The sequence below is a fragment of the Palaemon carinicauda genome, chromosome 20 (assembly GCF_036898095.1).
Source record: "Palaemon carinicauda isolate YSFRI2023 chromosome 20, ASM3689809v2, whole genome shotgun sequence".
Classification (NCBI taxonomy): domain Eukaryota; kingdom Metazoa; phylum Arthropoda; class Malacostraca; order Decapoda; family Palaemonidae; genus Palaemon; species Palaemon carinicauda.
The window spans coordinates 13,141,001-13,213,089 of NC_090744.1; the positions used below are offsets into that span (position 1 = coordinate 13,141,001).

Sequence of the window (72,089 nt, forward strand, 5' to 3'; positions counted from 1 at the left end):
CAGCTTTTCTTCTATCTTGTCCAGACTAGCTTTTACTTCTTACTTCAAGTGTAGATTTTCCGCAGTTGTATTGACTTGGCTTTTTATTCCTTTGCTGCGTCCTTATAGTTTCTGGCTAACCTAACTTTTTATCTTAAAACTGTTACTTCGTTTTGCTGAATCAGGGTTTTCGCCTTGTTGTGCATGGCTTCTCGGGCCCCAGTTCCGGGTTTTATGGGCCAAATTTGTTAGTTCAATACAATGAATCTTAATATTAATCACAGAGTTTCAGAAAGTTTTTCTTTCGGTGTATTTGATTTCTTTATTTTGATACAGTAAACTATTGAAAAGCAGTTATTCATGGTAGAGAATATTCTTTATTCTTTTAGTTGCACTTCATAGTTTTTATTGCTAAATAACTGTATTTTCTACATACAGTATTTTGTCTTGTGGATATTTTTTTTTCTTGTGCTTCAGTTTATGATTTTACAGTTACTATTCGTGAAGTTGTTCAGTTTCTGTGCTGTAGTTTTTTCACAGGTTTTTAGATTCCTTTTTGTGTATGTTCCCCTATCACCTGAAAAAGGTCATTAGGTTCATTTGTGTTTGCTTATTTTTTGTTTTCTTCCACAAATGCCTTCCTGGCAGGCACCTTTGCTGAAGGATCAGTTTTCAGGTTTTGCTTAGATATATACCTCTAAAATTTGATATTGAATTCTTTGATGACAGGTAGCATACAACATCTTATTTCTGGACATTTGATGACATGAGATTCTGTTTCTATTGTCATTCAGTTATTCTTGGTGAAACTAATAAAATTTGCAGTAAAATAAGAGCTATCAAGTTCCAGCATCTTTAAACTGATGTGAAAATCTTTTAGTGATAATTCTTTTATTGTTACACTGTCTTTTGATTTCTCACTGATGTAGTTTTCACAAACTTCAATCATTAAAAATGTCTAAATAGTTTTACACTACTTGCCTCCTTATGTTGTTGTTTAAGAGATTGGTATAGTTTGTGGTAGTGGCATTTAGAGGTTGACTTTCACAGCACTTTAGATAGCTGTCTCTTTTGGGTGTGTCTAGTTTCATGTATTTCAAATCATTCAGTTACACTTTACCCCCAAAGGATGCATAGGAACCCAGTGACACTTGGCAGTCATGCCTCATATATTTTTTATTTTGCATACTTTTACCTCAAGCAGGGATCCTGGTGAGCCAAAGCCTCTTGTATATCTAAATGTTAAAGTAACGATCAAGAAATTGGATCCATTTCCAAATTTTTCATCCTTTTTTATGTGCTTTGGCAAGCATTTTAGGTATTCCAATATTGCATCCTTTTGAAATCCTCTAAGCCATCCTCGAACCATTGGAACTACCATTAACTTGTAAGAAGTTACAACACTGTAGCTTATATATTCATACCTTTTAAGGCTAACACTTGAAATTTCTTAAATTTTTTAAATTTGTAAAAGAAAATAATCAAACTTTTAATCAATTTTTTTTTTAGAATGGGTTGGTAAAGGACAAACACACATTATCCTTCATTATTTTATGACTTAAGAAATTGCTCAATATATTGTAAGATATTTAGTGCTTAAGAATATTGTGTAAGAAAGACACACTGTTACAGTAGATCTGAATTGCCATCTCTTAATTGCTGAAAATGTTCGTTAGTATAGAGTATTTGATAATAGAATAATTGTTATACTCTACTGTATATGGAAGAGAGACAATTGTCTGTTCCTATGCGCTTGCAAACCTTTCGTACTTTAGAATGGGGACTTTTCTTCAGCAAAGCTGAATCTGCCGTTGCCATTGTTAACTCGGTAGTTAATGACAGGTTGTAAGTGCGGGTGAGTAACTCCTCTTGCTCTCCTGTCAGACATCTCTGTCTTTGACTCAGAGTACAGGCTTAATGTTGTATCCTATCCTTGGCTGTGTAATCTTTTTCTAATAGTTGTTAGTTTAAATGGTAAATATTGGCTTTATGTTAATAATGGAGCCAAGCAGGAATTGAGTGTAGGTTGGACTCAGCATCAGTTTATGGCCAAACCAGCAATACATTAACTCGCACACTGGTTAGGGGCAGGATTGTTTGCAATTATCCCCTTTGACCAAGTTGTGGCCCTGTTAAAGGCAGACCTATTCTTTGAATGGGAAAGTGACATCTAAGGGATTATTCTTGGCAATGCCCATGATGATGCAGAAGGGACTGTTTAGCACTTTGTGCTCATCAAATTCACTGAAGCTACTGGATTCACATTCCTTCCTACTGGGAAAGGTGCTTCAGGAGAAAGGAAAAAAAAGAATCTACCTCAGGTAGTCTTTTCACAGGTTGTAGAGTGTTAGGTGAACACTGCTTTTTCTTGCAGACCGCTGTTGAGTAAAGCTCTTGCAAGGAGGCCCTCAATGTCTTAAAAGGAGTGAGTAGCTAAGGGTACTTCACCCCGTTGTTCCAAACGGTGATCTCCGGAGTGCGCTCTAATCCAAGAGAACAGTTATGATGACTTCTGCCCTGTTAGAAGGCTCCTGGTCTGGTAAACCTGTGTTTCACAATGCTTGTCCCATGGAATTAGCTTATCTTATTCTCTTGTGCCTGTGATTCTTTGTCCCATTGCTTCTTCTCCTTCTTTGTCTGCATCTTTTCCCACTTTTATGTGGGGTCGATGTTCTCCATCTACCTGTGTCCCACACGTCATTACCGGTTAATCCCTTTGAACGAAGGTCATCCTTGATACAGTCCATCCACCTTTGCTTTGGTCTCCCTCACCTTCTCGTTCCCTGTACCTCCATTTCCATCACTCTCCTCCCAATATATTGTTCATCTCTTCTCATGACATGACCATACCACCTCTGTCTACTTTCTTGGATCTTATCTGATAGTTTTCTAACTCCTGTGGTACCCCTAATTACCTCATTCCGTATCTTATCTCTTCTTGTCACCCCACACATCTATCTCAACATTCTCATCTCTGCCACATCCAGCTTCTCTTCTGTCTTCTTTATTGCCCACGTCTCCGCTCCATACACCATTGCCGGTCTCACAACTGTCCTGTGTACTTTACCTTTCAACTTAACCCCTATTTTCCTATTGCATAGTACTCCACACATTTTTTTCCAATTCTTCCTTCCTGCTTGTATTCTGTGGTTTATTTCTGCCCCCAGATCACCATCCTCTGCAACTGTTATCCTAAATACTTGAAATTTTCAACTCTTCAATCTCTCTCCTTGTAAACTAACTTCCCCATACTCACCATTTTTCAGTCTCAAATACTCTTCTCTTTTTCCTGCTGATCTTCAATCCTCTATTTTCCATTTCTCTTCTCCACTCCTCCAGTTTCTCTTCTACTACCTCTCGCCTAGTGCTACGCAGTATATCATCATCATCAGCAAAAAGCATACACCAAGGAGACTGATCTCTAATACCTTGTGTTACTACATCCATGGCCAGATCAAATAGGTAAGGGCTCAATGCAGACCCCTGATGTAGTCCTCCATTTACCGGGAAACTTTCTGTTAGGCCTAAACTGCTCTTATCATTTGCTTCTGCCATGCCATACATATCTTGGGTGATTCGTACGTATTTCTCAGAGACTCTCTTCTCTCGTACATCTCCACAGCTCCTGACGTGGTACTCGATCGTATGTCTTCTCCATGTTAATAAAGACTATATGTAATCCTTTCTGTTTCTCCCAATGTTTTTACATCTGCCTTAAAGCAAATATTTTATCTACAGTCCCTCTTCCAGCCATTGCTTCGACACTCCTTATATCTAGTCATGCTCATACATAACAGCAGTGAGAGTCCTCTTGGATGATCGTATCACTAAGTTTGTAGAGGTTGCTCAATTCTTGTCCAGATGGTACTTCCAACTTGGTGTTGGTAAGTTTTCTCGGTCACCCTTTCTTGGAGAAGCTCATTTTATAGAGGTCAAAGGCATCTTCACCATCAGTAGTGTTGGAGAATCGCTGGTCAGCATCCAGCGCTCCCCCAGTCTCCCCTGTTCTGGTGATAGGGGTTGATTTTTCATGGTGGTTTAATAAAGGCAATCTTATGCTGGTCAATCTCCCTTTCTCTAGACCTACAATTGTTCTTATATGCGATTGAGGAGGAGTGGGTCTTTCACGTTTAAAGTTACTTAGATTTTAGTGTCATTGCTGTGGTTGCATACAATGCATATGTAATATGAAAACATATTTTTCTCAATTATTAATTCAGTAATATTCAGGGTATTAAGATTAGTGTATGTATCAAGGTAAACAAGGTTAGTGCATTTATTTTAGAGCAACAATTAGTGTGTGCAAGCTATGGAATCTTGCACAATGGCAGCCCGTAAGTTAGAGTAATCAAGGTAGGAATTTGGGCAAGAGTAATTTTTTAAGTGGGAAGCAGTGTGTACTAATTAAAGCATTTCATTTTAAATGAGCAATTTCTTATCAAAATCTTAAGGTAATGTAAGCCAATGATGAATAAGATGCCACAGGCTTAGCAGATAATTTTTATCAAGGTAGAACAGATGGTTTTTTAAAAGTTGAAACGGCATACTTTTCTCTGGAAAGGGTTGAGTAAGTCACCTTAATGTGAACATTCCGCTGAACCTTTGAATAAGTTTTGTTCAATCTTTAAATGTTATGATGCCTTAATAGAGTTTGTGAATTATGCTATATTCCCTAAATATTTGATTTTATCATTACTGTTCGATATATGTATCTTGCATCATATTTTGTAACGAAGATTTTTGGTAGCATCGTAAACATTTCATCTCAGGAATATTCATTACACAAGTATAGATAATTGTTCAGTTGGTTTCATTAGTTCCAGTATACTTCAAGGGAAGCTGAGGAGATGTCTGATAGCTGTACATTGTAGCAGGTAATGCTGTTTAGCAAATGAGAATCTGCTGACAACATAGCCTGTAAAACAAAGTAGTTGAGCTTGTTCATGATCAAAAGCATTTTCATCAACTTTATGAAGTGGTGTATAGAAATATGTAGTTATTTGCTAAACAGCACTAAAGAAAATTAATCAAAATGCTTTTGGTCACATGTTTACAAGCTGCTCAGATTTTACAGGCGTAGTTGCCCGCAGTTTCTCATTTGCGAAACAGCATTACCTGCTACAATGTACAGCTGTCAGCCTCCCTAGAAGTATACTGGAACTAATGAAGCCAACTGAACAATTATTTATACTTGTGTAATGAATGTTCCCAAGATGAAATGTTTGCAATGCTACCAAAAATCTTCATACTAAAATAATGATGTAAGATACATATATCAGACTGTAATGATAAAATCAAATACTCAGGGAATATAGATTGGCTTAGTTTCCCATTCAGTGTACCAGAATTTGAGTCAAATCAGCTATGTAAGGTAACATAAAATGTACAAATAATATGTAAGTAAGAGGAAAAGAATAAACAAAAATTTATAAAAAAATCTTTTATTTCTCATAAAATATATTTAAGAAAAAATTTTTTTTCCCAATACATAAGTGTCCCCCCCAAAATAGGGGCTGACCTCGTGGAACTTCATTTGCTGGCACTTGAGAGCTCTGCCTGTTGCCCTGTGTACCAGAAAACCTTATAGAAGTCTTAATCAACCCCAGAATCACTCCCACGATGAGTGTGGTGGTGGTGTCTTTCCTTTCTGAATGAAATAAATGGTGCACGGCAACTGTTTGCTCACTGGAAGTAGTCTGTCACAGGAAATCTCCCCAGCTGGTTGACATTTAGATATCTCAAAAACTGATCAAAAGTCAGGAAATATATCTTTAAGCTCTCCTACTGACATAAGCTTGCTTAAATGAGTTATATATACAGAGCTGAACTAAAAGGTCTTTATGATATCACAGTACTAAGTGTAAGAAAAAAAAATCCCACATCTCACTTGTAACTTGACCAGTTGTCGGTTTATTTGTAAAGTTCCATTCCATTTCACTAAGTGGAAATATTCTTTTTAAAATAACAACTATCTGAAGCAACACATGTAATTCAGATTTTAAATCCATGAATGATATATAGACAACCTTTTAACAACAGTTTCATTGACCATTTGTGGATTTTTGAGTCAGATGCACTAACATTATAACTGTTAAGAATAAGAGTGTCTGGAAAATCCATCCACAAAATTAGAGTACACTAATCGGGTAATGTTACCAAGGAATTGAAAGGCTGTGTCCTGTTCATATTTTATTTTAAAGTCAATTCACTTTTGTTACATATCCTATCTTCACAATACACTGCATAGCCTAGAATCTAAGTTCAGTTTTCATATGTAGAACTTCTGGAGAGTGGAGTGATTAGCCATAACTCTTCCACACTTCTTATAGATCAACACTTCAATAAGCAGAACATGTTCAATAGCATAAATGCAAAATTCATCAGAGTATGAATGTACGTTATATAAAACCTTTGGTATCCAGCATATGTTCACCTGAACTTATAATTTTTTATTAAAAGGAAAGTATTTCCATACTTTTCAAGCATCTGTACCTGCTTAATTTGCTTTGAATAGGAACAGTTTCAAGCGTTTGTTCAATCAAACTTTTGAAGTTGATGTAACATTGAATATTATGATTAATACAATAGATAGACTGAAGTATTTTCATATCATTGCATCAGTAAAACCATCGTAAAGCCACTAGCAAACATCAAAAATGTTCACAAGACTATATTCAATCAAAGAATCCTTTAATTATACTTTACTGTACATAATCTACACTTGTATTTTATCTACGTTATAACCGACATCAAAGTAGAAACTTATCAATGTCTGCAGTTACCCAATGCAAATGTCAGAAATGAAAAGTATTTAGATGATGAAAAATACCCTTAAAATTACCTGAATGTGAGCAAATTAACATTAATGTTCAAAAATTTATAGTTTACTTAAGCGTCTCGAGTCACCACTGCAAACCAGAGTCCTTATTTTAAGTACAGTTATTATACCAAGATGATACAATCTCTCTAGAAAGCAGTAAAACCAAATACATGACTAATATATGACTGATGTGATGCTTTACAAATGCGCAAAAGACTTCGGAAAAGGGGATGACATCAAATGTAGAGTACTACCCTGACACCCCGGCTTCACCCCAGCCAGTTATGTGTCAGATCGGACTATTGTCGCATTCCCCTACACTGACGAGTTGGCACAGGCAGCACACCCTTCAAGGTTAGACAGAAAGACACAGCATTGGTACTAAGGTAATCTTAAATACCAAAACAAAGCATTCTGTACCTCACTTAAAGGATAACTACCTGACCTTTACATTAAACTGAAATATCTATACATAGTAAAGTTATTTCCTGCATATTCTGTAAACCAAAAGGCAAAATTTCATCATGGTTTTTGAGCAAATGGCCATCTGCAATATACTTGTCTTCAAATTTCAATATAATTCTTGTGAGAAGATTGCTGTTTACACCTCGAAACACTTCAACTTGGATCAAATCTCAACTGATCTTGAATAGTCAACAGATTTCTAAAGAGAGTTGCTTCAACAAACTTAAACCTGCAGTGAATGAAACAATTTCTTTCATAAGGTTTGCACCAAAAACCTTCAAGACAAAACATTCCCAATGTACAAACAACAGGAGTAAATTAAGTCACAACAATTTAAGATTATTGTAATCAGTGTGAAATGGAGGACTATGCCAGGATAATATCCAGTTGTGAATTCCTATTCAACCTGTGCATCAAAATGAAGTATTTCAAGCTATTTCCTATTCAGCAAACTACTGTGATAGAAAACAGCTTTAGAATTACTAAGGCTTCAATAAAACACCAAATAGAAAGGAATAGAATCCCTCAAAAACGTAATCAAATGCATTTCCTCTCTCAATAAGAAAAAGTGTTTTGTGTACCCATAAAGGGTATAGGGTTCAAGGCAATTAGTTTTGACCCCAAAAAGGATATAAGGTTCTTGGCTACTAACAAAATAATTTAAAAACAAGAGTTCTTATGCAGACAATGTCATAACCAAGAGAGATTACACTAAACAGTACTCGAGTTGACCACATAAAGTTTCATGCACCTTCTAAGCCTTAAGGCCACATAAACAGTTCCCTATCAACTAAACTTTATCATCAGGATACAGGATGCATTTCTCCTTGGGAGATGTAAAGAGACACAAAAGGTGTTAGCTATATAAAATAGCAACCAACCCCTATAAGCATTGCTAAACCTATCTCTCTGTACTTTCCTGCTTACAGATTACTGCATCCTGACCAACAGTTCCAAATGAAAATAGAACCAACAACAACTGCCCGGATGATAGAGGAATCATTTGCCAGCATGTGTAATTACGAAGCAATACACTTGAAGCTAATGGAGCAATTCAAACTATCTTTAAAACCAAACTAACGCATACAAGGTTTAGAAAATGAGCACAAATACAGATAGAAAGTTCAAATAAACTGTTTCTCATCTATACTAGACTCTTGGGATGTGAGGGAGCTGAATTCATATGCACAGATTTAATAAAGAACTCTAATACAACCTCTATAACATTAGGACAACCTAATCAGAAAGAGAAATGTCAAAACATAAAGGACTTTTGACATTAATAGAATCTTGGGATGCAGGAAAGCTAGCTTCGAGTAAACAGCGATAACAAATTTAACCTTTCCTATAGCAGACTTGGTAAGAAAAATGTCTATCAATTACTACAAGAAGTGAGTAAACTTGTAAAGTAATATGAAGAGGACAAGTTCTTCAAGCAAATCCCATCACAAGTAAGCTAGCAGACAGGTCAGAGTTGGCAAACCATAGAAGATCCATTCACATATATTACCAGACGAGGTTTAGAAAATGAACACAAAAACAGACAGAAAAGTTCAAGTAAACTGTGTTTCTCAGCTATACAAGATTCTTGGGATAATAGGGAGCTGACTTCATATGCATAGATCCAATAAAGAACTCTAATCCAACCTGTATAACATAAAGAAAACATAGATTCAGAAACACTGCATCAGAAAGAGAAATGTCAAAATAAAAAGGACTTCTGACATTATCTCTTTATACTTTTCCTTCTTACAGACAACTGAATCCTGGCCAACAGTTCCAAATAAAAACAGAACCAACAACTGCCAAGATAAAAGAGGAATCATTTGCCAGCATGTGTAATGATGAAGCAATACACTTGATGCAAATGGAATAATTGAAACTGGCTTTAAAACCAAACTAAAGCATACAAGGTTTAGAAAATGAACACAAAAACAGACAGAAAAGTTTAAGTAAACCGTGTTTCTCATCTATACAAGACTCCTGGGATGTGAGGGAGCTGAATTCATATGCATAGATTTAATAAAGAACTCTAATCCAACCTTTATAACATAAGGATAACAAAAATTCAGAAACACCTAATAAAAGAGAGAAATGTCAAAGCATAAAGGACTTTAGACATTAATAGAATCTTGGGATGCAGGAAACGTAGCTGAAGTAAAAAGCGATTGATATCAAATTTAACCTTTCCTATTGCAGATCAAGTAACAAAAATGTCTAATAATTACTACAAGAAGTGAGTTAACTTGTAAAATAATATATAGACAAATTCTTTAAGCAAAACCCATCAAAAGTAAGCTAGCAGATAGGTCAGAGTTTGCAAATCACAGACGATCCATTCATTTGTGTTACCCTTCCAGTATCCTAAGACTTTCTTTCTTGACACAGCTATGACCCAACACAAGCCACACTGCACCATGGACAATCTCCTATACCATCCTAAACATATAAATCTTTCCATAAAAAATATGACAACCCATGACTTGGATTTGCTCAAATTCAGAAAACAAAAGTATTCTATGAACAGATCTTTCTGGGTTGTTTTAAAACTAAATTCATAATCTTAATATGAGTTCTTCACCCGGTCTTCTAACCATTTAACAATGATTATTGACTTGGTACCATAATACTGTAATGGTTTTCTACCATATACCAGGCTGATTGGTAAGAAAAAAAGACAGATGAACTCCTGTTTTCTTTCAAGATCTCTAAATGCCACCCAGAACCTGTCATTCTAACCTTTCTCCGAGACTAGCTGCGTTTTACAAAGTAGTTGGCGCCTTCACTCAATACCATTCTCTGTCATCTATTAAAAAGATTATCTCCGACTAAAAAACCACATTAATCTTTATATTAGGACTCAAGTAGCAAATGCCTTCCCTGATAGAATGCCAGCAATCCGAAACCAACTGACATCTATTTCAAATAATACCAAAATATGCCTATTCATGAGCATTATATAGAATTCAAAATCAAGTCATTTACAAACCAAGAAGGAAAGCAATGGCAAACATCATCACTACAAAAGGTACAGCAGGATTGACAAGGTGAATTCCTCAAACAAATGCTATAATGGTCAAAGACATCACCAAGCAGAAGGAAAGTTAACAGCCTTTATGCAATTCAATTAAAAAAAAGAGATGAATATGAGGAACACAATAAGTAATCATAAAGTAAAGCTGGATAAAACACTAAAGAACAAAATAAATAACCAACTTGTCCAAAGAAAAAAAAAAAAAGAGCTAAGACCATAGCTATTGGTGGACATACAATGCATCAATAATCATTCATCTACTGTTCCTCGTACTATAACTGTTGTACAGGGGACAAACAGCCAGAAAAGGAACATTTGTCATACGGAAATCAAACTATAAAATGCGAGATGGGTGGCCAGTCAAAAGCTATGGTTTCCTACTAAAAGCTGAAGGCCAAACACCACATGCCTTAGGTAGAGCTGATGTAGAATTCATTTATGAAATTACAAAACAAATAAAAAGGTAGAGTGATGGAAAGTCGGTTTGTACTTATTCTAAAAAATGAAAAAATATCAAACAAGAAAAAGAAAAAAGTACAGTAACCAAAGGCCTTTGAGCAATGGCTGCACCTCAAGTTGCATAGAAAATAATTTTCTTTTTAGGAGATAGAAAATTGAACAACACAGACAATTTCCTTTTTTCTTAAGATGACAAATCTGCCTTCCAAACACAAGCAGAATAAAACACTTAGAAATAGAGCAGATAATCAATACAACATGCAATAATGATACACTGATCACATCAATACTCATGAATTGATTTTCCATGAGCCTTTCAAACTGTAAGGCCTGATGGAATCCTTGCTACCAGGCAAATTACTAAGCATATAGGCAATTAATTAGTAATTGAGGCCTTAAAAAGTTTCTTGAGACAAGGACATCGACCCTGACACAAATGTAAGTCACATCTAGGTATATCTACAGAAGCAGCCGAGCTCAGAAAGAGCAAAAGATATCCAAACGGAACATACTTCTTACACATGAAGGTGCAGAAGACAGAATGATATCCATAGTTTAAAGGCCACTCATGAATGGCAGAGGCAAGGGACAGTGACACTGCTCTATCGGGCAGGAAAATGCCCCAAGAGACTTGACCACATATACTGTACATATGATAAGCGCCAAAGCCCCCTCTCCTCCCAAGCTAGGACCAAGGAGGGCCAGGCAATGGCTTGTAATGACTCAGCAGACAGACCTATAGGGTCCCCCAAAATCCCCAATCCTTAGCTCACAAAAATGGTGAAGTTACAGTAACCAAAGAAACTAACCGGTTTGAGAGGGACTCGAACCTCAGTCTGGTGAGGGTCCGACAGGGACGTTACCACATTGGCCCCCACAACCCTAAAAAGCAAGCAAAGGTGCAATACAAATCCTTCACATAATAGAGGATAAATACCGACTGGATTGTGGAACCAGCACAACATAACCAGCATTTTAGATAGCATAGAGGGAAATCTAATATTCTAGAACAAATAAATTTAAATTCCAGAGCAGGGTGAAATAAATCCTGGGCAAATACTATGAGAATAATTGTAAAAATTCAATACTTTAAGCCAGGGGGAGAATAAATTATAAATGGCTCCAAAATCACAAGCTGAAAAAATTTCCATCAGATAAGACAGAAAAAATATAGAAATTTGAGTACTCCACTAAGGAGGGGTTGAAGACCCCAAATATGGAACAAAGTAAATCCTTAAAATCAGTGTTTAGATGTAGAATCTGGATTAGGATTCATGAATTTGGACTGAAAAGCCGTAAATAGGGGCCTGTGAGGCAATCCTTTACAGGAGGGAAAGTGAAGGATGTGATTATAGTTTGTTGGATGAAAACGCTTATGATATTCCAGTGACTTCGCGTAGGTTATCCTGACAGTACAATGATTGCTAAATAATTTGCACATTGCAAAAATTGCCTTTCATTGTCAAATTGAAGTTAGAGCGGTAAAATCTAATAGCTATACAGTATGGGTTATAAGAAAGTCAGATAATAAAAATTCACATAAAATTTTGTTTAAACTTATTGGAAAAAATCTGTTCCAAGACAGTCAGTTCAGAGAAAATTTCCTAGGCATCTTTTTGGTTTTACATTGCTGTTTCATATAATCTGGAGTTTTAAGATCTTGAATTTCTGTTTGGTACAATCAGCGATTATAAAACTGTTAAATATAACCTTCCTAAGCGGGAAAGTGTAAAAAGACTGAAGTTTACACTATAATATGGGACTTTTTTTTTTTTTTTTTTTTTTTTTTTATGAAGACATTTTGATAGTTTAAATTCTGAAATCTTAGCATTCCAGGATTCCAAAGTATTGTGAATTTTTTTTATAACTCTTAGCAAAACCATGCAAAACTTGGATCTCCCAAACACCAGTGTTAATGAAGACATCTGTAGCAAAACCCTCATAAAATGATAGGATTTCCGATCTAACTCCAAATACGAAAGCAAGCCTAAAGACACATACAGCAGTCTACTGGAGCAAACCATCAAAACTAGACTTAAACCTGTTGGTGTTTAAATTAGAATACTTATAATCCAAAAATATCGAAGACTCACAATAAAGGAGAAGTATATTGACTCCATGTGACTTTCTTGACTTAAAGACAAGAAATCTGAGGTCAACGAACAATTTTAGGAGGAACAACTCGCCAATTGATTTTCCTCCACAATCAGTCACTTTTCATTAAAAGAAACAGCTCAACACACACCAACAACCACAGCATATTTCGATGCCAGGACATATTTAGCAACTCATTACAATGAATACTAATTTATGGAACACATACAACCTTGCTCCGTTCAATACAGTTAATGGTAACTTGGACACTAGAATCACAAGAATTCTAACTTCTCAAATTTTTCTTGGCCATTTGCTTTAGATTTGTTTAACAGATTAGCAGGTAACAAAAATACGTGTATAGAATATTCAAGATAATGAAAGGTTGCTGCACCAAATCTGAGTGAAATGACACAGCGATTTGCATGTTACACTCTTCTTTGGTCAATCACACATTTAAAAACCATAACATGTCATTAATCTTAGACATGTAAAGGGTGATACTGGACTCCTTTCTACACAGATTTTACTATCTCAAATATAAAAAAACTGTGCTCAAAACTCTTCCATGTCCTTCGTGGGACAAGTTACAATCATAAACTAAAATATCCCAAGCATTAATGATAAATACACTCACATTCTTTGTGTCTTTCAATGGTTCTAAAGATGCAAATAGAAATTCACTTCAAACTATCTATTAAACTCTCACAAAAAAAAAACAATGCAACAAACTTCAAAAGTATAACTGAACTTACATGAAACTGTTCATCTCCAAACCAAATTAGTAGATATGTTTAGTAAAATATAGAAATATATTCCTTGTTAATCAATACTCATAAATACAGGAACAGATACCAGACAAGGTAATACCTAAAATACATTCATATTATGGTAAATTATACATTTTACAGTAGAACATATTCTGTTTATAGAAGCATTGAATTTTCAAATAATGAGGAAGATCTATTGCTAATTATTACACCTGAGAATTCTGATTTCAAAACTGAACTTAAATTCTAATTTATACAGTCACTATGAGAATTCGTTTATGCAACAAAACTGAATCACCTTAAAATAACATCTGATGAGAAGGAACTCTTTCAATTCCACAGTAAAATCATCCAACCACTGAACTTGTCTATGAACAATATTTTCCAGGTACATTATTCTTTAATATGTTATAATGTCAGAAATCAATATGAAAGACAAAATTTGAACAAATGGAGTATAAAACTGTTGTGAAAAAGGTCGCAATTGATCATTTCAAGATGTTAAAACTCTAAATCCATTTCTTCATCAGTAGTCGTTATTCTAAAAGGAATATATCCTGTTAGCCAAATGGAACTTAAAATACCCGACTCAGTCAAGTTACACCTGTGACTGAGGATTTTCTTAAAGCTTCCAATGTTATGTGATACTTTAATACACCTTTTAGTCTCTCATCAGCTCAGTATCTATAAACTCTATCAACAAGAAAAAATGACAATAGCTGAGCTTCAAATTATACATATTTCCAGACTAAAGTATCAAGCTGTTTGAGATCCCTAAACAGGACCAACCGGAAGATAAGTCAGTGACAAATTGCTTCCAATAACCAACCAGATGTTATATACCAATTAATTCAGAAAAAGAAAGGCAGCATCTTTCTCAACATGGAGGGAATCTGGGACGATTGCGACTTCTATAAATCTTGGCTTCTGGTGGCAAGGCAAGCAGGACGGACTCAGAGAGTGGCAGCACAGTTGCACGAGGCCAGCCCCTTGGGGTGGTGGCACCTGGCCTTTATTGAATACATTTCCAAACATCTAACTACATCTGGAAGAGAACTTGAACTTTAGATTCAGGATAACAGTGATGTTACATAAACACAATATGAACTTCATTTTGACATAAGTCTGAGAATATACTGAACCACAGACAATAAAAATCTCTAGTAACAATTCTTTATCTAGTTCTTCCAAGAACTAGTGGTAATCACCTTTCAATTATAGTCTTTGATTAATAAGGCCCAAATACTATTCATAATAGCTTTCCCTCTTACCTCATACACTTAACAGTAATTTATCCCTCAAAAATAAAAATAATCTTTAGTAACAATTACATTTAGTAACATTTCATTATGTTTCTCTTTTAAGTATATAAGTGACTAAAGATATAGTGCTTTGATTAATAAGACCCAAATACTATTCTTAATAACTTTCCCTCTTACCTCCTATATTCTAGAACAGTAATTTAACGCTCAAAAGTTTAGAGAACCAGGATTCTGCAATGTCATATTAACTTCTTGACTATATAACTTTGGACACCTATCATTTTGCACTGCTATACTGCCTTCTTAGCTAAACACTCACTTTCAAAACATTCTACCCACCCTACCCTTTCAAAAGTTTATATTTATTATTGTAATTAAAAAAAAAGCATACCTAATGATCAATTATCATCACTATTACTAAACAAATAAACCCTAAGGCTGAAAATACATTCCTTTATTATCCTTGTAAACAAAATGTTCGGAATTTTCTTTACCGACTTAAAATATGACAAATTTTAAAATAATTAGTATTTTTCCTAACAAAACAAACCTTGAGCTCTTTGCAGTGGGGAGATATATCTCGACGACAGATGAAACTAGCGATTAGACTTTAGTGAGGTGTAACTACCCACCACTAGTTGGCGGGGGTGGGTAGCTGGCGGGCAGACCGGCCACCCTACTCATCCCCGCACTAGTAACATGATGTTACTTTTGAAGTGCACCCAGGACTTCTCGGGGGATAGGTGATGGGGGAACATGATTGAGACAAATGCTAAAGATTTGTTATTTGTTCTGGTATTACATACAAACCCTTTTGCTCTCTACAGGGGTGACTCATCATTAGGTGGGTGGAGGTCCTCAGCCAACGGGCTGGTTGGTACCTGTCCCAGGGTGAGACTGCTTCCCACAAGCTTCTTAGAGACACCTCGCTAACTCTTAGAATTTTTGAGAGATAACGGCCTAAGCAATCCGTGTGATGGTGCGTGAACTAAGCATTGTGACAGGCCGAAACACAGCACCTTGAACTGGTATATCTTGTCGTTTAGGGTGAACCTTAGGTACTTCCTTGATGATGGATGAATGGGAATCTGGAAGTATATGTCCTTGAGGTCCAGCGTTATCATGAAATCTTTCGGTCTGTCTGACCATCTGGCCCTTCTCCACCTTGAATAGGATTTGCTGGACAAACTTATTCAAGGGTGAGAGATCTATGACCGGTTTCCAGCCTCCAGAAACCTACTCTTCCAGAGTCGACTGTAGAAACCTGGGGACTCATCTAGGACCTCTTGGAGAGCGTCCTTCTCTAACACGGTCTGGACATCAGCCCTCGTGTAGGAACTCAAAATTTCTGAATGTAGGGTTAGAAGAGGGAGAGATTTGAATAGGACATGGTATTCTGCCTTGAGGACGGAGACCAACCAAGGTTCGGCTCCGTGGAACATCCACCTCTGCCACTTGCTCTGGAGGCATCTTCCCACTGGTGGAGTAGTAGAAGGAACACCCCACCTAGCGGGATAAACCACGTTTTCCTCCCTTCGCTCCTCTACCCTTGGAACCTCTTGCTCCAAAGGGTTTTTTTTTATTAGAAGCTGCCTGCTTAGGTGGTTGTGACCCTTTCCTATGTTCGTGGAATTTTATCATAATCATTATTACAAGCTAAGCTATATCCCTCATTGGAAAAGCAATATGCTATAACCCCAAGGGCTCCAACAGTGAAAAAATAGCCCAGTGAGGAAAGGAAATTAGGAAATACATACAAAGGAAGTAATAAACAATCAAAATATACTAAAAACAGTAATAACATTAATTTATATCTTTCGTATACTGTATACACTAAAAACTTCAAAAAAACAAGAGGAAGAGAAAAAAGATAGAACAGCCTTCATGAGTGTACCCTCAAGCAAGAGAACACTAATTCAAGAGCTTGGAAGGCCATGGTACAGGGGCTACTGCACTAGCCAAGACTAGAGAACAATGGTTTGATTTTGGAGAGTCCTTCTCCTAGATGAACTGCTATCTATAGCTAGAGTCTCTTCTACGATTACCAAGAGGAAAGTAGCCACTGACCAATTACGTTGCAGTAAACCCCTTGAACGAAGAATTGTTTGGCAATCAAAGTATTGTCAGGTGTATGAGGACAGAGGAGAATGCGGAAAGAATAGGCCAGACTATTTGGTGTATGTGTAGGCAAAGACAAAATGAGCTGTAACGAGAGAGAGGGATCCAATGTAGTACTGTCTGGCCAATAACTCTCTAGTGGTAGTCTCAATGAGTGGCTGATGCCCTGGCCAACTTATAGCTGTGGTGCCTATGAATAAGGGCGGGAAATCATTGCCAAATGGAGGAGGGACTCTTGGCTCGCCTTTCTCCATTTCTTCACAACTGCCTCGATATCCTCCACACTGAAGAGGGAGGGACCGTCCATCGAGGAATTGCAGAGCTTCAGAGCTTCTCTCCTAGGCACCTACTTCTGAAATTTCGAGATTACGACATCCTGTCATCTCAAAATAGTAGTCTGTGAAAGAAACCTCTCTATGAGATCTCGAGCCTCTGCTGGCTCTGGGAGGCAAAGAGTTCCATGGGGGGCGGAGTGGCTGCCAGGTGGAATTGCTTCATCTTCTGCAGCTTGATAAGGATGATTACCAGCCTCTCCCACTCCGGGTCTCGGCCAATGTTAGAGGCCTTCGTACTAAGGTACAGTTGGTAACTAGACGACTACTGTGGGGAAGGAAGGCGAGGTGCTGTCGGAGGAGGAATTGCTTAACAGTAGTGCTATTGCATCATGGGTCAGCTGAAGGACTATAAGTCCCAGAGAACTTCGAAACCTCCATGCTGGGGAACAGCTGGAGGATTGTGGGTTGGTCCTGAGACCACTTGTGTTCTTTGATAAGGTGATGGCATCCAAAGGGAAACCCCAAATATGCTTCCTAGGTCAAGGTGGAGAGCCTATGAAAGGAAGAGCACGAGCGGGTGGAACGTCATGTTCTTCTCCATGCTCTTTTGCCCTAAGGAAGCGAGAGTGGTCAGCCTGACTATCACGAGCGAACATGCTCTTACTACTTACCTTAGTAAGACAATGCTACCGACGCAGCAGTACCCAAAAAATGCGATCACTGTACTACCTGATGGTGACGTGAACGTTGGCGAGGCGAGCGCTGGCGCAGTGAGTCGTTATGAACACCTGTACAGGTGAGAACTGGTAAGGTGTTACCCATCTGACCCTGCTGTCTTGCCACCTGCACGTAGTGCACTAGTGAGGGTGGGTGAGCTACTGAGGTAGCACTCACCTATGGTACTCACAGTGTCAAAACATGAAACGATGGTGAATAGGATCTACCAAACTCGCTATAGTGAGCATGTCCCCTGGCCGAGACAAAACACAGACCCTGGTCAGGAAGAGGAGCTCATCCACCCACCTAAGCAGTTGCTGGTACACAGTCAGAACAGCAGGTTCTTCGTTGTGAGAGGTTGAATCCCTAAGGCGAGATCCTAGAAGGACCTTGCCTCACAACACAATGAGCATTCTGTTGTGCCCTACAGACATGATGGCACGGGTCGGGAGTGCCCAACAGTCGCCTAACCCTATTGTCGTCTAGTTCCGAGAAGCCACGCTCGGAAGAGCTACATCGAGACATCGATGAATTGAGCACACGCTTCTGGAAGCCCTGGGGGATGACCACTCGGGCAAAGGGTACCTTGAGGGGAACCTTCAAGCACACTATCTCCTTCCCTTCAACATGCTGATCAAGCTCAGGTTGAAGGTCAGTATCGCATGCTGTGAGTTGCTAAATGGAGGCGAAGCTAGTTTTTGGGTTCATCCAGGAGCGATCCTCCGACAAAGTTTTCTGCAACTGCTCACATTCGTCCATCAAAGCATGACAAACGTAGGGTAGGCGAACAGAAGCTGAGGTCGCTTTGGGTAGCCACGAGACTCCTTTGGTAAATGACCTCCGGAGTCTCTGGGAGAAAAACCGAAGTCAATCTCTCGGGAGGCAGCTAAGTGCTCTCACTGTGTCCCTGACCGAAAGACCTCAAGCAGTCGTTCCTTGCATAGGGAACCCACAAGCCCAAAAGAAGGAGGCCACAGTTGACGCACATCGTCAGCAAAGAGAGATTCCCCTATGGCTGAGGGCGGCGCTGCTTTTCTACGGGAAGCAACAAAGTTCTCAGAACTGCAAAGTTATCTGGGGATCAAAGGGCCAGCACTCTTACTCAACTGATCCCCAGCAGAATGATTGAGCAGTCAGAGTGAATGGAACAAGCCAACGGAGTAAGACGGCGAGGTTTCTTCCCCTTCGAGGATGATTTCGAAGGGGAATAGTCCCTCTTGTACTTCTTCCGCCACCTATCGTATCGCAGCCACTGGAAGAGAGGCCGCTCCCTACAACTAGATGCTGAAAAGACGTGTGTCTCCTATACACAGGACAAAGGCCGGGAGGATCCGTCTCCATGGATGACATAAAGCTACCGCACTGACACCCTGAACGAGAAAGAAAACGGAAAGTTTTTAAAGTTTAGGCCAGTTTGTATTTATTCAGAATAAGTAAAAATGATGATTGGAGAGAACAACAGCACGTCTGTTCTCTACCGAGCCAAAATAAAAAGTGACGGCATGTTATCTGTGTGGGTGTGAGCAGGGTGGCCGGTTGACCAGCCGCTAACTAGCAGTGAGTAGTTACATCTCCCTAAAGATCTTACGGTTAATTTCAGCTGTTGCCGAAATATATCTCCCCACTGTGACGAGTGAAAGGGTTTGTATATAGTGTCAGAACAATCTAGTCTTTAAAAGGCATCAGATTCCCTTGTTTGTTTCCTAACCCATTTTACTGTCTTCTCTGTGCCTAAGCTGCTTAGAATTTTGATCTAATTTAGAAAAATAATACCAAAGACTATAACTACAAGAAAATGAATTTATCTGTAATCACATATAACGGGTAAACCTAGATTTATGTAATGACACATAACTCACAAAAATAAAATGTTTTCTAATCACCCAAATATAATCTGTTGGAAATATATGTATTGAAATTTTTACCATGATCACTATCATGCTACCTGACTATTAAAACAAAATATTAACCTAAAATGCATCATGGATATTACATTTCATTAACATTATTCATTTTACAATGGTAAATAAAACTAAACTTCAGGACCAATACCTTAAGAAGTAAAAACTAATATGACCAAGATTCTTTCCAAACTTCTAATCAAGACGAGAGGTTTCCCTAGAAGATACCAAATATGAGGTCAACACATCCCCAGGCTTATGTCAAAAGAAGTTTTACAGATAGAATAGCTTTCAAATATCAAAAAAAGTTCTCTTTAACAATGACCAAATACATTCAATAACATACAAGACATTTTTGACATGAACTAGATATAAATAAACGAAGATACACTATACTGTAGGAGTGGCCAAATACATGATAATTACCAAGACAATCCAAGTAATAATAATAAAGTACATTTCTATTCAACAATCTTGTGATGAAAAATTCAGGTGTAAAAATTATAATCGTAGCCTGAGACCATTAAATAGACCGCTTCAACGTTAAATCAATGGGCAAATTCACATTAATGTCATTAAGAATAGAGTAAAGTTCTGAAATTAAATTAAAAAATAACCATATCAATTTAATATTAAGGAGCTTACAGCCCTTTTTTGTCATAATAGAAAATATGAAAGAACAGGATGTACATTAATAAGGTTTGGAACTAATACAAATTGCCCTTTATAAACAATGGCAAAAATCTGATACCTGTACAATCAAATCGTTTCATAAATACAAACCTATTCTAAAGTGATACTTCGTCACTGGGTTAGGCAGAGAAACTAAGAGTTAAGTTGCTGGGTATAAGTTTTGATTTACAGTAAATAAAGGCTCTCCTAGGAGAGAAAATCTGCTCTCAAAACAAACCTATCGGTTACAGAAAGTCTTCAACTTAAAAACGAAATAGGTTCCAAGAAACTATTTTTAAGTCAAATTTTATATTTTGACCAAGGGTAGGCTTCTAATTCACATGCCTATGATTTTCAGCAGTAAAAGCCAACGAATAGTTCCGTTTCATATTGCCAACGTTGTCTTGCTTACTCCATAAAATTACATAATACTGTATTGTTTTATTACAGTTTTTCGTTAGGAAGTTTTGATACATCTGAAATTTATGATTTCAGTTGGATTTGTGTGTGTATCTCCAAACATTCGTAAGCTGAGGGATCTTCTATTGCATTCCTAATAGACACAATGACCCAATGGTAGTTTTCAGGATACATCCTATCATCTTCCATAGCAGGAGTAAACCTGGAGCATTCAAATAGGTCATAAGAACTATGTTTGCCATGCTGGGGTGTAGTACTTTTAACCCTTTTACCCCCAGGCTATTTGGAACTTTCCAACCCTTAACCCCCGGGGGTTATTTTTTTTCAAACACATTTTGCAGTAAATATTTTCTAAATTGCTCTAACACCCTTAATTTTCGTCATAGAGAAGTCAGGTTGGTCTCATTCTCTTGGAAAATGCCTGAAGTTTCTCAAAAAATTATCAAAAATATGCAAAAAAAATTGTAAATAGCAGATTTTTGCAAGGACGTACCGGTACATCCATGGTGGTAAAGGGATGTGTTTTGTGAAACGTACCAGTACGTCCTTTGGGGGTAAAAGGGTTAAGATATCTGAAACCTATGGTCATCTTGGATCACCTATTATGATCCAGATAAGTTGATTCTTGTGTAAACAGAATTTATGGAATACAGTATACCTAAAACATGAAGTTCTGAACAGCCCGGAACTTGGTAAGACATTCAAGAAACCATCAATACAATTCTTTTGACACTTTGTTGAACTATGTACATTCCAACTACAGCAGAACCGATCAAAATTAATTTCAAAACAGTAGAGTGCATAATCATTTCACATCCAAGACAGAATGTGGTGAAAATTAACTCTCATCTCTCTAACTCTCATTTTAACAAGCAAAGGAAATGCTTGAATATAGCAGTCAAGGATAAAACTAACTTCAGGCAACGAACATTTTATTTGAGGAAAGTCCTGCTTTGATACTAACTTGGAATACCTTGTAATTACCAGCTAATAAAATGGGGACTTTAACATTCTTTGAAATCCCAATGAGACTCCATGACAAAAGAAAGCTGTCGGGGAATTTTGGCCTAAGATTTATCCACAATTTAAAGTATGCTTATAAGTTTCCAACAGTTCATAAGAAAGCAGTTAACTGTCAACGTTGGTCAGGATAGCGACTGGTGGCGAGGCAGTGACCTCATCACTTCTACCTCCTGGGATTTAGTTTTGCTGACAATTTTGAAAGAGGCTCACAACTATTTTAAATGGTAATTCCTTCCAGAATAAATTGCGAAAATAAAATAGTTTTAGACCGTTCAATGATACCTTTAGGCAACCTTCCAAAGCCAAGTTTGAGGTTTCAGTATGGATACTGAAATGCACACGAGGAGAGTTCTCTAAGTTCTTCATGTGTCTAGAATTCTAATTGCTATCTAAAACAATTTTTGCAGATCAACGCCTTCGTTAAACTGGTTAGAAGAGAAAATAATCATTGAGCACACTACAGTCCAACAGTATTCATATAAGTCTATTTTTCAATGCATTAGATGTAAGGAACATTATGTCTATTGATTCTACACCTTTCCTCTCTGAATTAATAGATATGAATCAACTCTCATGAGAGAAGTCCTGTCTTTATCATTCCAAGACATATGGAACTACAGAAATCTGTCTGTTGTTCACATTAGGAATAAGAATGAAGTCGCATTAGACTCTTCATTCATGTTCCTAGTGTGAACAACAGAACATTACTGCATTCTTCATCTACATAAAGAAATCCTAGATGGCTTAACCCTTTTACCCCCAAAGGACGTACTGGTACGTTTCACAAAAGCCATCCCTTTACCCCCATGGACGTACCGGTACGTCCATGCAAAAAAATGCCATAAAAATTTATTTTTTCATATTTTTGATAATTTTTTAAGAAAATTCAGGCATTTTCCAAGAGAATGAGACCAACCTGACCTCTCTATGACAAAAATTAAGGCTGTTAGAGCAATTTAAAGAAAATATGCAGCAAAATGTGCTGGGGAAAAAATAACCCCTTGGGGGTTAAGGGTTGGAAATTTCCAAAGAGCCTAGGGGTAAAAGGGTTAAGAAGCATTCTTAACTATCATACTCTTCAAAATTCTTGGTGAGTCATGAGGACTTGGAATGGAATTATTAACTTGACTAAACTGCCTAGCCCAGCACTAGAGCCTGTGAGGTCTTCAGCAACCAAGTGCATGTGGGGAGAAACCCAGCAGCCATAAGTGTTCCAAGAGCAACCATACTTCTTAGTATTCCAGTTTCTTAACCTGGTTCTGTAACCAACCACTGACGCATACCAAATGAGGAGCACTTCTCACAAAACCAACGGTTGTCCTGCCAGAAAAGTGACCAAGTCTACTGAGGTAGGTAAGGAACATGAGTTTCACTATGCTAATCTCCTTTTGTGCCCACAAACGATCCAAATATAGTTCCTCAGATTATTAAGTTCCAGGGGCCTGACTTCCTGACAAGGGGAAAAATCTGTCAGGTACCAAAGACCCTTCAATATATCTCACACTTAAATACTCAAGATATTCCAAAAGCCAACAATTACTCAATATAATTTCTAACCTTATGGTCCAATTCACCGGCAACAAGAATTATATCTATAAAGGCAGTCTAACAAAAGTTTACATAACAACTCTTTGGAGCTGAATAGAGCTTGAATAAGAGAAGACTTTCATTAGTTGAGGGGCTAGCGCTTATAAGTGTAAAAATATATAGGACCTTATTTCAAGAATAGAATAGAAATGAATGGCGAGTGATTGTGACACACTTCCGATAAGACCCGTTGCTACCTAGGGTTACGCAGTGGCTAAGTGTCCTATATGAGACTGTTACTACTCCATTACACAAGTCTAATAGTTATGTTATTGCTACTAGTTACAACAGCATGAATGCAAGAGTTTATGGGAGAAGTACAAGAGGAAGGCCAAGGTTTGGGTGGATGGATGGAGTGAAGAAAGCTTTGGGTGATAGGAGGATAGATGTGAGAGAGGCAAGAGAGCGTGCTATAAATAGGAATAAATGGCAAGCAATTGTGACGCAGTTCCGGTAGGCCCTGCTGCTTCCTCCGGTGCCTTAGATGACCGCGGAGGTAGCAGCAGTAGGGGATTCAGCGTTATGAAGCTTCATCTGTGGTGGATAACGGGGGAGGGTGGGGTGTGGCACCCTAGGAGTATCACCCTCAGTTGAGTCCCTTGCCAGGCTGGGAGGAACGTAGAGAGGAGAAATGGGGGAAGTGCCTTGGTATATGTATGTATGTACAACAGCATACAATTGTGTAGTGGTGAAGACTGTGACAAAATTATTACCACTACAAAAAAATAAAAACTTTGCATATAAACAGCTTATGCACAATATTCCCCAGAATTCCAATTAAGTTATGCCTTACCTTAAAGTTCAATTGCAGTGACATTGGCATTTTGTGGAGACATAAAAAACCAGAGAAAAAAAAGACAACTTTTAACCACAATGTTCAGAATAAACTCTGGAAATCTGTAACCAGAATTGTATGTTATTGGCAATTTGTGTGCTCAGATGAAAAACCAGAGAAAAAAAAACACTAACCAGAATGTGAAGAAACTCTGGAAAACTGTACTCACAAATTGCCAATGACATACAATTCTTGAAATGCCTTTTATGCTATCACAAGATAGAAAATTCTGTTATATACATAAATAAAAACTTGCCTAATAAGATTGAGATAGGAAGAAAGTCTGGTAGGTGGAAACCAATCACTACCTAGTGCAAAACACTCTCATCTGCGATACGTCGTGGTTTATATGATAAATCCTTCGTTGAAAACCGTAAACTATCACTGAGTTACGAGTGGGTGGGTCTTTTCTTAGTATAATTATTGAATGACTAATTAATAGACTGCAAAGTTGTGGTTGATGGACACCTTAGTGAGTATAGGAATGTAATATCTGGTGTTCCTCAGGGTAGTATGCTTGTTGCATATGCAGATGATGGAACTCTTTGCATCAATTCCATCTCCTGAATGTAGATCTGGGGTTACCAAATCCCTTAATAGAGATCTAGCTAAAGTTAGTGCATGGTGCAAATTATGGAACATAGAGTTGAACCCCAACTCAATATATAAAAACTATATAAAGAACTTGTCATACCACAGAGCAGAATAATATGACTAATACAGAAATATTATTGCCAACTGTAACAAAAGCAATAGTTCACATCTGGTGATTAACATCACCTTAAAAAGTAAAAGCAAAATACAAAAGGCAATATGAAAAAAAGCTTGGCAAAGCTTAGTAGTGGGCTACAGGATACCACAAAAAGATGCTTAACCATCACTTAAGGATAGGAATATGATCTTTTAACCTAGATCTGTGATGATGATACTCCTCAAAGGAGATCATATCCTTTGATACAAAAACCTACACTAGAAACAGAGCTTTTCAATTGAATGTTAAGTTGGCCACTTCATACAGTATATGTACTAAACCCTACTAGAATTATTAACAGGCAGAACACATTTAGAGGATCCTAGTGAATTAGCACAAATATTTCTTTTCATACTAAAAAACCATGAACAAAGGAGACCATAAAGATAATTTTAGAATGTTATTTGAGACCAAAATCAGTGAACTATTTGCCTTAAAAACTCTTAATTGAGTGGAACCCAAACAGCAATCATTTGAAAACAGTTTAAATTAAGCATTAATAAGAAAATAAATAATATGCACTGACTTTGTCAATGTTTTTTTCATATATAATGGATTCCACCCGAGACTAATTTACTTTTAAAAATCTAATTGGGAATTTCCTTAAGTAGGATATTTCAGAAAAAGTCTAAATGTATTCTGCCTATTAACAATGTTATAAAAAAATTCATAAGCCCTAAAAACAATATAGAACATAAATTAACATGAGAAACAGAATGCCAAGAGTCTACTTAATATAAAGTGTATAAGATCTGTCAGGATTCAGAGGCAATGTTGAATCTTGTTCTCTACATGAAAAATTGCTGAAAAGGCCTGGACCAGGATACAGTATAGAGTGAGAATGTGAGGTTATTTCATCAGGAGGCTGTAGCCTACTTCTCCATCCAAAGTACCAATGTAATGTTTAAAATCCATCCCCGTAACTGCTGTTGATAAATGAGTATATTTCCCTCAGTAAACAAATTTATGATCTAATCACATGCAGCTCTTTCACCAGAAAACTAGTGCAGAGATTATGGCTCTTTATCAGAATCATCAGCAACTTTTAAGGCACATTTGGGCCTTGCCACTGCCAAGATAATCACCCGTCTCTCTCAGATTCTGCTGGTAACAAAGTGTCCCTTTGGTGAACTGGCTCTCAGGGGAACTATTTTACATACTTACTTATAGCTTTCTTCGTTACTATAATGAACAGCAGCAAAGAGCTTAGTATAGATCCTTGATGGATACAAGTATTGATCTCATATTCTTCTAACAGCGTCCATTCCCATGATTTTTAATTGAGTTTCTTAATTATGTTATTTTTATAATAAAATAAATTTTTGAATATACTTACCCGGTGATTATATAAGCTGCAGCTCTGCTGCCCGACAGAAAAACTCTACGCTCGAAATCCGCCAGCGATCGCTATGCAGGTAGGGGGTGTACTTCAACAGCGCCATCTGTCGTGCAGGTACTCAGTACTCAATGTAAACACAGAACTCAATTTTCTCCTCGGTCCACTGGGTCTCTATTGGGGAGGAAGGGAGGGTCCTTTAATATATAATCACCGGGTAAGTATATTCAAAAATTTATTTTATTATAAAAATAACATTTTTCAATATTAAACTTAGCCGGTGATTATATAAGCTGATTCACACCCAGGGGGGTGGGTAGAGACCAGCAATAAATGTTTACATTATTATGAGCTAAGGATTTTTTTATTTAATTTTAGCAGTTATTCAAAATAACAAACATAAAATAAATAAGTACCTGGTAAGGAAGTCGACTTGAACAATTACTCTGCCTTTTTAAGTACGTCTTCCTTACGGAGCCTCGCGATCCTCTTAGGATGCTGAGCGACCCCTAGGAGCTGAAGTATCAAGGGTTGCAACCCATACTACAGGACCTCATCAAAACCTCTAATCTAGGCGCTTCTCAAGAAAAGAATTTGACCAACCGCCAAATCAACCAGGATGCGAAAGGCTTCTTAGCCTTCCGGACAACCCAAAAACAACAATAAAAAACATTTCAAGAGAAAGATTAAAAAGGTTATGGAATTAGGGGAATGTAGTGGTTGAGCCCTCACCCACTACTGCACTCGCTGCTACGAATGGTCCCAGGGTGTAGCAGTTCTCGTAAAGAGACTGGACATCTTTAAGATAAAAAGACGCGAACACTGACTTGCTTCTCCAATAGGTTGCGTCCATTATACTCTGCAGAGATCTATTTTGTTTAAAGGCCACTGAAGTTGCGACAGCTCTAACTTCATGTGTCCTTACCTTCAGCAAAGCTTGGTCTTCCTCACTCAGATGGGAATGAGCTTCTCGTATCAACAGTCTGATATAATAGGATAAGGCATTCTTTGACTTAGGCAAAGAAGGTTTCTTAATAGAACACCATAAAGCTTCTGACTGTCCTCGTAAAGGTTTAGTTCGTCTTAAATAGAACTTAAGAGCTCTAACAGGGCATAAGACTCTTTCTAGTTCATTTCCAACCATATTTGAAAGGCTTGGAATATCGAACGATTTCGGCCAAGGACGAGAAGGTAGCTCGTTTTTGGCTAGAAAACCAAGCTGTAAGGAACATGTAGCCGTTTCAGATGAAAATCCGATGTTCCTGCTGAAGGCGTGAATCTCACTGACTCTTTTAGCTGTGGCTAAGCAAACCAGGAAAAGAGTCTTTAAAGTGAGATCTTTAAAGGAGGCTGATTGTAGTGGCTCGAACCTTTCTGACATAAGGAATCTTAGTACCACGTCTAAATTCCAACCAGGTGTAGCCAAACGACGCTCCTTCGTGGTCTCAAAAGACTTAAGGAGGTCCTGTAGATCTTTGTTGTTGGAAAGATCTAAGCCTCTGTGACGGAAGACTGATGCCAACATGCTTCTGTAACCTTTGATAGTGGGAGCTGAAAGAGATCTTTCTTTCCTCAGGTATAATAGGAAGTCAGCTATTTGGGTTACAGAGGTACTGGTCGAGGATACTGATACTGACTTGCACCAGTTTCGGAAGACTTCCCACTTCGACTGGTAGACTCTAAGAGTGGATGTCCTCCTTGCTCTAGCAATCGCCCTGGCTGCCTCCTTCGAAAAGCCTCTAGCTCTAGAGAGTCTTTCTATAGTCTGAAGGCAGTCAGACGAAGAGCGTGGAGGCCTTGGTGTACCTTCTTTACGTGTGGCTGACGTAGAAGGTCCACCCTTAGAGGAAGAGTTCTGGGAACGTCCACTAGCCATTGAAGTACCTCGGTGAACCATTCTCTCGCGGGCCAGAGGGGAGCAACTAACGTCAACCTTGTCCCTTCGTGAGAGGCGAACTTCTGCAGTACCTTGTTGACAATCTTGAACGGGGGGAATGCATATAGGTCTAGATGTGACCAATCCAGTAGAAAGGCATCTATATGAACTGCTGCTGGGTCCGGAATTGGTGAGCAATATATTGGGAGCCTCTTGGTCATCGAGGTTGCGAAGAGATCTATGGTAGGCTGGCTCCATGTGGCCCACAGTCTCTTGCACACATCCTTGTGTAGGGTCCATTCTGTTGGAATGATTTGTCCCTTCCGACTGAGGCAATCTGCCATGACATTTAAGTTGCCTTGGATGAACCTCGTTACTAGAGAAAGGTTTAGATCTTTTGACCAGGTGAGGAGGTCCCTTGCGATCTCGTACAACGTCATAGAATGGGTCCCTCCTTGCTTGGAGATGTACGCCAAAGCCGTGGTGTTGTCCGAGTTCACCTCCACCACTTTGCCTTGAAGGAGGGACTTGAAGCTTTTCAAGGCCAGATGAACTGCCAGTAGCTCCTTGCAGTTGATATGTAACGTTCTTTGACTCGAGTTCCAAGTTCCCGAGCATTCCCGACCGTCTAATGTCGCACCCCAGCCCGTGTCCGATGCGTCCGAGAAGAGAACGTGGTTGGGGGTCTGAACAGCCAGGGGCAGACCCTCTCTGAGGCTGATACTGTCCTTCCACCAAGTCAGGGACGACTTCATCTTCTCGGAAATGGGGATCGAGACCGCTTCTAGCGTCTTGTCCTTTTTCCAGTAAACAGCTAGGTGAAATTGAAGGGGACGGAGGTGTAGTCTCCCTAACGAAACGAACTGTTCCAGGGATGATAGCGTCCCTATCAGACTCATCCACTGTCTGACTGAACATCGTTCCTTCTTCAGCATGTTCTGGATGCATACCTGGGCTTGACTTGTTTTGGGGGCCGACAGAAAAGCCCAAAAAGCTTGACTGTGAATCTCCATCCCTAAATACACAATAGTTTGGGATGGGACCAGTTGAGACTTTTCCATATTGACCAGGAGACCCAATTCCTTGATCAGATCTAGAGTACACTTTAGATTCTCCAGACAGCGACGACTGGAAGAAGCTCTTAGAAGCCAGTCGTCCAAATAGAGGGAGGCTCTGATGTCCGCTAAATGAAGGAATTTGGCTATATTCCTCATCAGCCTCGTAAACACAAGAGGAGCTGTGCTTAGGCCAAAGCACAGGGCTTGAAATTGGTAGACAACCTTTTCGTAAACGAATCTCAGAAAAGGTTGGGAGTCTGGGTGGATGGGGACGTGAAAGTATGCGTCCCTTAGGTCTAAAGAGACCATCCAGTCTTCCTTTCTGACCGCTGCTAGAACGGACTTTGTGGTCTCCATGGCGAACGTCTGGTTTGTGACAAAGACATTCAGCGCACTGACGTCTAGCACCGGCCTCCACCCTCCTGTCTTCTTTACCACTAAGAAGAGACGGTTGTAGAAGCCCGGGGATTGATGGTCCCGGACTTTGACTACCGCTCCCTTTTCTAGTAAGAGACACCTCCTGCTTCAAAGCTCGTCTTTTGTCTTCCTCTCTGTACCTGGGAGAGAGATCGATGGGAGACGTTGCTAGAGTGGGTTTGCGTACAAACGGGATTTTGTACCCTTCTCTGAGCAACTTCACAGATTGTGCATCTGCGCCTCTTTTCTCCCAGGTCTGCCAGAAGTTCTTGAGTCTGGCTCCCACTGCTGTCTGAAGAAGGTGGCAGTCAGACTCTGCCTTTAAAGGACTTAGTACCTTTCTTCTTCCCACGTCTCCCTTCGGCACGAGCACCTCCTCTGCTGGAGGCTCTGCCACGAAAGGGCGGAATGAATCTGGACGCTGGAGTGTCCATCCTGGGTCTTGACAAGGTAGGCAAAGGGGTGGCTTTGCGGGCAGAGGACGCAACCAGGTCATGGGTGTCCTTCTGAATCAAAGAGGCAGCAATCTCCTTAATCAAGTCCTCTGGAAACAGGCACTTTGAGAGAGGAGCAAAAAGAAGTTCTGATCTCTGACACGGTGTTACTCCAGCTGACAGGAAAGAGTAAAGGTTCTCCCGTTTCTTGAGGACCCCGGATACGAACGAAACCGCAAGCTCACTAGATCCGTCACGTATGGCCTTGTCCATGCAGGACATTATGAGCAAGGAAGATTCCTTGTCAGACGGGGAGATCTTCCTGCTCAAAGCTCCCAGACACCAGTCCAAAAAGTTAAAGACCTCGAAGGCTCTAAATACTCCTTTCAACAGATGGTCTAGGTCCGAAGGAGACCAGCATATCTTAGAGCGTCTCATGGCTAGCCTGCGGGGAGAGTCTACCAGACTTGAGAAGTCACCCTGGGCAGAGGCAGGAACTCCCAAGCCGAGAACTTCTCCCGTGGCATACCAGACGCTCGATCTGGAAGAGAGTTTCGCAGGAGGAAACGTAAACGCTGTCTTCCCTAGGTTCTTTTTGGACTGCATCCAATTTCCTAAAACTCGTAAAGCTCTCTTGGACGAGCGGGCGAGGACGAGTTTCGTAAAGGCAGGCGCGGATGACTGCGTACCTAAAGCAAACTCTGACGGAGGAGAGCGTGGAGCCGCAGACACAAATTGGTCCGGATACATCTCTTTGAACAGAGCAAGAACTTTTCTAAAGTCCAAAGAGGGCTGCGTGGTCTTGGGTTCGTCAAGGTCCGTATGTGGGTCATCAATGTGTGCCGCGTCGTCATCATCAGAGAGTCCATCATCTGAGAATTGAGGAGGAAGCGGCAAAGGAGTAGGAATCGGCTGGTCAGCTGAGTCCGGCAGCACGGGTGCACGAGTGACTGAACCGGACGCAACGTCATGGAACTGTTGCCCAGTCTGTGAACTGGCAACAACCATAGCAGCGCGGGGACGCATAGCGTCTACTCCAGACTGTCTAGTCTGATGTGGGCGAGCAGAGGTAACCACACTGGGTTGCGGAGGTTGACGCACCGCGTCAAAACAAAACAACTTAGACTGTTGTTGTACCTCGCGAACGTCAACGGAAGGTTCCGTGCGTCGCTGAACGTCAACATGCGGCTGGCAGGGTACACTGGAACGCATGGGTGGCGGGACTCTCTCAGCTGGAGTGCGGCAGAAGGTCGCCTCAGCGTCCACAGGACGCACAACCGTGGGTGGTTGTAGGCTAGAGGTTGGTGCAGCGTCAACCTTCTCCGCACGAAAGTCCTGCATCAATGACGTTAACTGAGACTGCATGGTCTGCAGCAAAGACCATTTAGGGTCTACAGGAGCAGGTGCGGCAACAGACGGTGTGAATGCCTGATGCGGTACCGCTTTGCCTCTCTTAGGAGGTGAGCAGTCGTCGGAAGACTGCAGCGAGTCCGAACTGACCCAGTGGCTACAACTGGGCCGTTGGACTTGCGCGGAAGGGACCGACTTGCGCTTAAGAGGCCGCGAGACCTTGGTCCATGGTTTCTTACGAGAAACCTCTTCCGCAGACGAGGAATAAATGGGCTCTCTCGTCTTTGTGTGGGTGGGGCGATCTTGGGTAGATACGCCCGAAACCACGGAGGGAACGTCTGTTCGCTGATTAAAGCCTCTCGAACCCTTTGGTCGTACGACATTGCTTCTCCCCTGGACTTGGGAGCTTGCAAGAGGTCCCGGACTGGGAGGACGACAGGCACGAACAGACGAACCCTCAAGCGCAACACTATCCACAACACTATCACTCACTTTATCACTACCCACTGCACTCTTACACTTCAGCTCCTTGACGTCTGCCATGAGCTGGTTACGGTCACTAGCCAAGGACTCGACTCTCTCACCCAGAGCTTGGATGGCACGCATTATATCTGCCATCGAAGGTTCTTGAGTGCTAGAAGGGGGATCAGGAGCAACCACTACAGGGGAAGGAATAGGTTGTGGGGCATGAGGAGAGGAAAATTCAACGGAGCGAGATGAACTTCTCCTGACTCTATCTCTCTCTAGCCTACGTGTATATTTCTGGAATTCGATAAAATCGAATTCCGAAAGCCCAACGCATTCCTCACATCGATCTTCCAATTGACAGGTTTTATCCCTACAATTGGAACAAACGGTGTGAGGATCGATAGAGGCCTTCGGAAGACGCCTTGAACAGTCCCTAGCATTACACTTCCTGAATTTAGGGACTTGAGAAGGGTCAGCCATTTTGAATTAGTCAAAGGGGAATTCAAAAACTATCCAAAGTCATCAACAAATAATCCGATATCAACAAAAGAATGCAAGGATGTATTGAAGATAAAGCCTGCAAAGCGAAAGCTCAAAACTAGAAACGTGTACTTCACCAAAAAGTTGTGAAAACCAATCCAGTTAGCAACAGCGAATTAGTAGGTCTTGCCGGTGGCACGACAGAGAGAAAATTGAGTTCTGTGTTTACATTGAGTACTGAGTACCTGCACGACAGATGGCGCTGTTGAAGTACACCCCCTACCTGCATAGCGATCGCTGGCGGATTTTGAACGTAGAGTTTTCTGTCGAGCAGCAGAGCTGCAGCTTATATAATCACCGGCTAAGTTTAATATTGAAAACTTGCACTTTCACATCCTTCCATTTTATCGCACGTTACTTCACTAGCTTGAATAATTCTACTTTTCTCCTGCTCAGGCGTCGATTCTCTTCTCTTATTTATCCACTTTGATTCGATGCTATGCCTCTCCTCTACATATTATTTCTTCCCTGATGCTTCTTTATGCAATTTTTTAGCAATTCTCTTAAGATATTTTGAGGGAATACTTGCTCAGAATTTTCTCTCTTTGTTTATGAATTAACAAGACTCCCTTTTCCAACTCAGTTTTATATTTTTCTGTTTGAAAACATCACCAATTTATTTTTCTGTCGAAACCTGAAATAAGAGAAAAAATACTTAAGTCACACATAACTCTAAGCTCTCATAATTGAAGCAAATTTCCTTGCTTACCAAATATTGGGCAGAGGGAATTTATTTCTACTGTAGAATAGTACAGTATTCTGTAACTTTTGATTAATGGAAATATGTAATTTTGCCTATTTTGATTATTCATTGCAATTGAAAACCTACTCTATAATCCAACCTTCAACTGTTGTTGACTAATCCTATAAGCTAATCAGATTTCAAACAAACAATTTGTTCTGTTCTGATAAACAAATCAAAATAAAATATGAAATAAAGTACAGTACGTAAGATAAGATCAATTTTAACCTTGACAATAATAGCTGCAAAAGCTCTATTATAAAAAAAAGCTTGAAATATGTTAAATCTTAAAAGTAATTTGTATATTTTACTAGCAGTACAAAACTCGGTTCTTTTGAAATAGCAAATATCTTCAGCAGAGCTGGAACGAAACTTGAAATTGCCAACGACAGTTAATAACAGGTGGAGAATGTGGGTGAATAACCCTGCCCACTCTCCCGTCAAATGCACCTCACTTTTGACCTTCGGCTCAGGACTTGGTGAGGTGGCTGAGGTGGAAAAAATGGAATTTTAATGATAAAATTAACATTAACAATACTTACATGGATAACTTGGCTAACCCTGAAGCCCTAAAACCAGTCCAAATTTTAACCAAATTGGCAACCCTGCTACGTCCTATTCTGTCACTCTGTTAACGTCAGATGAATGGTTGCCCTTGCGTTTTTGAGGAAAGCTGTCACAAGACAAGACAGAAGGGAGGAAAGGTGTAGGTCTAAAGACCTTCCCAATCCTGCAAAAGTGTTGGTCCCAACACTCTGGGGATTCTGGAAAGGAGAGAATCCCTAATATCAAAAATTCATAGTAAACAGATCGACTGTTACTGGTTCCTCTTCCTAAGGTTGTTGAAGGCCTCCTGGCATAGAGTCCATTATGAATCCTGAAACTAATTCTTTCTCGACAGGGAGTCTACCAAAATGTTGTGAAGACCCAGAATGAACTGGAGAATCGAAGATGTCCCATCCTCTCCGCCAAATGCAAATTGAGTGACTCTAGCCGAGTCCCACTCCCTGCTTCCTTAGGTAACAGATGGTTGTCATACTGTCAACAAAGACAATACTGAGAAGACCTACACCAGTGGCCCTCAGTTCCCTCCAATATATGGAACAATCAGTTTCCAATCATTGACCCAAAATGATTTCCGATCCTTGATCTGCACCCCATCCATGATTCGATACGTCAGACCAAAACATGAAGTCCCGTGGAACCGAGCGAAGATCCATCCTTGTTTTGAAATGGTATCTCAGCAACCACTGGAGGTCCTTCCAACATTGAGGGGAGAAAGCTACCAGATTCTCCTTGGAAACACTATGCCAAGACTGACGAAGGACGAACTGAGGGGACCTCATTCTGATACGATCCCCCTGGGATTCAACTGGATCAGAGAAGCCAGACTCCCGAGAAGACACCTCCATAGGAAGGCGGGAGGCCTCTGATGATGAAAATTCTTCCAAAAGACTCAAAAGATTGTCTATACAAGTCTTGGACGGAGAAGTCCTCAAAATCCGTGAGTTCAGAAAAATCCCACGGTAGGCGGTGGTCTGGGACAGGATCAAGGATGAGTTCTTGTTCATATGGATCCTTAACTCCTGCCAAAGGTCCTAGACCCTATACCTCGCTCAAAGGCAATCCTTGAGGGAGGACGACTGGAGTAGCTAACGGTCCAGGTACCAAAGTATCCGAACCCCTCACTGGTGAAGAATGACCAATACCCAAGAAAACCTGTGGAGCTGTGGTGAGACCGAAAGACAAAGTTGTGATGAAGCGAAGGAAAGGCTTGCTTTCTGGATGAATGGGGACTTGAAGGTAAGTATCCTCCAAGTCGATGGAGACCATCCAGTACCACATTCTGACCAACGCTAGAACAGACAGAACTGTCACTCTCCTGAAACTGGATTTTGCCACAAAGGTGTTTAAAACCGAGATGTCTATGATGGAGAGCCAAGCACCCAAGGCCTTCAGAACCACAAACATTCATGAGTTCGTAAGTAGAAAATCTTTCCCTACCAGAGCCAGCAACTCCTGTCCCCTGATGGAACTGGGGGCATAACTGTTGAAGCTGAGTGGACAAACAGAAAGGGGCGGTTTAAAAGCAAAAGGGACCTGATATCCAGCTCTCTAAAATTTAACACCTCTTTCATGCTAAGCTAACCTACTGCGAGAGACAGGATCTGACAAGATCCATGGGGAAAGGTAATGACTCCTATTTCAGAAAAACCTTGCCTTCGTAAGCATCAGACGAAAATCTCCTAGTCTCTCTCTTCCCCTTATCCCTGTCCATACGTCAAGCGACCCTACCCTGTTGTTGGGAAACCCAACATACTAGGAAGCCAAAGTGCTAGAAGATCGAGAAGAGCCAACACCAACAGCACTAAAATGTGAGGAAAAGGGTTGAAACTCTGGAGCTAGACGTCTTTTTTCACAAACCCCACCCCACGAGTGAAGGAAAGGGAACCCCGAGAAGGGCCTGGACAAAGACCACTGGGCTTCCAAAGCAAAATCTCCCTAACATACCACCACCACCAACACCCAGACAGGACAGTCCCATCGAAAATGAATTCCTCTAAATGGGAAGAGGCAAAGTAACGAGAACTTCGATGTTCTGAATGTGAAGAAGGGAGAAGAATGACCTACCTCTTGTTGCCTAAAAGAGACCAAGAAGGGCTGCAAACTAGCAGTAATAGAGTTCTGAGCAAGAGCTCATTGGCCTGTTAGGAGGGCAGGAGCTCCCTACCACCCAGCATTACCTATCACTATCTTGTTAAAGATTTAACAGCCTCATCAAACTGTACTATTAAAGGATTTGGGCTTGTATTTTGTGTAGGAACAATCAAGATTTTACATATAGTAGTGCCCTAGTTTAATGGACATACTGGGTGAATTAACATGCCCATATTAAAGTTTTTTTTAAACCCAGAATACCAACTTAAGTTGCTTTAAATCTTACCCTTCAAGGAACTTGATCCAATAGAATTTACTTCAATGAATCTGAATATAGGAGTTGACTGTCTACATTAGTTTCATAAAGTATTATTTTCTATTAGTATTCAAACGTTTCTTACCTTTACTAGAGAGATGTAAGGTGTATCATATTGCTATCATGTGATGGTTCTTCAGAATTTGATCAAGGCTGGAATCACCCAATACCAAGGGCATTGGGTAAATCAGGATTCACAGGCAATGTTGAATCTTGTCCTTTACATGAAGAATTACAAAGAAGGTCCAGTCCAGGCTGAAGCATAGTGAGGATGGGAGGTTACTTGGTTAGGAGGCTGTAGCCCACTTCTCCATTCAAAGTAAACGTCTACTGTTGTTTCAAATCCACCCAATATTTACTGTTAACAAATGGACATTTCTTCTTCACTTTTTGCCTCCTTAGCTGTTATATTTTCTGTTGTTCCACCTAACTTTTGGTTAATATTAAAATTGCAGCCTACAGTAAACATGTTTAACGAAGTACTGCCTCCATCGTTAATATGCTTCTTAACTGAGTTTCTTCTGCTGTGGTGTAGCCTACTCTTCTTCTCTTATTCTTCCATATTGATTCAATGTTATGTCCCTCATCTACGCAGCATTCCTTCTCTGGTGCCTCTTGATGCCTTTCCTCAGCAAGTCCCAGAGGATATTTTGAAGGGATTGTTGCTCAGTTTTTCTATTTTTGTTCAGGGATTAATAAGATTCCTTTTTGCTACTCAGCTTTACATTTCTCTGCTAGAAAACACCGCCAACCGATTTTTTGATGGACACCTGAAATAAGACAAAAAACTTAAGTCACGTAAAACTTTAAAAATAATTTACATTTTGACCCAAGTTTCATAACTGAAGCATATTTGCTTGCTTACCAAATATTGCTTAAAGGAAAATACTTGTTTCTTAAAGTAGATCAGTACAGTATTTTGTACATTTTGCTTAGTGGAAATATGAATTTTTGCCTTTGCGAAAAGCTATTCATTTCAGTTGAAAACCTATTTGTTTCTATCTACCTTGAATCATCGTTAACTAATACTATAAGGTACTATAATTTCAAATTGAATATTTGTTCTGCACTCGTAAACAAATAAAATCAAATATGAAATAAAGTACTGTATGTAAGCTGAAATCATTGAAAATCTTGACAATAATAGCTGGAAAAATTTAGTCGTGACAATAAAAGTTTAAAGTATGTCAAATTAAGTACTGGTATTTTGTATTTTTCTTTGCTATACAAACTTGAGTACTTTAAAATCCCAAAATTTTTTAATTAATTTCTATTTTTCATGAGTATGAGAGCTTGAGTCCTTTACTAAAGGAGAATGGATAACAGCGATGTTTGAACACAGCAGATAAAACTTATAACAAGGTGTAAACAACTGAGATGTGGTTTACCTGCTGGTAGGGAAGAAGCAACTGCCCCACTGCTAACTCACTGAAAAATCACTTGGATGGGAGACGGGACTTACTTGTGAGCTGGTGCCAGCAGATAGTTTGATTAAAAGACTCAAGTTTGTATAATTATGAAAAATACAAATACAATACTGAGTCTGCCAAATGGTCCTGGAATGCTAGAAGACCTACACAAGTGGCCCTCAGCTCCCTCCAATATATGGAACAGCCAGTTCCTGGCCCAAAATAATTTACGATCCTTGATCTGTAACTCATCCATGATCCGATACGTCAGACCAAAATATGAGGTCAGGCGGAACCGAGCGAGGATCCATCCTTGTTTTGAGACAATATCTCAACGACCACTGGAGGTCCTCCCAACATTGAGGGGAGAAAGCTACCAGAGTCTCCTTGGAAACAATGTGCAACAACTGAAGAAAGGCCAAATGAAGTGACCTCATTTTGAGATAACCCCCCGGGATTCAACTGGATCAGAGAAGCCACACTCGAGAGAAGAGACCTCCACAACTCCACAAGAAGGCATGAGGCCTCTGATGATAAAAATTCTTCCAACAGACTCAAAAGCTTGTCTATTCAAGTCTTGGATGGAGAACCCCTCAAAATCCAGGAGTTCAGAAAAATCCCAAGGTAGGCGGTGGTCTGGGACAGGATCAAGGATTAGTTCTTGTTCACATGAATCCTTAACTCCAGCCAAAGGTCCAGGACCATATCCCTCGCTCAAAGGCAATCCTATTGGTGAAGAATGGCCAATACCAGAGCCATTACCTGAGAAAACCTATGGAGCTGTGGTGAGACCAAAAGATAAGGTTGTGATGAAGCGAAGGAGAGGCTTGCTTTCTGGATGAATGGGGACTTGAAGGTAAGTATCCTCCAAGTCGATGGAGACCATCCAGTCCCACATTCTGACCAATGCTAGAACTGACTGTACTGCCACTATCCTGAAACTGGATTTTGCCACAAAGGTGTTAAAACCGAGATGTCTACGATGGAGAGCCAAGCACCTGAGGCCTTTAGAACCACAATCATTCATGAGTTCGTAAGTAGAAAATCTTTCTCTACCAGAGCCAACAACTCCTGTCCCCTGATGGAACTGGGGACATAACTGTTGAAGCTGAGTGGACAAACAGAAAGGGGAGGTTTTAAAGCAAAAAAAAAAAACCAGATATCCAGCTCTCTAAAATTCCACACTTCTTTCATGCTAAGCTAACCTACTGCAAGAGACAGGCTCTGACAGGATCCTCCGGGAGAGGTAACAACTCCTATTTACAAAAAACCTTGCCATGTGAGCAACAGATGAAAATTTCCTAGTCTATCCCTTCTCCTTAACCGTCCGTACTCCAAGCGACCCTACCCTGTTGTTGGGAAACATAACATACTAGGAAGATAAAGTGCTAGACGATCAAGAAGAGCCAACAGCAACAGCACTAGAATGTGAGGAAAAGGGTTGAAGCTCTGGAACTAAACATCTTTTTTACACACCTCACCCCACGAGTGAAGGGAAGGAACCCCAAGGAGAAGGGCCTGGACAAAGACCTCGGCCCTTCCAAAGCAAGATCTCACTAACATACCACTAACACCAAGACTGGACATTCCCATCGAAAAAGAATTCCTCCAAAGGGGAAGAGGCCAGGAAACGAGACCTTCGATGTTCCGAATGTGAGGAAGGGAGAAGAATGACCAGCCTCTTGTTGCCTCAAAGTGACCAAGAGGGGCTGCATACTAGCAGCAATAGAGTTCTGAGTGAGAGCTCAGTGGCCTGTCAGGAGGGCAGGGGCTCCCTGCCACCCAGCAGTACCTATCGCCATCTCGTTAAAGATTTAACAGCCTCAACAAACAATACTATTAAAGGACTTGGGCTTGTATTTTGTGTAGGAACCATCAAGTTTCTACATATAGTAGTGCCCCAGTTTAATGGACATACTGGGTGAATTAACATGCCCATATTAAAATTTTATTTTCATTAGTAAAATAAATTTTTGAATATACTTACCCGGTGATCATATAGCTGTCAGCTCTGCTGCCCGACAGAAAAACCTAAGGACAAAATACGCCAGCGATCGCTATACAGGTGGGGGTGTACATCAACAGCGCCATCTGTCGAGCAGGTACTCAAGTACTCCATGTCAACACAGAACCAATTTTCTCCTCGGTCCACTGGGTCTCTATTGGGGAGGAAGGGTGGGTCCTTTAATTTATGATCACCGGGTAAGTATATTCAAAAATTTATTTTACTAATGAAAATAACATTTTTCAATATTAAACTTACCCGGTGATCATATAGCTGATTCACACCCAGGGGGGTGGGTAGAGACCAGCATATATGTTAACATTAAGAGCTAAGTATTTTGTATTTCATTTTAGCAGTTATTCAAAATAACAAACATAAAATTAATAAGTACCTGGTAAGGAAGTCGACTTGAACAATTACTCTGCCTTTTTAAGTACGTCTTCCTTACTGAGCCTCGCGATCCTCATAGAATGCTGAGCGACTCCTAGGAGCTGAAGTATGAAGGGTTGCAACCCATACTAAAGGACCTCATCAAAACCTCTAATCTAGGCGCTTCTCAAGAAAGAATTTGACCACCCGCCAAATTAACCAGGATGCGAAAGGCTTCTTAGCCTTCCGGACAACCCAAAAAACAACAATAAAAAACATTTCAAGAGAAAGATTAAAAAGGTTATGGGATTATGGGAATGTAGTGGTTGAGCCCTCACCCACTACTGCACTCGCTGCTACGAATGGTCCCAGGGTGTAGCAGTTCTCGTAAAGAGACTGGACATCTTTAAGGTAAAATGATGCGAACACTGACTTGCTTCTCCAATAGGTTGCATCCATTACACTCTGCAGAGATCTGTTTTGTTTGAAGGCCACTGAAGTTGCGACAGCTCTAACTTCATGTGTCCTTACCTTCAGCAAAGCATGGTCCTCCTCATTCAGATGGGAATGAGCTTCTCGAATCAAAAGTCTGATATAATAAGAAACTGCATTCTTCGACATGGGTAAAGAAGGTTTCTTAATGGCGCACCATAAAGCTTCTGACTGTCCACGTAATGGTTTAGTACGTCTCAAATAGTACTTAAGAGCTCTTACAGGGCATAGTACTCTTTCTTGTTCATTTCCAACCAAATTAGCAAGGCTTGGAATATCGAACGATTTGGGCCAAGGACGAGAAGGAAGTTCGTTTTTGGCTAAAAAACCAAGCTGTAAGGAACATGTAGCCGTTTCAGATGTAAATCCAATGTTCCTGCTGAAGGCGTGTATCTCACTGACTCTTTTAGCTGTTGCTAAGCAGACGAGGAAAAGAGTCTTCAAAGTGAGATCTTTAAAAGAGGCTGATTGAAGTGGTTCGAACCTTGCTGACATAAGGAATCTTAGTACCACGTCTAAGTTCCAACCTGGTGTGGCCAACCGACGCTCCTTCGAGGTCTCAAAAGACTTAAGGAGGTCCTGTAGATCTTTGTTGTTGGAAAGATCTAAGCCTCTGTGACGGAAGACTGCTGCCAACATGCTTCTGTAACCCTTGATCGTGGGAGCTGAAAGGGATCTTTCCTTCCTTAGGTATAAAAGGAAGTCAGCTATCTGAGTTACAGAGGTACTGGTTGAGGATACTGATCTCGACTTGCACCAGCTTCGGAAGACTTCCCACTTCGACTGGTAGACTTTGAGAGTGGATGTCCTCCTTGCTCTAGCAATCGCTCTGGCTGCCTCCTTCGAAAAGCCTCTAGCTCTCGAGAGTCTTTCGATAGTCTGAAGGCAGTCAGACGAAGAGCGTGGAGGCTTGGGTGTACCTTCTTTACATGCGGCTGACGCAGAAGGTCCACTCTTAGAGGAAGTGTTCTGGGAACGTCTACTAGCCATTGCAGTACCTCGGTGAACCATTCTCTCGCGGGCCAGAGGGGAGCAACCAACGTCAACCTTGTCCCTTCGTGAGAGGCGAACTTCTGCAGTACTCTGTTGACAATCTTGAACGGGGGGAACGCATAAAGGTCTAGATGGGACCAATCCAGAAGAAAGGCATCTATGTGAACTGCTGCCGGGTCCGGAATCGGTGAGCAATAAATTGGGAGCCTCTTGGTCATCGAGGTTGCGAACAGATCTATGGTAGGCTGACCCCACAAGGCCCATAGTCTGTTGCATACATTCTTGTGAAGGGTCCACTCTGTTGGGATGACTTGACCCTTCCGGCTGAGGCGGTCTGCCATGACATTCATATCGCCTTGAATGAACCTCGTTACTAGGGATATGTTTCGATCTCTTGACCAGGTGAGGAGGTCCCTTGCGATCTCGTACAACGTCATCGAATGAGTCCCTCCTTGCTTGGAGATGTACGCCAAGGCTGTGGTGTTGTCGGAGTTCACCTCCACCACCTTGCCTAGAAGGAGGGACTTGAAGCTTCTCAAGGCCAGATGAACTGCCAGTAGCTCCTTGCAGTTGATGTGCAACGTTCTTTGATCCGCATTCCACGTGCCCGAGCATTCCCGACCGTCCAATGTCGCACCCCAGCCCGTGTCCGATGCGTCCGAGAAGAGAAGGTGGTCGGGGGTCTGAACAGCCAGTGGCAGACCCTCCCTGAGGAGAATGTTGTTCTTCCACCAAGTCAGTGAAGACTTCATCTTCTCGGAAATAGGAACCGAGACCGCTTCTAGCGTCTTGTCCTTTCTCCAGTGAACAGCTAGGTGAAATTGAAGGGGTCGGAGGTGGAGTCTCCCTAACGCGATGAACTGGTCCAGTGATGAAAGCGTCCCTATCAGACTCATCCACTGTCTGACTGAACATCGGTCCTTCTTCAGCATGTTCTGGATGCATTCTTGGGCTTGACTGATTCTGGGGGCCGACGGAAAAGCCCGAAAAGCTTGACTCTGAATCTCCATTCCTAGGTACACTATAGTTTGGGATGGGACGAGTTGGGACTTTTCCATATTGACCAGGAGACCCAATTCCTTGGTCAGATCCAGAGTCCACTTTAGATTCTCCAGACAGCGATGACTTGACGCAGCTCTTAAAAGCCAGTCGTCCAAATAGAGGGAGGCTCTGATGTCTGCTAAATGCAGGAATTTGGCAATATTCCTCATCAGTTTGGTAAAAACAAGAGGAGCCGTGCTTAGGCCAAAGCACAGGGCTTGGAACTGGTATACAACCTTCCCGAAAACGAACCTTAGAAAAGGTTGGGAATCTGGGTGGATGGGGACATGAAAGTAAGCGTCCTTTAGGTCTAACGAGACCATCCAGTCTTCCTTCCTGACCGATGCTAGAACCGACTTTGTCGTCTCCATGGTAAACGTCTGCTTTGTGACAAAGACATTTAGAGCACTGACGTCTAGCACCGGTCTCCACCCTCCTGTCTTCTTCGCCACTAAGAAGAGACGGTTGTAGAAGCCCGGGGATTGATGGTCCCGGACTATGACTACCGCTCCCTTTTGTAGTAAGAGAGACACCTCTTGCTGTAAAGCTAGTCTCTTGTCCTCCTCTCTGTACCTGGGAGAGAGGTCGATGGGAGTTGTTGCTAGAGGGGGCTTGCACAAGAATGGAATCCTGTACCCCTCTCTGAGAAGCTTCACAGACTGTGCGTCTGCGCCCCTGTTCTCCCAGGCCTGCCAGTAGTTCTTGAGCCTGGCTCCCACTGCTGTCTGAAGAAGGTGGCAGTCAGACTCTGCCTCTAGAGGACTTGGAACCCTTCTTCCTTCTTGCTCCCACGTTGACTTTCGGCACGAGCACCTCCTCTGCTGGAGGCTCTGCCACGAAAGGGCGGAATGAACCTTGACGCTGGAGTGTCCATCCTGGGTCTAGGCACGGAGGGCAAAGGGGTGGCTTTGCGTGCGGATGACGCCACCAGGTCATGAGTGTCTTTCTGGATCAAGGAGGCGGCAATCTCCTTGATCAACTCTTCAGGGAAGAGACACTTCGAGAGCGGAGCAAACATAAGTTCCGACTTTTGACATGGGGTGACTCCAGCTGACAAGAAGGAGCAAAGGTGATCCCGCTTCTTGAGGACCCCGGACACGAAAGAAGCCGCAAGCTCACTAGAACCATCCCGCATGGCTTTGTCCATGCAGGACATAATGAGCATGGAAGTTTCCTTGTCAGAAGGGGAAGTCTTCCTGCTCAACGCTCCCAAACACCAGTCCAAGAAGTTAAAGACTTCGAATGCACGGAAAACTCCTTTCATAAGATGGTCCATATCCGAAGGAGTCCAGCAAATCTTGGAGCGTCTCATAGCCAGCCTGCGGGGAGAGTCTACCAGACTTGAGAAGTCGCCCTGGGCAGAGGCAGGAACTCCCAAGCCGAGAACTTCTCCCGTGGCATACCAGACGCTAGATCTGAAAGCAAGCTTGGCCGGGGGAAACATGAAGGTTGTCTTCCCAAGTTGCTTTTTGGACTGCAACCACTCTCCCAGTACCCTTAAAGCTCTCTTGGACGAGCGAGCGAGTACGAGCTTCGTAAAGGCAGGTGCTGCTGACTGCATGCCTAAAGCGAACTCAGAGGGAGGCGAGCGTGGTGCTGTAGACACAAACTGATCCGGATATAAATCCTTGAACAGCGCAAGCACTTTCCTAAAGTCTAAGGAGGGAGGCGTGGTCTTGGGTTCGTCGATGTCCGAGTGTTGGTCGTCAAGATGTGCAGCGTCGTCATCATCAGAGAGTCCATCGTCTGAATGTTGAGGAGGAAGCGGCATAGGAGTAGGTAAAAGCTGGTCGGCTGAGTCCGGCAGCACGGGTGCATGCGTGGCTGCACTGGACCCAACGTCATGGAACTGTTGGTCAGTCTGAGAACTGGCAACAACCATAGCTGAGTGGGGACGCAAAGCGTCTACTCCTGACTGTGGTCGGATAGCGGAGACCACCGTGGGTTGCGGAGGCTGACGCACCGCGTCAAAACACGGCAACTTAACTCCACCCTCCTGTTGTTGTGGTAGCACACGAACGTCAACGGAGGGTTCCGTGCGTTGGTGAACGTCAACATGCGTCTGGCAGGGTCGACTGCGCATGGGTGGTGGAGCTCTCACAGCTGGAGTGTGTGAGCAGGCAGCCTCAGCGTCTGCTGGGCGCACAACCGTGGTTGGTTGTAGGCTAAAGGGTGCAGCGTCAACCTTCTCCGCACGATACTCCTGCATAAAGGAAGCTAACTGAGTCTGCATAGACTGTAGCAAAGACCACTTAGGGTCTACAGCAGCTGGTGCGGCAACAGACGGAGTTACTGCCTGTTGCGGTACCACTTTGCCTCTCTTAGGAGGTGTGCAGTCGTCGGAGGACTGCAGCGAGTCCGAACTGACCCAGTGGCTACACCTGGGCCGTTGGACTTGCTCGGAAGGGACCTTGCGTTTAAGAGGCCGTGAGACCTTGGTCCATCGTTTCTGGCGTGAAACCTCTTCCGCGGACGAGGAATGAACGGGCTCACTCGTCTTCTTGTGGGTGGGACGATCTAGGCAAGATACGTCCGAAACCATGGAGGGAGCGTCTGTCCGCTGATTAAAGCCTGTCGAACCCTTTGGTCGTACGACATTGCTTCTCCCCTGGGCTTGGGAGCTTGCAAGAGGTCCCGGACTGGGAGGACAACAGGCACGAACAGACGCACCCTCATGCGTAACACTGACACTTTTCACTGCACTAACACTCACTTCACTTCCCACTGCACTTTTACCTTTCAACTCCCTGACGTCAGCCATGAGTTGATTGCGGTCATTCGCCAATGACTCGACTCTCTCACCCAGAGCCTGGATGGCACGCATCATATCTGCCATCGAAGGTTGATGAGAGCTAGCAGGGGGGTCGGGAGCAACCACTACAGGGGAAGGAATAGGTTGTGGGGCATGGGGAGAGGAAAAATCAACTGAGCGAGACGAACTCCTCCTGACTCTACCCCTCTCTAGCCTACGTGCATATTTCAGGAATTCTTGAAAATCGAATTCCGAAAGCCCAACGCATTCCTCACATCGATCTTCCAATTGACAGGCTTTACCCCTACAATTGGAACAAATGGTGAGCGGATCGATAGAGGCCTTCGGAAGACGCCTTGAACAGTCCCTAGCGCTACACTTCCTGTACTTGGGGACTTGAGAAGGGTCAGACATCTTGAATTAGTCAAAGGGGGAATTCAAAATCTATCCAAGTCGTCAACAAATAATCCAAAATTCAATAAAAGAATGCAAGGAAGTATTGAAGATAACTTCTGCACAGCGATAGCTAATAACCAGAAATGAATACTTCACCAAATAACGTGAAAATCAATCCAGAAAACAACAGCGTATTTAGTAGGTCTTGCCGGTGGCACGACAGAGAGAAAATTGGTTCTGTGTTGGCATGGAGTACTTGAGTACCTGCTCGACAGATGGCGCTGTTGATGTACACCCCCACCTGTATAGCGATCGCTGGTGTATTTTGTCCTTAGGTTTTTCTGTCGGGCAGCAGAGCTGACAGCTATATGATCACCGGGTAAGTTTAATATTGAAAAGTTTTTTTTAAACCCAGAAAACCAACTTAAGTTGCTTTAAATCTTACCCTTCAAGGAACTTGATCCAATAGAATTTACTTCAATGAATCTGAATATAGGAGTTGACTGTCTACATTAGTTTCATAAAGTATTATTTTCTCAAGTTTAGTTTTTATTAGTATTCAAACCTTTCTTACCTTTACTAGAGAGATGTAAGGTGTATCATATTGCTATCCTGTGATGGTTCTTCAGAATTTGATCAAGGCTGGAATCACCCAATACCAAGGGCATTGGGTAAATCAGGATTTAGACGCAATGTTGAATCTTGTCCTCTACATGAAGAATTACCAAGAAGGTCCAGTCCAGGCTGAAGCATAGTGAGGATGGGAGGTTACTTGGTCAGGAGGCTGTAGCCCACTTCTCCATTCAAAGTAAACGTCTACTGTTGTTTCAAATCCACCCAATATTTACTGTTAACAAATGGACATTTCTTCTTCACTTTTTGCCTCCTTAGCTGTTATATTTTCTGTTGTTCCTTTTGTTCCACCTAACTTTTGGTTAATATTAAAATTGCAGCCTACAGTAAACATGTTTAACGAAGTACTGCCCCCATCGTTAATATGCTTCTTAACTGAGTTTCTTCTGTTGTGGTGTACTCTTCTTCTCTTATTCTTCCATATTGATTCAATGTTGTCCCTCATCTATGCAGCATTCCTTCTCTGGTGCCTCTTGATGCCTTTCCTCAGCAAGTCCCAGAGGATATTTTGAAGGGATTGTTGCTCAGTTTTTCTATTTTTGTTCAGGGATTAATAAGATTCCTTTTTGCTACTCAGCTTTACATTTCTCGGCTAGAAAACACCGCCAACCGATTTTTTGGTGGACACCTGAAATAAGAGACAAAAAACTTGTCACGTAAAACTTCAAAAATAATTTACATTTTGACCCAAGTTTCATAACTGAAACATATTTGCTTGCTTACCAAATATTGCTTAAAGGGAAATACTTGTTTCTTAAAGTAGACCATTACAGTATTCTGTACATTTTGGTTAATGGAAATATGAATTTTTGCCTTTGTGAAAAGCTATTAATTTCAGTTGAAAACCTATTTTTTTTAACCAACTTGAATCATCGTAAACTAGTACTGTACTATAAGGTACCATAATTTCAAATTGAATATTTGTTCTGCACTCGTAAACAAATAAAATCAAATATGAAATAAAGTACTGTATGTAAGCTGAGATCATTTAAAATCTTGACAATAATAGCTGGAAAAATTTAGTCGTGACAATAAAAGTTGAAATTATGTCAAATTAAGTACTGGTATTTTGTATTTTTCTTTGCTATACGAACTTGAGTATTTTAAAATCCCAAAATTTTTAAATTAATTTCTATTTTTCATAAGTATGAGAGCTTGAGTCCTTTACTATAGGAGAATGGATAACAGCGATGTTTGAACACAGCAGATAAAACTTATAACAAGGTGTAAACAACTGAGATGTGGTTTACCTGCTGGTAGGGAAGAAGCAACTGCCCCACTGCTAACTCACTGAAAACTCACTTGGATGGGAGACGGGACTTACTTGTGAGCTGGTGCCAGCAGATAGTTTGATTAAAAGACTTAAGTTTGTGTAATTATGAAAAATACAAATACAATATTGGGTCTGCCAAATGGTCCTGGAATGCTAGAAGACCTACACAAGTGGCCCTCAGCTCCCTCCAATATATGGAACAGCCAGTTCCTGGCCCAAAATAATTTACGATCCTTGATCTGTAACTCATCCATGATCCGATACGTCAGACCAAAATATGAGGTCAGGTGGAACCGAGCGAGGATCCATCCTTGTTTTGAGACAATATCTCAACGACCACTGGAGGTCCTCCCAACATTGAGGGCAGAAAGCTACCAGAGTCTCCTTGGAAACAATGTGCAAAGACTGAAGAAAGGCCAAATGAAGTGACCTCATTTTGAGATAACCCCCCGGGATTCAACTGGATCAGAGAAGCCAGACTCGAGAGAAGAGACCTCCACAACTCCACAAGAAGGCATGAGGCCTCTGATGATAAAAATTCTTCCAACAGACTCAAAAGCTTGTCTATTCAAGTCTTGGATGGAGAGGCCCTCAAAATCCAGGAGTTCAGAAAAATCCCAAGGTAGGCGGTGGTCTGGGACAGGATCAAGGATTAGTTCTTGTTCACATGAATCCTTAACTCCAGCCAAAGGTCCAGGACCATATCCCTCGCTCAAAGGCAATCCTATTGGTGAAGAATGGCCAATACCAGAGCCATTACCTGAGAAAACCTATGGAGCTGTGGTGAGACCAAAAGATAAGGTTGTGATGAAGCGAAGGAGAGGCTTGCTTTCTGGATGAATGGGGACTTGAAGGTAAGTATCCTCCAAGTCGATGGAGACCATCCAGTCCCACATTCTGACCAATGCTAGAACTGACTGTACTGCCACTATCCTGAAACTGGATTTTGCCACAAAGGTGTTAAAACCGAGATGTCTACGATGGAGAGCCAAGCACCTGAGGCCTTTAGAACCACAATCATTCATGAGTTCGTAAGTAGAAAATCTTTCTCTACCAGAGCCAGCAACTCCTGTCCCCTGATGGAACTGGGGACATAACTGTTGAAGCTGAGTGGACAAACAGAAAGGGGAGGTTTTAAAGCAAAAAAAAACCAGATATCCAGCTCTCTAAAATTCCACACTTCTTTCATGCTAAGCTAACCTACTGCAAGAGACAGGCTCTGACAGGATCCTCCGGGAGAGGTAACAACTCCTATTTACAAAAAACCTTGCCTTCGTGAGCAACAGATGAAAATTTCCTAGTCTATCCCTTCTCCTTAACCGTCCGTACTCCAAGCGACCCTACCCTGTTGTTGGGAAACATAACATACTAGGAAGATAAAGTGCTAGACGATCAAGAAGAGCCAACAGCAACAGCACTAGAATGTGAGGAAAAGGGTTGAAGCTCTGGAACTATACATCTTTTTTACACACCTCACCCCACGAGTGAAGGGAAGGAACCCCAAGGAGAAGGGCCTGGACAAAGACCTCGGCCCTTCCAAAGCAAGATCTCACTAACCTACCACTAACACCAAGACTGGACATACCCATCGAAAAAGAATTCCTCCAAAGGGGAAGAGGCCAGGAAACGAGACCTTCGATGTTCCGAATGTGAGGAAGGGAGAAGAATGACCAGCCTCTTGTTGCCTCAAAGTGACCAAGAGGGGCTGCATACTAGCAGCAATAGAGTTCTGAGTGAGAGCTCAGTGGCCTGTCAGGAGGGCAGGGGCTCCCTGCCACCCAGCAGTACCTATCGCCATCTCGTTAAAGATTTAACAGCCTCAACAAACAATACTATTAAAGGACTTGGGCTTGTATTTTGTGTAGGAACCATCAAGTTTCTACATATAGTAGTGCCCCAGTTTAATGGACATACTGGGTGAATTAACATGCCCATATTAAAGTTTTTTTTAAACCCAGAAAACCAACTTAAATTGCTTTAAATCTTACCCTTCAAGGAACTTGATCCAATAGAATTTACTTCAATGAATCTGAATATAGGAGTTGACTGTCTACATTAGTTTCATAAAGTATTATTTTCTCAAGTTTAGTTTTTATTAGTATTCAAACCTTTCTTACCTTTACTAGAGAGATGTAAGGTGTATCATATTGCTATCCTGTGATGGTTCTTCAGAATTTGATCAAGGCTGGAATCACCCAATACCAAGGGCATTGGGTAAATCAGGATTCACAGGCAATGTTGAATCTTGTCCTCTACATGAAGAATTACCAAGAAGGTCCAGTCCAGGCTGAAGCATAGTGAGGATGGGAGGTTACTTGGTCAGGAGGCTGTAGCCCACTTCTCCATTCAAAGTAAACGTCTACTGTTGTTTCAAATCCACCCAATATTTACTGTTAACAAATGGACATTTCTTCTTCACCTTTTGCCTCCTTAGCTGTTATATTTTCTGTTGTTCCTTTTGTTCCACCTAACTTTTGGTTAATATTAAAATTGCAGCCTACAGTAAACATGTTTAACGAAGTACTGCCCCCATCGTTAATATGCTTCTTAACTGAGTTTCTTCTGTTGTGGTGTACTCTTCTTCTCTTATTCTTCCATATTGATTCAATGTTATGTCCCTCATCTATGCAGCATTCCTTCTCTGGTGCCTCTTGATGCCTTTCCTCAGCAAGTCCCAGAGGATATTTTGAAGGGATTGTTGCTCAGTTTTTCTAATTTTGTTCAGGGATTAATAAGATTCCTTTTTGCTAGTCAGCTTTACATTTCTCGGCTAGAAAACACCGCCAACCGATTTTTTGGTGGACACCTGAAATAAGAGACAAAAAACTTATGTCACATACAACTTCAAAAAATAATTTGCATTTTGACCCAAGTTTCATAATTGAAACAAATTTGCCTGCTTACCAAATGCTGTATTGCTCAGAGGGAAATACTTGTTTCTTAAAGTAGACCATTACAGCATTCAGTATTCTTTACATTTTGGTTAATGGAAATATGAATTTTTGCCTTTGTGGAAAGCTATTCATTTCAGTTGAAAACCTATTTTATTTTTAACCAACTTGAATCATCGTTAACTAGTACTATAAGGTACTATAATTTCAAATTGAATATTTGTACTGTACTCGTAAACAAATAAAATAAAATATGAAATAAAGTACTGTATGTAAGCTGAGATCATTTAAAATCCTGACAATAATATCTGGAAAAATCTAGTCATGGAAATAAAAGTTTAAAGTATGTCAAATTAAGTACTGGTATTTTGTATTTTTCCTTGCTATATGAACATGAGTTCTTTAAAATCCCAAATTTTTAAATTAATTTCTATTTTTCATAAGTATGAGAGCTTGAGTCCTTTACTATAGGAGAATGGATAACAGCGATGTTTGAACACAGCAGATAAAACTTATAACAAGGTGTAAAAAACTGAGATGTGGTTTACCTGCTGGTAGGGAAGAAGTAACTGCCCCACTGGTAACTCACTGAAAACTCACTTGGATGGGAGACGGGACTTACTTGTGAGCTGGTGCCAGCAGATAGTTTGATTAAAAGACTCAAGTTTGTGTAATTATGAAAAATACAAATACAATATTGAGTCTGCCAAATGGTCCTGGAATGCTAGAAGACCTACACAAGTGGCCCTCAGCTCCCTCCAATATATGGAACAGCCAGTTCCTGGCCCAAAATAATTTACGATCCTTGATCTGTAACTCATCCATGATCCGATACGTCAGACCAAAATATGAGGTCAGGCGGAACCGAGCGAGGATCCATCCTTGTTTTGAGACAATATCTCAACGACCACTGGAGGTCCTCCCAACATTGAGGGGAGAAATCTACCAGAGTCTCCTTGGAAACAATGTGCAACAACTGAAGAAAGGCCAAATGAAGTGACCTCATTTTGAGATAACCCCCCGGGATTCAACTGGATCAGAGAAGCCAGACTCGAGAGAAGAGACCTCCACAACTCCACAAGAAGGCATGAGGCCTCTGATGATAAAAATTCTTCCAACAGACTCAAAAGCTTGTCTATTCAAGTCTTGGATGGAGAACCCCTCAAAATCCAGGAGTTCAGAAAAATCCCAAGGTAGGCGGTGGTCTGGGGCAGGATCAAGGATTAGTTCTTGTTCACATGAATCCTTAACTCCTGCCAAAGGTCCAGGACCATATCCCTCGCTCAAAGGCAATCCTATTGGTGAAGAATGGCCAATACCAGAGCCATTACCTGAGAAAACCTGTGGAGCTGTGGTGAGACCAAAAGATAAGGTTGTGATGAAGTGAAGGAGAGGCTTGCTTTCTGGATGAATGGGGACTTGAAGGTAAGTATCCTCCAAGTCGATGGAGACCATCCAGTCCCACATTCTGACCAATGCTAGAACTGACTATACTGCCACTATCCTGAAACTGGATTTTGCCACAAAGGTGTTAAAACCGAGATGTCTACGATGGAGAGCCAAGCACCTGAGGCCTTTAGAACCACAAACATTCATGAGTTCGTAAGTAGAAAATCTTTCTCTACCAGAGCCAGCAACTCCTGTCCCCTGATGGAACTGGGGACATAACTGTTGAAGCTGAGTGGACAAACAGAAAGGGGAGGTTTTAAAGCAAAAAAAAAACAGATATCCAGCTCTCTAAAATTTCACACTCCTTTCATGCTAAACTAACCTACTGCAAGAGACAGGCTCTGACAGGATCCTCCGGGAGAGGTAAAAACTCCTATTTACAAAAAACCTTGCCTTCGTGAGCAACAGATGAAAATTTCCTAGTCTATCCCTTCTCCTTAACCGTCCGTACTCCAAGCGACCCTACCCTGTTGTTGGGAAACATAACATACTAGGAAGATAAAGTGCTAGACGATCAAGAAGAGCCAACAGCAACAGCACTAGAATATGAGGAAAAGGGTTGAAGCTCTGGAACTATACGTCTTTTTTACACACCTCACCCCACGAGTGAAGGGAAGGGAACCCCAAGGAGAAGGGCCTGGACAAAGACCTCGGCCCTTCCAAAGCAAGATCTCACTAACATACCACTAACACCTAGACTGGACATTCCCATCGAAAAAGAATTCCTCCAAAGGGGAAGAGGCCAGGAAACGAGACCTTCGATGTTCCGAATGTGAGGAAGGGAGAAGAATGACCAGCCTCTTGTTGCCTCAAAGTGACCAAGAGGGGCTGCATACTAGCAGCAATAGAGTTCTGAGTGAGAGCTCAGTGGCCTGTCAAGAGGGCAGGGGCTCCCTGCCACCCAGCAGTACCTATCGCCATCTCGTTAAAGATTTAACAGCCTCAACAAACAATACTATTAAAGGACTTGGGCTTGTATTTTGTGTAGGAACCATCAAGTTTCTATATATAGTAGTGCCCCAGTTTAATGGACATACTGGGTGAATTAACATGCCCATATTAAAGTTTTTTTTAAACCCAGAATACCAACTTAAGTTGCTTTAAATCTTACCTTTCAAGGAACTTGATCCAATAGAATTTACTTCAATGAATCTGAATATAGGAGTTGACTGTCTACATTAGTTTCATAAAGTATTATTTTCTCAAGTTTAGTTTTTATTAGTATTCAAACCTTTCTTACCTTTACTAGAGAGATGTAAGGTGTATCATATTGCTATCCTGTGATGGTTCTTCAGAATTTGATCAAGGCTGGAATCACCCAATCCCAAGGGCATTGGGTAAATCAGGATTCACAGGCAATGTTGAATCTTGTCCTTTACATGAAGAATTACAAAGAAGGTCCAGTCCAGGCTGAAGCATAGTGAGGATGGGAGGTTACTTGGTTAGGAGGCTGTAGCCCACTTCTCCATTCAAAGTAAACGTCTACTGTTGTTTCAAATCCACCCAATATTTACTGTTAACAAATGGACATTTCTTCTTCACTTTTTGCCTCCTTAGCTGTTATATTTTCTGTTGTTCCTTTTGTTCCACCTAACTTTTGGTTAATATTAAAATTGCAGCCTACAGTAAACATGTTTAACGAAGTACTGCCCCCATCGTTAATATGCTTCTTAACTGAGTTTCTTCTGTTGTGGTGTACTCTTCTTCTCTTATTCTTCCATATTGATTCAATGTTATGTCCCTCATCTACGCAGCATTCCTTCTCTGGTGCCTCTTGATGCCTTTCCTCAGCAAGTCCCAGAGGATATTTTGAAGGGATTGTTGCTCAGTTTTTCTAATTTTGTTCAGGGATTAATAAGATTCCTTTTTGCTACTCAGCTTTACATTTCTCTGCTAGAAAACACCGCCAACCGAATTTTTGGTGGACACCTGAAATAAGAGACAAAAAACTTGTCACGTAAAACTTCAAAAATAATTTACATTTTGACTCAAGTTTCATAACTGAAGCATATTTGCTTGCTTACCAAATACATATTGCTTTAAGGGAAATACTTGTTTCTTAAAGTAGATCAGTACAGTATTTTGTACATTTTGCTTAGTGGAAATATGAATTTTTGCCTTTGCGAAAAGCTATTCATTTCAGTTGAAAACCTATTTGTTTCTATCTACCTTGAATCATCGTTAACTAATACTATAAGGTACTATAATTTCAAATTGAATATTTGTTCTGCACTCGTAAACAAATAAAATCAAATATGAAATAAAGTACAGTATGTAAGCTGAGATCATCTAAAATCTTGACAATAATAGCTGGAAAAATTTAGTCGTGACAATAAAAGTTGAAATTATGTCAAATTAAGTACTGGTATTTTGTATTTTTCTTTGCTATACGAACTTGAGTATTTTAAAATCCCAAAATTTTTAAATTAATTTCTATTTTTCATAAGTATGAGAGCTTGAGTCATTTACTATAGGAGAATGGATAACAGCGATGTTTGAACACAGCAGATAAAACTTATAACAAGGTGTAAAAAACTGAGATGTGGTTTACCTGCTGGTAGGGAAGAAGCAACTGCCCCACTGCTAACTCACTGAAAACTCACTTGGATGGGAGACGGGACTTACTTGTGAGCTGGTGCCAGCAGATAGTTTGATTAAAAGACTCAAGTTTGTATAATTATGAAAAATACAAATACAATATTGAGTCTGCCAAATGGTCCTGGAATGCTAGAAGACCTACACAAGTGGCCCTCAGCTCCCTCCAATATATGGAACAGCCAGTTCCTGGCCCAAAATAATTTATGATCCTTGATCTGTAACTCATCCATGATCCGATACGTCAGACCAAAATATGAGGTCAGGCGGAACCGAGCGAGGATCCATCCTTGTTTTGAGACAATATCTCAACGACCACTGGAGGTCCTCCCAACATTGAGGGGAGAAAGCTACCAGAGTCTCCTTGGAAACAATGTGCAATGACTGAAAAAAGGCCAAATGAAGTGACCTCATTTTGAGATAACCCCCCGGGATTCAACTGGATCAGAGAAGCCAGACTCGAGAGAAGAGACCTCCACAACTCCACAAGAAGGCATGAGGCCTCTGATGATAAAAATTCTTCCAACAGACTCAAAAGCTTGTCTATTCAAGTCTTGGATGGAGAACCCCTCAAAATCCAGGAGTTCAGAAAAATCCCAAGGTAGGCGGTGGTCTGGGACAGGATCAAGGATTAGTTCTTGTTCACATGAATCCTTAACTCCTGCCAAAGGTCCAGCACCATATCCCTCGCTCAAAGGCAATCCTATTGGTGAAGAATGGCCAATACCAGAGCCATTACCTGAGAAAACCTGTGGAGCTGTGGTGAGACCAAAAGATAAGGTTGTGATGAAGCGAAGGAGAGGCTTGCTTTCTGGATGAATGGGGACTTGAAGGTAAGTATCTTCCAAGTCAATGGAGACCATCCAGTCCCACATTCTGACCAATGCTAGAACTGACTGTACTGCCACTATCCTGAAACTGGATTTTGCCACAAAGGTGTTTAAAACCGAGATGTCTACGATGGAGAGCCAAGCACCTGAGGCCTTTAGAACCACAAACATTCATGAGTTCGTAAGTAGAAAATCTTTCTCTACCAGAGCCAGCAACTCCTGTCCCCTGATGGAACTGGGGACATAACTGTTGAAGCTGAGTGGACAAACAGAAAGGGGAGGTTTTAAAGCAAAAAAAAACCAGATATCCAGCTCTCTAAAATTCCACACTCCTTTCATGCTAAACTAACCTACTGCAAGAGACTGGCTCTGACAGGATCCTCCGGGAGAGGTAACAACTCCTATTTACAAAAAACCTTGCCTTCGTGAGCAACAGATGAAAATTTCCTAGTCTATCCCTTCTCCTTAACCGTCCGTACTCCAAGCGACCCTACCCTGTTGTTGGGAAACATAACATACTAGGAAGATAAAGTGCTAGACGATCAAGAAGAGCCAACAGCAACAGCACTAGAATGTGAGGAAAAGGGTCGAAGCTCTGGAACTATACGTCTTTTTTACACACCTCACCCCACGAGTGAAGGGAAGGGAACCCCAAGGAGAAGGGCCTGGACAAAGACCTCGGCCCTTCCAAAGCAAGATCTCACTAACATACCACTAACACCTAGACTGGACATTCCCATCGAAAAAGAATTCCTCCAAAGGGGAAGAGGCCAGGAAACGAGACCTTCGATGTTCCGAATGTGAGGAAGGGAGAAGAATGACCAGCCTCTTGTTGCCCTAAAGTGACCAAGAGGGGCTGCATACTAGCAGCAATAGAGTTCTGAGCGAGAGCTCAGTGGCCTGTCAAGAGGGGAGGGGCTCCCTGCCACCCAGCAGTACCTATCACTATCTTGTTAAAGATTTAACAGCCTCATCAAACTGTACTATTAAAGGACTTGGGCTTGTATTTTGTGTAGGAACAATCAAGATTTTACATATAGTAGTGCCCTAGTTTAATGGACATACTGGGTGAATTAACATGCCCATATTAAAGTTTTTTTTAAACCCAGAATACCAACTTAAGTTGCTTTAAATCTTACCCTTCAAGGAACTTGATCCAATAGAATTTACTTCAATGAATCTGAATATAGGAGTTGACTGTCTACATTAGTTTCATAAAGTATTATTTTCTCAAGTTTAGTTTTTATTAGTATTCAAACCTTTCTTACCTTTACTAGAGAGATGTAAGGTGTATCATATTGCTATCCTGTGATGGTTCTTCAGAATTTGATCAAGGCTGGAATCACCCAATACCAAGGGCATTGGGTAAATCAGGATTCACAGGCAATGTTGAATCTTGTCCTCTACATGAAGAATTACCAAGAAGGTCCAGTCCAGGCTGAAGCATAGTGAGGATGGGAGGTTACTTGGTCAGGAGGCTGTAGCCCACTTCTCCATTCAAAGTAAACGTCTACTGTTGTTTCAAATCCACCCAATATTTACTGTTAACAAATGGACATTTCTTCTTCACTTTTTGCCTCCTTAGCTGTTATATTTTCTGCTGTTCCTTTTGTTCCACCTAACTTTTGGTTAATATTAAAATTGCAGCCTACAGTAAACATGTTTAACGAAGTACTGCCCCCATCGTTAATATGCTTCTTAACTGAGTTTCTTCTGTTGTGGTGTACTCTTCTTCTCTTATTCTTCCATATTGATTCAATGTTATGTCCCTCATCTACGCAGCATTCCTTCTCTGGTGCCTCTTGATGCCTTTCCTCAGCAAGTCCCAGAGGATATTTTGAAGGGATTGTTGCTCAGTTTTTCTAATTTTGTTCAGGGATTAATAAGATTCCTTTTTGCTACTCAGCTTTACATTTCTCGGCTAGAAAACACCGCCAACCAATTTTTTGGTGGACACCTGAAATAAGAGACAAAAAACTTGTCACGTAAAACTTCAAAAATAATTTACATTTTGACCTAAGTTTCATAACTGAAGCATATTTGCTTGCTTACCAAATATTGCTTAAAGGGAAATACTTGTTTCTTAAAGTAGACCATTACAGTATTCCGTATTCTTTACATTTTTGTTAATGGAAATATGAATTTTTGCCTTTGTGGAAAGCTATTCATTTCAGTTGAAAACCTATTTTATTTTTAACCAACTTGAATCATCGTTAACTAGTACTATAAGGTACTATAATTTCAAATTGAATATTTGTACTGCACTCGTAAACAAATAAAATAAAATATGAAATAAAGTACTGTATGTAAGCTGAGATCATTTAAAATCCTGACAATAATATCTGGAAAAATCTAGTCATGGAAATAAAAGTTTAAAGTATGTCAAATTAAGTACTGGTATTTTGTATTTTTCCTTGCTATATGAACATGAGTTCTTTAAAATCCCAAATTTTTAAATTAATTTCTATTTTTCATAAGTATGAGAGCTTGAGTCATTTACTATAGGAGAATGGATAACAGCGATGTTTGAACACAGCAGATAAAACTTATAACAAGGTGTAAAAAACTGAGATGTGGTTTACCTGCTGGTAGGGAAGAAGCAACTGCCCCACTGCTAACTCACTGAAAACTCACTTGGATGGGAGACGGGACTTACTTGTGAGCTGGTGCCAGCAGATAGTTTGATTAAAAGACTCAAGTTTGTATAATTATGAAAAATACAAATACAATATTGAGTCTGCCAAATGGTCCTGGAATGCTAGAAGACCTACACAAGTGGCCCTCAGCTCCCTCCAATATATGGAACAGCCAGTTCCTGGCCCAAAATAATTTACGATCCTTGATCTGCAACTCATCCATGATCCGATACGTCAGACCAAAACATGAGGTCAGGCGGAACCGAGCGAAGATCCATCCTTATTTTGAGACAATATCTCAACGACCACTGGAGGTCCTCCCAACATTGAGGGGAGAAAGCTACCAGTCTCTCCTTGGAAACAATGTGCAACGACTGAAAAAAGGCCAAATGAAGTGACCTCGTTCTGAGATAACCCCCCGGGATTCAACTGGATCAGAGAAGACAGACTCTAGAGAAGAGACCTCCACAACTCCACAAGAAGGCATGTGGCCTCTGATGATAAAAATTCTTCCAAACGACTCAGAAGCTTGTCTATTCTAGTCTTGGACGGAGAAGCCCTCAAAATCCAGGAGTTCAGAAAAATCCCTGGGTAGGCGGTTGTCTGGGACAGGATCAAGGATTAGTTCTTGTTCACATGGATCCTTAACTCCTGCCAAAGGTCCAGGACCATATCCCTCACTCAAGGGCAATCCTATTGGTGAAGAATGGCCAATACCAGAGCCATTACCCGAGAAAACCTGTGGAGCTGTGGTGAGACCAAAAGATAAGGTTGTGATGAAGCAAAGGAAAGGCTTCCTTTCTGGATGAATGGGGACTTGAAGGTAAGTATCCTCCAAGTCGATAGAGACCATCCAGTACCACATTCGGACCAATGCTAGAACTGACTGAACTGCCACTATCCTGAAACTGGATTTTGCCACAAAGGTGTTTAAAACCGAGATGTCTATGATGGAGAGCCAAGCACCTGAGGCCTTTAGAACCAAAAACATTCATGAGTTCGTAAGTAGAAAATCTTTCTCTACCAGAGCCAGCAACTCCTGTCCCCTGATGGAACTGGGGGCATAACTGTTGAAGCTGAGTGGACAAACAGAAAGGGGAGGTTTTAAAGAAAAAGAGATCAGATATCCAGCTCTCTCAAATTCCACACCTCTTTCACGTTAAGCTAACCTACTGCGAGAGACAGGCTCTGACAGGATCCTCCGGGAGAGGTAACAAACTCCTATTTACGAAAAACCTTGCCTTCGTGAGCAGCAGATGAAAATTTCCTAGTCTATCCCTTCTCCTTACCCATCTGTCCGTCAAGCGACCCTACCCTGTTGTTAGGAAACATAACATACTAGGAAGACAAAGTGCTAGATGATCAAGAAGAGCCAACAGCAACAGCACTAGAATGTGAGGAAAAGGGTTGAAGCTCTGGAACTATACGTCTTTTTTACACACCCCATCCCATGAGTGAAGGGAAGGGAACCCCGAGGAGAAGGGCCAGGACAAGGACCATGGCCCTTCCAAAGCAAGGTCTCCCTATCATACCAATAACACCTAGACAGGACATTCCTATCGAAAAAGAATTCCTCCAACGGGGAAGAGGCCAGGAAACGAGACCTTTGATGTTCCAAATATGAGGAAGGGAGAAGAATGACCAGCCTCTTGTTGCCTCAAAGTGACCAAGAAGGGCTGCATACTAGCAGCAATAGAGTTCTGAGCGAGAGCTCAGTGGCCTGTCAGGAGGGCAGGGGCTCCTGCCACCCAGCAATAACTATCGCCATCTCGTTAAAGATTTAACAACCTCATCAAACAATACTATTTAAGGACTTGGGCTTGCATTCGTGTAGGAACAATCAAGATTTTACATATAGTAGTGCCCCAGTTTAATGGACATACTGGGTGAATTAACATGACCCTTTGAAAAAGTTTTTTAAACCCAGAATACCAACTTGAGTTGCTTTAAATCTTACCCTTCAAGGAACTTGATCCAATAGAATTTACTTCAATGAATCTGAATATAGGAGTTGACTGTCTACATTAGTTTCATAAAGTATTATTTTCTCAAGTTTAGTTTTTATTAGTATTCAAACCTTTCTTACCTTTACTAGAGAGATGTAAGGTGTATCATATTGCTATCTTGTGATGGTTCTTCAGAATTTGATCAAGGCTGGAATCACCCAATACCAAGGGCATTGGGTAAATCAGGATTCACAGGCAATGTTGAATCTTGTCCTCTACATGAAGAATTACCAAGAAGGTCCAGTCCAGGCTGAAGCATAGTGAGGATGGGAGGTTACTTGGTCAGGAGGCTGTAGCCCACTTCTCCATTCAAAGTAAACGTCTACTGTTGTTTCAAATCCACCCAATATTTACTGTTAACAAATGGACATTTCTTCTTCACTTTTTGCCTCCTTAGCTGTTATATTTTCTGTTGTTCCTTTTGTTCCACCTAACTTTTGGTTAATATTAAAATTGCAGCCTACAGTAAACATGTTTAACGAAGTACTGCCTCCATCGTTAATATGCTTCTTAACTGAGTTTCTTCTGTTGTGGTGTACTCTTCTTCTCTTATTCTTCCATATTGATTCAATGTTATGTCCCTCATCTATGCAGCATTCCTTCTCTGGTGCCTCTTGATGCCTTTCCTCAGCAAGTCCCAGAGGATATTTTGAAGGGATTGTTGCTCAGTTTTTCTATTTTTGTTCAGGGATTAATAAGATTCCTTTTTGCTACTCAGCTTTACATTTCTCTGCTAGAAAACACCGCCAACCGATTTTTTGGTGGACACCTGAAATAAGAGACAAAAAACTTAAGTCACGTAAAACTTCAAAAATAATTTACATTTTGACCCAAGTTTCATAACTGAAGCATATTTGCTTGCTTACCAAATATTGCTTAAAGGGAAATACTTGTTTCTTAAAGTAGACCATTACAGTATTCTGTACATTTTGGTTAATGGAAATATGAATTTTTGCCTTTGTGAAAAGCTATTCATTTCAGTTGAAAACCTATTTTTTTTAACCAACTTGAATCATCGTAAACTAGTACTGTACTATAAGGTACAATAATTTCAAATTGAATATTTGTACTGTACTTGTAAACAAATAAAATAAAATATGAAATAAAGTACTGTATGTAAGCTGAGATCATTTAAATATCTGGAATATCATTAATATCTGGAAAAATTTAGTCATGAAAATAAAAGTTTAAAGTATGTCAAATTAAGTACTGGTATTTTGTATTTTTCTTTGCTATATCAACCTGAGTTCTTTAAAATCCCAGATTTTTAAATTGATATGACAAATTCGGAGATAATTTGTATTTTTCCTAACCATACAAATCTTAGCTACTTACATTGGATTTACTTTCGGCGAAGCTGAAATTGACGAGCCAATAGATTTTAACGAGGGTCAAACTACCCCTACGCTAGTTAGCGGGGATAGGGGAAGGGGTAGCTTGCTACCACCCCCCCCCCCCCACACACCGGTGATTTTCTTCATTTCACTTAGAGGTAGGACTTGACTTGGAGGACAGGGATGGCGGGCAAATATGTATAAATAGCTAAGGTTTGTATGGTTAGGAAAAATACAAATTATCTCCGAATTTGTCATTTGTTCCGTAATCGAAATACAAACCACGCTATTTACATTGGGTGACTTACCCCTTAGGAAGGATGGAAAGTCCCCAGCCTTACTGACTTTGGCTTTACCTGGGGACTCCGACTCCAAGTGAGTAGCACTCGAGAAAAGGAGTCCCTGCAACTCACAAGTTCCTCGCTTCGCGAGGAACGTGTGGCCTACATAAGTTGTATGTGGAGGAAAGAGCGTGACTCGTCCTATGAAGTTGACCTTGAGACCTTTAGATAGGAATCCAGGATAGGACATTCCCAATACCACTTCGTCAGGGTATGGGGGACGCGACAGTATTAAGCTTAATACTAGGAGCACAAAGAAGCATGGTTTACCTGCAGAGGTTGAGGTCAGCTATGCGGAGACCAGGATGCTGCTTCCCCAAGAGAGGGGAGGATGAAGAAAGAAGTAAGGGCCAGACATACTCTTTCATTCACGCAGACTAAAACTGGGTAACAACGCCCTCAAACTACTGCTACTTGTCCATAAAGGAGCCTGAGGCTAGACCAGCTGTTGTGCAGCCACCACAGGGCCGATAGAAAAAGTATCGAGGCTCCTGTGGGTCATGTCCTGTAGGTAGTGGGCTGTGAAGGTCGTCTGACGCTTCCAGACCCCAGCTTGAAGTACCTGCGTCACACAGAAGTTTCTCTTGAAGGCCAGGGACGTAGGGATGCCCCTGACGTCGTGTGCCCTAGGGCGACGTGACGGAGGAGGGTCCGGATTCAAGGCGTGATGGATAACCCTTCGAATCCAAGCCGAGATGGTGCTCTTGGTGACCCTCCTCTTCGTCCTGCCTGTGCTAACAAACAATGCTTGCACCTGAGGACGAACTGCAGCTGTTCTCTTCAAGTAACACCTCAGACTCCTCATAGGACCTAATAGCAGCTGGTCTGGGTCGCTTGTTACAGAACAGAGACTCGCAACCCTGAAAGAGTCGAACCGTGGGTCCGGCACTCCAGGGTTCTGAGTCCTGGCAACAAACTCAGGGACGAACCTGAACGTTACCTCCCCCCCTCCCCTTGAATGAGCGACGTCATACGAGAGACCATGAAGTTCACTAACTCGTTTGGCAGAGGCCAGAGCGAGCAGGAAAGCCGTCTTCCAAGACAGGTGGCGATCAGAGGCCTGGCGTAATGGTTCGAAGGGAGGTCTCCTAAGAGCCCTGAGAACCCGAACCACGTTCCAAGGAGGAGGTCTCACTTCCGACTGGGGGCAGGTAAGCTCATAGCTACGTATGAGTAAAGAGAGTTCTAGCGAGGAAGAAATGTCCACGCCTTTCAGCCTAAAAGCCAAGCTTAAGGCTGAGCGATAGCCTTTCACCACTGAGACCGAAAGGCGCATTTCCTCCCGCAAATAAATGAGAAACTCCGCTATTGCTGGAATAGTGGCATCGAGTGGAGAGATACCCCTCCCACGACACCAACCACAGAAGACTCTCCACTTCGCCTGGTAGACTCCCTCAGAGAACTTTCGCAGGTGCCGAGACATCTCTCTGCAACCTGTTGCAAAAAGCCTCTCTCTGCGAGGAGATGCTTGGACAGCCTCCAGGCGTGAAGCCGAAGCGAAGCTACGGCTTTGTGGAAGATGTTGCAATGTGGTTGTCTGAGTAGCTCGTGTCATGGGGGAAGTTCTCTCAGGAGCTCCGTCAGGAGCTGCAGAAGGTCCGGGAACCATTCCGCGTGATGCCATAGCGGAGCTATCAGAGTCATCGACAAGTTGACCGATAGTCTGGTCCTGTTGAGCACCCTTCTCATCAGACAGAACGGTGGGAAGGCGTACACGTCGATGTTGTCCCACCGTTGTTGGAAAGCATCTTGCCAGAGTGCCTTGGGGTCCGGGACTGGTGAGCAGTACAGGGGCAGTTTGAAATTCAAAGCTGTTGCGAACAGATCCACGGTCGGGGAACCCCACAAAGTCAGGACTTTGTTGGCTATCTGAGGATCCAAAGACCACTCGGTACTCACTATCTGCGAAGCCCTGCTCAGACTGTCGGCGAGCACATTCCTCTTGCCAGGAATGAAGCGAGCTGATAGTATTATCGAGTGGACTTCGGTCCACCTCAGAATCTCTACTACAAGACGGGATAGTTGCTGCGAAAAAGTACCTCCCTCCTTGTTGATGTAAGCCACTACCGTGGTGTTGTCGCTCATCACCACCACGGAGTGACCCGCCAGGGTCCGTTGGAACTGTTGAAGAGCCAGGAAAACAGCCTTCATTTCTAGCTGGTTGATGTGCAGGTACTTTTCTGATTCTAACCAAAGGCCTGAGGTCCTCTGGTTCAGAATGTGCGCCCCCCACCCTTATTTTGACACGTCCGAAAACAGTGTCAATTCCGGGGGGAGGACGAGAAGATCCACTCCCTTTCGCAGGTTCTCGTCGACCAGCCACCACCGCAGGTCCGCCTGTTCCGAAGGTCCTATCGGGACCAGGAAGTCCGGGGAATCGGATCCTTGATTCCACCGGGACTTGAGCCGCCACTGCAGGGATCTCATCCTGAGACGGCCGTTTGGAACCAGACGGGCCAGGGAGAACAGGTAACCTAAGAGACGCAACCACGATTGGGCAGGAAGCTCTTCTCGCCTGAGGAAGGGTTCTGCCACCCTCCTCAGCCTTGCTATCCTGTCGTTTGATGGAAAAGCTTTGTGGAGATTGGTGTCTAACAACATGCCTAGATAAATCAGTCGTTGGGACGGGTGCAGAAAGGACTTCTCGAGATTTACCACGATCCCCAGATCCTGGTGAAGTCCCAGAAGCCTGTCTCGGTGTCGAAGAAGGGTCGACTCTGAGTCTGCTAGGATCAGACAGTCGTCCAGATAACGGAGGAGACGGATGCCGTTCCTGTGCGCCCAAGACAAAATCGGGGTAAACACTCTGGTGAACACCTGGGGTTCTGTGGAGAGACCGAAGCACAGCACCTTGAACTGGTAGGTCTTGCTGTCTAGGCTGAATCTCAAGTACTTCCTGGAAGACGGATGGATTGGAATCTGGAAGTATGCGTCCTTCAGATCCAGTGTGCACATGAAGTCTTGTGGTCTCACCGCAAGTCTGACCGTGTCCGCTGTCTCCATGCTGAACGGAGTTTGCTTGACAAACTTGTTCAGAGCTGAGAAGTCGATGACGGGTCTCCAGCCTCCAGACGCCTTCTTTACAAGAAAGAGTCGACTGAAGAAGCCTGGGGAGCCGTCGACGACCTCCTGGAGAGCATCCTTCTTGAGCATGGTCTCGACTTCCGCCCGAAGGGCTAGCCCCTTTACCGATCCCATGGCATAGGAGCTCAACGACACTGGATTCGCTGTCAGGGGAGGTTGAGATGTCGTGATTGGGACGCGATACCCTTGGCCGATCACGGAGACCGTCCAAGCATCGGCCCCATGTTGCTGCCACCTGTGCACGCAACTTTGAAGGCATCCCCCCACAGGTGGACACGCGGGGGGACTGCCAATCCTAGCGTTTGCGGCCGCCCCCTCTAGGAGTATTGCCTCCCCTGGAGGACTTACCGCCCCTCTTGTCCTTGGCAGGAAAGGGCTGGGGCTTAGACACCACTTTCTTAGCTGCCGGCGCCTGCTTCGGTGTCTTGCGAGGCTGCTGCTGATGTTGCTGTGGAGCTGGAGGCTTGTAGGGCCGAGATGCAAGGGCCCTTTGGAGGAGGGAGTCCTGGCTAGACTTCCTCCACCTCTCAGCTGTTCGTTCCATGTCCTGGGACTCAAACAAATTCCCCCCAAGGAGGGAGGCGTGTCTGAGCCTGTTGACATCCATGGCGGGGATCTTCGGATGGATCTTCTCAGTCACTGCATCACAACGCTTCAGCACCGAGTTGGCCCACAGGTTGGTAACCTGATGTGCCAGGAACTCGATGGAGCAAGTGCCCGAGAGGAGGAAGGTCTCCAGGGCCTTCCTATTGCTCTCCTTAGACAGATCCTCAGAGCGCAATAGGATGCCCAGAGAACCTAGCCAGACATCCAGCCACGAAGTGGCCTGCATGGCACACTTCGCGACCTTCTCATGGCTTAGGATCTCCGACGCCGAGAACGTCACCTGCCGGGCGGAGAGCTTCTCAAGAGGAACTCCCCTAGTAAGCTCTTCTACCGAATGGTGGAGGGGAAGAGCGAGGCTAGACTCCCCCATGATCTCAAAATACCTCCTCTGCTGGAGACGAGGAGGGGGGAGGAGTTTGTTCCCGGCAGAGGAACGACTGGAGGAAGCGAGTACTGCGAGCTGAGTGTTGGCCCTGGCTCTGGCACTCTTCAGCCCCTGGGACCAGGGCAGAGCCGCGCTGGCCTTTGGGGGCTTCTGAGTTCCATAAACCTGATCCAGGACCGTGTCCTTGCCTTCACGGGGGGCGATCACAGGGTCCACGAACCCGTTGAGCTGTCTCATCAGGCCCAAGACCTGCCAGAAGGCATGCTCAGACTCCTGCTGCTCTCCTCCCTGCGGACTGGCAGCTAAGTCCCGGAAGCTCTTCCTGGGGAGACACGTGGACGTTCTCCCGGGGTCTGGCTGGTTCCTGACGAATACGAGAAGAAGACTTCGGCAACGTCTTGGAGTCCTTGGGTTCCCTCCTGGGCGGGATACAAGACTCCAGCAAAGAGGTCTGGTAGGCACCTTCCGCGCGAGACGATTCTCCTCCACGAGGAGGTGACTCCCCCTTGGTGCCGAGGGGGAGACTGCCGCCTCACTGGACTCTCCCGAGGACAGAAAAGCCTCGTCTACGGGAGAAGGAGAAAACGACTGCGAAGGGGACGGGGCCTTCCTGACAAACCTCTTAGGAACCAACTTCTCCCTGGGAGAAGTCACCACGAAGCTCACTCCTCTCCTTCTCTTCAGCGGGGGCGAGGCCGTCGCTGGCTTGTGTCCTAGATCGGCGAGTGCTGGCTTCATGACCTTCACTAACGCCCACATCAGAGGACCAAACCAGGACTGCCAAGACACAGACACAGAGTCCGAAATTCCCGCTGGAGGAAAGGGGATCGGGCGATCCTTCGGAGTGGACACCACTGGACATGCCTGCAAAAAAGAAGGGGAAGAAAGTTGCCTTGACCTCTCCGAAGGTCCTTCCTTGTCCTGCAAAAGAGACCTGCGCTTAGGTGGAGGCGATCCCAACTGCGACCTGGCGACACGCGTCCCTGCTGCTGCCGCGAGCTGCGGAACCCGACGCGAATGGGGGTCGTGCTGACGCTCGCGCGAGGGTGATATAAAAGTGCCGCGAGGGGCTGTTGGAGCACGGGCGCGCAGAGACAAACGAGCGCGTAGGCGAGTGAGCGCGTTGGCAAGTGGGCGAACGAAAGCGCTCAGGAGACTGCTGAGGGCCAGGGGACCGATAGTGTCCTGGAGACCTGTGATGCGTGGGCGAATGATGGCGATTCAGCGATAGATGACGCGTTGGCGAACGCTGGCGCGCAGGCCAGCGTTGGCAAGCGACCGCGCATGGGCGAGCTGATCGCAGGGGACCTATGTTTCTCGGATCTGCCGGGCGCTGACGTGGAGGACAGCGCTTGCGTGCAGGCGATGGATCACGAGGAGGATCTGGGGATCGCCGGCGCTCAGGGGAACGCTGACGCGCTGGTGATCGTTGACGCGCAGGAGAAAGTTTACGCGTCGGAGATCGCTGTCGCGCTGGAAAACGCTGGCGAGCAGGGAGACGGCGCGTAAAAGGCTGCGCAGGAGCTATTGGCGCGACGTGCAAAGGCGAACGCTCGTGCGTGGGCGCGTGGGCATACAGGAACTCTAGATGTACGCGCAGGAGACCGCGCGCTTTGCTGCGCAGGAGAAAGCTGACGAGCAGGATCGCGAAGCAAGGAGAAGTTGAGTCCTTTGCCATGACCTGAACCGGAGTTCTAGGGCGCGTGGGCGAGCGTGGGCGCACAGAGCGCGTGTCAGGAACTGGAAGCGCAGTTGCGCGTTGACGAGCAGGAGATCTAGTGTGCTCAGGAGACAGTTGGCGCGCTGGGCGCGCAGCAGGAACAGGAGGATGTTCGTTGTCCTTAGGAGAGCGCTGGCGAGCAGTAGGGCGTTGATCATCAGAAGAGCACTGGCGATCAGGAGAGCGCTGACGAGCAGGAGAGCGCTGACGAGCAGGAGAGTGTTGGTGTGCTACTACGCTTGAACGCGCAGAAGGGCACGCAGGGGAACCCTGACGCGCAAGGGAAGCGCCCACACCGTGGGCGACATCACTTTGCCCCGAAGGGACCAGTGCCCGTCGGTTGACGAGATCAGACTGCTGGCCGTCTGCACGAGAAGTAGCAGGTCTAAGGACGCGGCTGCTACAGACTGCTTCTGGCGAGGAGAGTCACCATCGGAGGACGGAGGAGGAGATGACTCGAAAAGGCGCCTCTTGACACCCTTATAGGGAGACGGGAGGCCCTTGCGGCGAAGCGGACGATGAGCCTTACGGCGAAGGCGGCCACGAGGGAGGTCGTCAGGATCATCAGTCCTCCGAAGAGGAGTCTCAGTCAGAGTGCTCCCCCGAGGGAGAGACTTAGCCGCAGGAGAGCCCGTAGGACCCCCTTCCCCCTCCGAAGGATGTACAAAAGGGGGAGGAGAGCCTTCAGCAACGTCATCAACGTCAGGAGCCGCAAAGGTTTGACCAGATTCGTCGGAAGCCTCTGCCACCACGACGTTGATGATAGACAGAGGATTTACCTCTGCTATCACCGGCGACTGCTTGACAGCGGAGGGCAGGCCCTTAAGCCCCAAGGAACCCCAAAGCTGAAAAAGATCATCATTATACATAGAATTAAAATTATCAAAATCCTCCCCCGGAGGATGAGGGGGAACCGCCCCGCTATGGGAGGCGACGCCCTCTCCCGCACCCCGAGGTCGGGAAACAGAACTAGGGCCTGCGCTCCCACTCGGCAGCCTCTCACTAGGAGCTGGACGAGGGGGAGGTACCGCAAGGACGGCCGGCAATCCCAGAGCACTTGCGCATGATGAACACCAAAGGGCGAGGCCAACTTCAAACACACAAAGCTGAGGAAAAGCAAAGAAAAGATTAAGGCTGTCAAAAACGAGGACGATAGACAGACACGTTTGCACATCATCCGAGCCAAAAGTGAAGTGAAGCAAATCACTGGTGTGTGTGTGTGTGTGTGTGTGTGTGGGGGGGGGGGGGGGTTGTAAGCTACCCCTTCCCCTAACCCCGCTAACTAGCGCGGGGGTAGTTTAACCCTCGTTAAAATCTATTGGCTCGTCAATTTCAGCTACGCCGAAAGTAAACCCAATGTAAATAGCGTGGTTTGTATTTCGGTTACGGATCAATTCTATTTTTCATATGTATGAGAGCTTGAGTCCTTTACTATAGGAGAATTGATAACAGCGACGTTTGAACACGGCAGTTAAAATGATATTTTCATAATAAAACAAATTTTTTAATATACTTACCCACTGGTTATATAATGGATAAAGTCCCTGGACGCCTCGGCAGGAAATTCAAAATCTCGCGCGGCTTAGCGCAGACATGGCAGGGTAACCATAGCGCCCTCGTGGTACTACAGGTAGAACTATACCCAACCAATTCATATTTTCCATACCCCATGGTCTCTAGAGGGGAGGAGGGTGGGTTTTAACCTTATATATCCAGCGGGTAAGTATACAGTATTCAAAAATTTATTTTATTATGAAAATATTTTTAAATATAAAACTTACCCGCTGGTTATATAATGGCTGATTGACACCCATTGGTGGCGGGTCAGAGACAGCTGCATAATTGGAAATTCACTTAAGCGTCACATAAACAACTTAAGCGGTTCTCACCTGATAAGGAAGCTGACAGCAATGCTCTGCCTCATTTTGTCTGCTATCCTTAGGAGATCCAGCGGTCCACCCAGGGGGCTGATGATCTCTTTGTCAAACGGTTCAATAACCTATAACATGACAGGACCTAAACTAATACCCTCGTTCCGGGCGCTCTCTAGGAACAAAATGACCACCTGACTAGATCAAAGATTGCGGAAGGTTGCCGACCAATCTTCACGTACAATCATAAAAAATATATATAACAGATCCAAGAGAAGAACAGGGGTACTAGGAAATTAGGGAAATGTAGTGGTGGATGTTTCACCTACTACTGCACTCGTTGTTATGAGTGATCCCAAAACGTAGACGTCCTCATAAAGAGACTGGATACGGTATAAGTAATGCAAGGCGAATACAGGATTACCCCTTCACAAGGCTGTATACGCGATGCTTTGCAGAGAACAGTTTAGTTTAAGAGTTACAGAAGTTCCTACAGCTCTAACTTCATGAGTTTTACTCTTTCGACATCTTATGATCAGTCACACAACCGTGTGAAAGAACCTTTGTAATCAAAGTCTATACGAGATGATAGAGTGTTTTAGACATGGATAGCGCAGGCTTCTTGACCGTGCACCAAAGAGTCATGAATAGACTCTTAACTTCTTTGGTCCTGTCCCAATAAAACTTCATCATCTTAACTGGGCAAAAAACTCTTCTCAGCCGTACACAAACCAAATTCGAGAGGATAGTGATCCCGAAAGATTTAGGCCATGGATGAGAAGGACGTTTGTTAATGACCAAGAATCCAGGTTGCAAGGCGCCTATGGCTTAACCATTGTGAAGTCCATGTTCTTGCTAAAAGAGTGAACTTCACTGACTCTCAACTATGGTAGACTTACTCAGAAAGTCTCCAAAGTTAGGCAGTAAAGTCCCCCGTCCTCAAAGGCTATACTTGGGGGGACACGTGGACGTTCTCCGATGGTCTCACTGGCTCTGCTCGAATCCTAGAACACATAGGGATGGTCTTAGAGTCCTTAGGTTCCCTCCTAGGAGGGATACAGAACTCCAATAACAAAGTCTGAGGGCTCTTCTCCGGCCCAACTCGGGACGATTCTCCTGCTCGAGGTGGGGTTTCTCCCACTGGTGCGATGGGAGAACGTCTCACCTCGGTAGACCCCCCTGAGGACGGAAAATCTTCGTCCCCAGGAGATGGAGAGAAAGTCTGAGGGGGGGAGGGAGCCTTACTCAAGGATTTCCTAGGAGCCAGCTTGACCCTGGGAGAAGTCACCACAACTTCTACTCCTCTCTCCCTCTTCAGTGGGGTCAGAGCTGCCCTTGGTTTGAGGCCCAACTCAGAGAAGGCAGGCTTGACAGCCTGAATGACAGTTCTGATAAGGAACCCAAATCATGGCTGCTTACTGACAGATGCTGTGTCAGAGACTCCCTCTGGAGAGAAGGGGATCTGAAAGTTTACTTGTGAACGAAGGTTCTGGAGTGGGAGGTGAGACCTTCCGGACTCACCAGTGGTAGCTTATACACCCCCCCCCAAGCGGCGGCGCGAGCCCTAAACCACGCCCCTTGGGCGGAGTTACCAGGGACGAGCGGGTTGACTCGGCAATGGAAGTCACATTTCTGAAGTTGTAATAGAACAAAAAATAACACAGAAGTGGTTGAGCTTACCTTGGTTGTGCAAGTTATGAAGGAATTACTGTGAAGGTGCAAATTGTTGGACATAAAGGTCTTTTTACTAGTAAATTCAATCTTCTTGTGCTCTCTTGGTTGATATGAATATTGAAAGATTCCAGTTAGTTTGTTTTCTGTGGAATAATAGTGATTGTATGTGTGTGTTCTTGTGTATAGCCTACTCTGTTGAATTATGAAGTTGTTAGAATATTCCCTCCTAAGTACATGGTCTCCTCGGCTCACGGGGGAAGGGTTGGAGGGTGACCCAGACTTTGAGTCCGGAAGGTCTCACCTCCCACTCCAGAACCTTCGTTCACAAGTAAACTTACAGTTCTGGAGAGGGAGGTCTCAACCTTCCGGACTCACCAGTGGTAGCTAGGCAGATGCTTCAGGGGGCTTGAAGATGAAGTCCAGCGACCACAGCATCGAAAGCTCCCTATAAGCCGAGGAGAGCATAGTAAGAGCTGAAGACAGAGTCGCTTCTCCAATTCATTCTGGACATGATTTCTTGTATAGATACTCCATTGTATAGCAGTCTTGATGAAGCTTGACCCCTTATGGAGTGGAAATTCGTTGACTGTTTAGTTGCATTTGGGTCGGCTCTGAAAATGCACTCCCTAAAAAGTTGTCTCATTTTTTGTAGAGACATTATCTTGAAGTGTTCATCTAGCCATATGTGGTCTTTCCTGTCTATGTTTCTTTCCATACAGACTTTGTTTGTGTATTCCAAATAGAAGTTCAATTGTCTGACTGGACATATTTTTGGTCTGTTAGGAAGCTTCCTAAAGCTGATCTCTATTGGCGTGTAGTTGTTCTTTTGGTTTTTGGCCATGAAGGAAGGGTGGTTCCGTAAGACAATGTGTTCTGGGGTGAAGGTGCTCCTGGAAATGCAGAGATTGTTAAATTGATTTGCTCTTA

General features: G+C 42.6%; 1 long non-coding RNA gene across 1 annotated transcript; it reads right to left on the reverse strand.

Annotated features, from left to right (window-relative positions):
• Window positions 1-32,968: 32,968 nt before the first annotated feature.
• LOC137659445 (uncharacterized) lies at window positions 32,969-53,451 on the reverse strand. The gene is made up of 5 exons (XR_011047532.1): window positions 53,321-53,451; window positions 49,858-50,546; window positions 46,409-47,095; window positions 36,463-37,147; window positions 32,969-33,295 (listed from the first exon to the last, which is right to left on the reverse strand). It is a non-coding gene; the product is annotated as an uncharacterized lncRNA (long non-coding RNA).
• Window positions 53,452-72,089: the final 18,638 nt, after the last annotated feature.